At 33.1% G+C, this 58,312-nt stretch overlaps 4 protein-coding genes and 1 non-coding gene across 6 annotated transcripts; 2 read left to right on the top strand and 3 right to left on the bottom strand.

The window, feature by feature from the left end:
• The first annotated feature begins 1,385 nt into the window (after positions 1-1,385).
• LOC130807651 (gibberellin-regulated protein 12-like) lies at positions 1,386-2,662 on the top strand. Its single transcript, XM_057672945.1, has 3 exons — positions 1,386-1,518; positions 2,194-2,224; positions 2,481-2,662. The coding sequence occupies exons 1-3, from the start codon at positions 1,444-1,446 to the stop codon at positions 2,660-2,662; spliced, it is 288 nt and encodes a 95-aa protein (XP_057528928.1). The 5' UTR covers positions 1,386-1,443.
• Positions 2,663-17,507: 14,845 nt separating this feature from the next.
• On the top strand, positions 17,508-17,622 carry LOC130809550 (U5 spliceosomal RNA). Its single transcript, XR_009040853.1, has one exon. It is a non-coding gene; the product is annotated as a U5 spliceosomal RNA (small nuclear RNA).
• A 680-nt stretch (positions 17,623-18,302) lies between these two features.
• On the bottom strand, positions 18,303-23,088 carry LOC130807648 (glutamate receptor 3.6-like). 2 transcript variants are annotated; one of them, XM_057672942.1, is made up of 7 exons: positions 22,940-23,088; positions 21,934-22,246; positions 20,462-21,813; positions 20,084-20,361; positions 19,960-19,991; positions 19,471-19,877; positions 18,303-19,193 (listed from the first exon to the last, which is right to left on the bottom strand). In XM_057672942.1, the coding sequence occupies exons 2-7, from the start codon at positions 22,214-22,216 to the stop codon at positions 18,681-18,683; spliced, it is 2,865 nt and encodes a 954-aa protein (XP_057528925.1). In that variant the 5' UTR covers positions 22,217-22,246; positions 22,940-23,088; the 3' UTR covers positions 18,303-18,680. The 2 variants fall into 2 exon arrangements, with proteins under 2 accessions (XP_057528925.1, XP_057528924.1); XM_057672941.1 differs by lacking the exon at positions 22,940-23,088 and having other exon boundaries at positions 21,934-22,886.
• A 5,218-nt stretch (positions 23,089-28,306) lies between these two features.
• Positions 28,307-36,656, bottom strand: LOC130807647 (uncharacterized). Its single transcript, XM_057672940.1, has 3 exons — positions 36,357-36,656; positions 29,309-29,680; positions 28,307-28,987 (listed from the first exon to the last, which is right to left on the bottom strand). The coding sequence occupies exons 2-3, from the start codon at positions 29,678-29,680 to the stop codon at positions 28,421-28,423; spliced, it is 939 nt and encodes a 312-aa protein (XP_057528923.1). The 5' UTR covers positions 36,357-36,656; the 3' UTR covers positions 28,307-28,420.
• Positions 36,657-43,989: 7,333 nt separating this feature from the next.
• LOC130807646 (uncharacterized) lies at positions 43,990-46,197 on the bottom strand. Its single transcript, XM_057672939.1, has 2 exons — positions 46,043-46,197; positions 43,990-45,681 (listed from the first exon to the last, which is right to left on the bottom strand). The coding sequence occupies exon 2, from the start codon at positions 45,515-45,517 to the stop codon at positions 44,357-44,359; it is 1,161 nt and encodes a 386-aa protein (XP_057528922.1). The 5' UTR covers positions 45,518-45,681; positions 46,043-46,197; the 3' UTR covers positions 43,990-44,356.
• Positions 46,198-58,312: the final 12,115 nt, after the last annotated feature.

Genomic DNA, 58,312 nt, shown 5'->3' with positions numbered 1-58,312 from the left:
CAATCAGCCTAAAAATAGTTTTCCTCGATATGCGCGTAATTTTTGATCTATTTAAAGTCATAATTGATTTTTCAATTGTTCATTTTAAGGTCTGAAATGATCATTTTTAGATCAAAATTGAAAATTTTTTATAACAAAGCAGACATGAACTCTTGATCATTTTCAAAAATCATTAATTTAATGGATCATTTTAAGGTATGAATTGATCATTTTTAGGTCAAAATTAAAATTTTAATAACAAAGTAGCTATGAACTCTTGATATTTCCAAGAGCATTCATCGAATCATTTGGCAAAACATAACTCGAGATCAACTCTTCGTCCGCCTTCACATCAAGGGTAAGAAAACACTACACCTACAACATTAATTCCAGGTCTATTATGAACGGAAACTGTTGAGGAAAGAGCAATATCACTATCATTTATTGATGAGTAAAGGGTACAAGTATTCTTATGTTCCATTAGAACTAGCATGTTACATAGAATAAAAGTACTTGTATCGTTTAATGTTTTAACACTATTATTGATTATGTTATTGACCATTCATTTGTTGTTTGAAATTTATCCATAGAATGATAGAATAATACTATTTTATTAACTCCGTTTTAAAATTGTGAAAGCAGTCCATATTTTGGTAGATTTTGATCAGTTTAACGTCAAAATTAATCACTTATAGGTCAAAAATTAATTTTTTTTAAATGATCTGTTTAAGGTTTACTTTAAGTTGAAATTGATACCTTTAGGTCAAATTTGATAAATGTCCAAAAACATTAAAAAAACGAGGAAAGACGTAATGTTGTTACAGGCACGAATATTTTTAAAGATAAATAATTTTTATTTCTTTTAGACTATACTTACGTGGCACGGGTTTCAAGGTTGTTACATATAAATTATTATTCAATACATATAAAAATTTGATTCTAAATTAGAAAAATATCATCATGTAATCAATAATCATCCACTAAATAAATAATAACGTTTGTCAAGGTTTCTTAAGAATGATATTTGTCATTTTCTAACATTTTTAATAGTATATTTTTAGTTTGTGATGATAAAATTCTTTAGAAGTATAGTATCTTTTATGATATTATGAATTTACACACTAGCTAGCAATGATTTTTATTAATAATATTTTTCCTAATACATGAAGTTGCATATATTTTTCTATAGTAATATGAGTACTCTTCACTTGCAATTGATTTTATGGTACGATTTATTTCCAAATACATGTGGTAGCATATGAACTAAGGAAGGGATATGTTTCCAATCTCTATAATGAAAAATATATTATCAGTGAAGAAAGAAATAAAAGTAGGTGTGGTGATTCACAATTATAAATAGAGCATTACTTAAAAGAATGATAAGGATCATCACATTAACAAAAAAAAAGGCTATAAACTAAGAAATAAAAACTTGTCCATTCCAACATACATTATAAATTTATAATGGCCAATTCTCTGAGTTTTTCTGTTGTCCTCATTTTCCTAGTTTTTTCCATCATTTCTTTTGATGTCTCCAAGGTATGTATAGTTAGTTTTTGCCTACTCAAAGTTGTTAAAATCGGAATTTTATTTAAAATTGTTTAGAGTGGTAGAATCGAATCGTAGAATCGTAAGATTCTACAATAAACCTAAATTTATTATTTTCTCGTAATATTTTCATCTCAAGTTTAAGTTTATGAATTAAACCTTTATTCAATTCATTTTTAAGTATGAAATGGAAAAACAATTAATAATTATTTTGAATCTTCATACCAATGAAGAAATTTATTTTTTAAAAATTATGATGTTGAATCGAAAGAAAACCTAATGAAAGATGATACATAAGAAATACTAATAAAAATTAAGAATACACTTGTAGAATTGGATCGCTAAATCATAGTATCGTATTGTTTATTATTAATTTAGTATAATTTCTTAAAATAAACTTATTTATTGCGTATAATTGCAGAAATTATTTCGCGTATTGTTTATTATTAATTGCACGACTTACAAAAAAGATCATAAATAATAGGTTGATTTATTTTTGCAATTAAAACCGATGGTTAGGTTATTTTAAAATAAACGATAAATAAATTTATTTTTAACAAATTGAGTAAAAAAATAGTTTATTATTGGCAATTACCCCTAATAATTATATATCTAACATGTTTTCTGCATTTTTGCATCCGGGATGCGTGTTGCAACAAACTAAAGGCTGGTGGTGAAGGTTCACTAACAATAGATCGTAAGTTTTATTCTTGAACAATGTTTCAAAGTATGAACATCTTTATTAGTTTGCTACAAAAGGTCAATTGAACGTAACCTCTTTATTAGTTTTATCATTATTAAAGGTAAGGTTGCGTATATCCAATCCTCTCATTCCCACCTCAGGTGGGAGCCACTTATCGGAATTACAACAATTGAATAAACTGGAACATAGTGAGTATGACTGAAACATCAAATATTACTGATCAAGTTTTTTGTTGTGAAAACTTTGACAGAATGTCCCGGTGCATGTGCTTATCGATGTTCAAATACACAATATCGAAATGCATGTTTAGAGTTTTGCAACAAATGTTGTGACAAATGTTTATGTGTTCCATCGAGAACGTATGGGCATAAGGAAGAATGTCCATGCTATAACAATTGGAAAACCAAAGAAGGCGGTCCCAAATGTCCTTGAATCACTTATGTAATTTTCATAGCATTGCTCTATTACATCAGTATCAATTCAAAAACTTAATGATTTCAAGTGTGCTATTCTAATCCAGATGTCTCTTATATTTATAGCTTTTATAACAATATATATTGTCTTTATTACAAATTGTCCTTTGAAATGAATGAATCATAGTCGGCTCATCAGTTCACCGATTCCAACACGAATTGTGGTTCCAGTGTTAACACATCTGTTTTAACGGATACAAAATAAATATTCTTACAACCATACATCTAGAAACTACGCAGCAGACTATAACTCAGACTATAACTTTACAAGGAATCACATGGCTCCAAAAAAAGTAATTATACAACCCAAAACTTAACAAATAATAAAAGAGCTACAACGTCAGGCTAATCGTATAGTAATTGCTATAACCGTACTCTACTTTTTTCCCCAATGCCAAGCAAAAGAACCTCCTATACATGTTATGTCAAGCTATGATCCTCCTGCTCTACAACATAATGACCATAGTCAAATGTATCATAGCAGTAACATCATAAAAAGTCATGAACAAACAACAACAAACACATACACGTCAGTAATCAATGAACTTATAACAATTAGAATCATAAAACAAAAGGGATAGTCGACGACATAGCATAGCAATAACGAATTTACACATTTGTTTAAACACTTCTATTTACTCATGATTTCTCTTGCAAACTACTAACTCCTTGAAGTATATTCAAAAGTAGTGGATTTTTTCTCTATTTACAAGGCCCGAATGGTAACACCTCGATCAAGGAGCAGTATCGGCCATCCGGCGCCCAATGACAAAAGATGCTCATACCCCCCTCACGGAGATCCCGTCGGATCTCACCTAGGGGACTATTAAATGAACCGGACATGATCCAGTTGAGTCACACCAACTAATCATAATCAAGGCTCAATAACTAGGGAATCACTTCGATACCACACACAACCATAGTGCGTTCTCTGCTATTTAGGAATTTGCTCTCATAGTCTCCTAGTGCTTTCATTCTACTTGCCTATACCACTATTATGACTATTCGATAACATAGTTTACTTTCTGGCACCCTATAATTCTAATACGATACATATAATCATGAATTATTGATAATACCTTAAAACGATGAATATGATAATTAATTACTGCATATGTGTACGTATAAGCATCACTGCACGATTAAAGGCCACAAAAATCACCCAATTGAAGTTCTATCTTCGTCTTATGAAATGGGCACCTATATAGTTAGGAAACTAATAAGTCCCCTTAACTATTTTGTCATACCAACTAAATACCCAAGTAACCACTATCACCCATTCAACATGAGTTTTCGATTACTCTAGCACGCACACAACTCATTCAATACAAGTCAAAATCATTAACTCAACACAACATAAGTCTTTTCACCAATTTAAAAATAAAAGTATATGTGATTCGTTCCTTTTCATTAACTGATTTTGAGTGTATCGGTCGCACTACCCAAAAATAACTAATCACAACCAAGCCTTACAATTTAAATATAATGCTAAAACAATGATAAGACAATTCTTAGAGTTATCGAATCATGATATCATTTGTTACATTCTCCAAACTAGAAAGAACTATAATCTAAACAACATGACGAGTAACTTTAGCAACCCTAGACCATAAGTTGACATTATGCTCTTAACTTTAGTAAAATTATGCATCTATAACTTCAATGACGATCTAATAGGAGTGCTTGTAATCCACAACAATCAAGTTACAACAATTAGCAACTATTACTCTCAATTAATAACCAAAACCATAACTATACTCGACTATAATCAAAATCATTACTAATTATCACAACAATAATCAATCAAGTCTTAAAACAACTTATAAGGTTATTCAATTAATCACCACACCACCAAAGTAGCATACAACACACACACACTACTTATAATCTCATTTCTAAATCAAACTCCAATTATTTCATGTTCAAAGATAACACCATTTCTATTACCCATGATAAGATTAAACCAAATTAATACACAACCAACACATAACCCATAATTTTTAATCACACTTCCAACTCTAAATCATAAATATGTTCAATTCATCAATCAAACTCTTACCCACAAAAAGATTCAATGAAAGTAACACAAAACCAACACCAAACTCATAAACTTAAGAAAATCCCAATTAAAACTAGAGAATTAATTAGAGAATAAAAGAGATGGCTTACAAAGAGTGAGACTAATAAGTGGACCAAGAGATAGGTGGTCCTTGTGGTGGTGGTGACTCACGTGTGTGATGGTGGTGGGAGGACAGTCGACTGCACCAGCACCTGGTGGTGGAGGAGCACAGAAAATGGGGCGCCTGCTGGAGGGGAAAAAGGGAGACACGGCCTAGCTGATGTCTGGCTTGCTACTTGCTGCTCGTGGGAGGAGGGAGACACGGCCTGGTGGTGCTGATGGTGATACACAGGTGGTGAGGGAGGGAGGAGAGAAGAGAAGAGGAGAGGAGAGGGAAGGGGAGGCTTGTGCCTGGAATACACAGACACGTCCCTGGATTGGCGTGTCCCGTGTCGGACACGTTAAAATCTGTGTCCGACACGCCAAATGAAGTGTCCAATATTTTAATATTTTTCCGGACACGCGGACACGGCAAGGACACGGAAGGGACACGACAAGCAGTCAAGGACACGTTTTTTAAAAAAAAATAAAATAAAATAAAAAATTTAAAATCATAATTCATAAGCAGAATTCTAAAGCAGAAGCACTCATTACTCGAATTCCCTTCCCTCTCAATTCCCTTTCTTGCTCTCACTCCTCTCAACTCTCTTTCACTCGAACCCTAAAAACTCTACACAACTCTTCCTCCACCTCCACTGTCGCTGCCGGCTGCCGCACTCCCGCACCACGCCATCACCGACTGCTCCTCCATCATAGACGAACAATCGAACACTGCTGCTACCATTTTTGGTTTTCTTTGATTTGGTTTGTATGACTATTTTTAAATACTCATGTTGTTTATTTGGTACTTATTTGTATTTTATGTGAGTTTTATGTTTTTAAAGTGTTTATTTACATATATCAAATGAAAGATTGTAAAATTATCTTTAATTTGATATATTTATTATATTACAATTTTCGTGTCTCCGTGTCCGCCATTTTTAAGTTGGCGTTTACCTGTACCCGTGTCGTGTCCGTGCCCGTTTTAGTGCAACCTAGGCGTGTGCTAGTGAGGTAGTGAGTGTTAGTACTTAAAACCCAAACACCTCTTTTTATTTTGTTTATTCAATTATCTATTTATTTATTTATCTAGATTCGCCTTCTTACGATGGACCTTCGTGTGCTCCCAATTTAATAAAATAATAATTTTAATTCGAATCTCTTTAATTTAGTAATCGCAAATCTATATTTTTTTTCTAATATAATTATGTTAATATTTAAATTTGTGTAGTAAAGAAATTTATTAAAACTTATTCAAAAATAATTTATCTAATTAAAAAATCTCCGAAAGTTATAAAATATTAAATAATGACATTATAAAATCTCGGGGTATTACATGCTATCCCCCTTAAAAGATGTTTTGTCCTCGAAACTGGAGTAACCAATGTATTAATCATGAGAATTTGTATTTCTGATAACTCAAGAAGTGTTATAACTATTTTAAGCTAAAGAATTAACTAAAGGATCGTGATTTATTAACACTATTAACAATAGGATACTCAATCAATCAAAATAGTCATTCTTTTTGCATTTCGAGTATTTATAATCACCTAAATTAACTCAACACCCAATCGGAAACATGTAAATGTCACACAATTGACTCAACACAATCAATCAAAAGCATTTAAATATCACAAATTTGACTCAACACGATCAATCAAAAGCATGTAAATATCACACAATTGACTCAACACGATCAACCAAAAGCATATAAATTTGTAATAGGTTGACATCATAGAGGAGAAAATGCGTGAAAACGCGCGAAATTCTATCGCTTCTACTCCCCCTTAAAGACTTATTTACGACCTCATAACTCACTAATCTCAGGAAAAAGGTGTGGGTATTTCTCACACATGGAATCCTTAGTTTCCCACATTGCCTCCTGTGTGCGCTGGTTAGACCATAGAACTTTCACCATATTTATATATTTTCTTCTCGTACTACGCACCTTAGAATCTTAGATCTTGATAGGCTTCTCTTCATAAGATAAATTCTCATCAAGTTCTAAGGGCTCGGGATCTAGCACATGCGATTTATCGGGGGCATATCGCTTCAACTACGAAATATGAAACACATCATGGATCATTCCCAACTCATTGGGTAATGCTAGTCTGTAAGTAACTTTCCTACCTTCTATGTGACCTCATAAGGTCCTTTAAACTTTGGACTCAATTTTCCCTTCTTACGAAACCTCATGACTCCCTTCATCGATGAAACTCTCAATAACACATAATCCCCTATAGTGAACTCATCAGGTCTCCTCTTAAGATCTGCGTAGGACGTTTGTCGATCCTGGGCCGCCTTAAGCTTTTCACGAATCATTTTCACTTGATCAGTCATCTCTTCTAACATAGCCGGACCTACTGGACTACAACATCGACAACCATACAAAGCCTCGAAAGGTGCCATTTGAATGCTTGCCTGGTAACTATTGTTGTATGAGAATTCCATCAGGTCTAGGCACTCATCCCAAGATCCTTGCCTATCCAAAGCTACAGCTCGCAACATATTCAAGTGTTCTATTCGTGCGTTTAGTTTTCCCATCAGTAGCTGGGTGAAAAGATGTGCTCCTAAGAAGTTTTGTACCCAAAGCTCTCTGAAATGCTTCCAAACTTTCAACACGTATCTAGTACCATGATCAGAAACTATAAATCTAGGGACACCATGATATCGCACAACATTCTTAAGATAAGCTCGAGCCAACTGATCCATATCCCACTGATTATTCATCGGAATTAACCTAGCACTCTTGATAAGTCTATCCACGATCACCCATAACGTATCATTTCCCGACCTAGTCCTCGGTACCCAAAACAAGTCTATGGATATGTCATCCCATTTACATATAGGAATATCAAATACCTGCAGGCCTCTTATGCTCGCTCTTTACTTTCTAACAGGTCAACCACTTGGAAACTTGAAGTAAACTACCCGACTCATGACTTGTATCAAAAATAATCATATTTTCTTTCAGAAATTAATATGAAGTAATTGTCCCTCATTTTTTGTTGCTTGAGTAGGTGAAATTTGCAGATTGGAAGTCATTGCGAATGTTGTCAGAGATAATATGAACACTTGTATTATGACCATGTTTATTAGCTGATTATTTTCAACAAAAAAAACACTAAAAAAACATATACAACCCACCGAAAAATACTAATAAAAGGCTCAGTAGCCAGTATATGTTATGACATGACAGTGACATTGTTTGCAGCAGTTATGATTGTACATGAGCTGGTAGGGAGCATTTCCGGAGTCCCAGGAGCTACAGTAACTACCTAGCCTCCATAAAGAAACCAGGTCATTCATCAATCAACAATGGTAGCCAAGTTTAGAATTATATAATACAGTGCAACTGGCCACAATCACAATCACTGATAGTTTAGTCATGCATCAAACCAGAGTACCTTAACCTTAAGTCAAGAATAATTAAAGTAATACATACTTGGAAAAGTAAGAGCCAAACCAGTGCAGCAGCCAGCGACTCCTGCATTAATAGCTAATATACAGAGACAAAAGAGTCAAAATGCTAGGTTAAACAATGAAAAGTTATAAACAAATAGAAACTTTGTAAAATATCCTACCATCATCCTTCCCTCTTAGCTTCTTCAACAAGCAAACCACCAAACTATGCATGCCAGAAAGTACTGCAAATGTCTTTTGGAACTAACATATGGAGAGAAAAAAAAAATTTCAGAAATAAAAGAAAATAAATTTTCAGAAATAACAAAGGAACAAATCCCTGAATTTCATCCCAAATATCCAAATTTTAAGCCATTGCGGATGTTGTTAGTGATAATATGAACACTTGTATTATGACCATATTTATTAGTCGATCATTTTCAATATAAAAAACCACTAAAAACACATACTTTTTTGCATTGTTAAGTGGTACTACAATCAAATGTAATGAACATGAGAAATCACTAGTGGAAAAAACCCTTTTTGCTGCGGCTTTTTGTCCATAATATGTTGCCGTTTTGGCCCGCAGCAATAGTGATAGTAGAAAATGGCCTATTTTAAATGCTGCGGTTTAAAACCGTAGCAGAAAAAAGCTTATTTGCTGCGGGCATCTTAAAAAACCGTAGCAAATAGTGCGTGACTATTTGCTTTTTTCGTTTTTTGCTTCTTTTTTTTTGCGTTTTTCGTTTAATACTATTAAATAATCCAATAATGTACAATGTAATAAAAAACGATTAATCTAATGATAATCACCAATTAACACCAATAATCTCTTTGTAAACTCTCGATCGTATATATATAATATAATAATATGTACATATACAAATTAAAGTCCTAAATCTAAACTAATTACATTATTTACCAAGAACAAAATGAGTGTATATCAAGCCTAATCCAAGACAGCAGCAGGGTTAGTTGTGTAGCTGTTTATCAAATGAGTGTATATCAATGCAACAGCAACTTATGCAATCAGAACAGGCACATTGATCAACCAAGTGTATACGTTCAGCAGCAGCTTGGGGGCATTAAAAGATCAGTACAGCAGGCAGGCTTAGAACAGCATCATACCAGTATGAGACTGAAAGCAATAAAGAGGTCAAAACAACCAAATTATACCAGTTCATAGATTATAGATGTAGATTATGAGATGTTGTTTCAATGATGTTGGTGATGTAATTTGTGCCAAGTTAAAAAGCAAATACAAACTCCAACTGAAACATGTAATTCCTAGATATCAACACTTTGATTCCAAGGCCTAAAGAACTTTGAGATCATCTGCACATGAATTTGAAATTTAAGTGTACAACAAAAACTTCAATTAAACAGATGACTCAATGAAAGCAGCACATAGGGACAACCACAATAGCAGGAAACAACAAATATGTTCATGATGCAGCAAATGAATTACTTCTCAATTATGGATTAGTTAACAAAATAATAATCAATAATTTCATATCTTATTTCGTATTGCTAGATATTTCCTTGTAAACATGGATTGACATTCCTCACACTAATCACTTGTGCAGCTGGTCAAATGCAGTCTTGTGGAACCCACATCGGAAAATGGAGGCTTGTTACATAGATTTTTTTGCGTTGAGAACGCTAAGGTAGTTTCTTGGTCTTAATCATCATAAAAAAGCGATAATCCCACAAGATTGGTACAAGTACATGAATCAAATATCAATAGTATTAAAACTATATATTCTACCTTTCTCACTATTCCTTCATGTATCTTATCATCAATTTGCAAAACAATACCTTGGTAATGAGATATGATAATTTTGTCATCAATCTACCCTAAAAATCCTAATTAATTAAAATTATTCACATTCAAATATTCAAGTACATACATAAGTAAATTATTCACATTCAAATATAAAATACATACCTTGGTAATGAGATATGATAATTTTGTTTCTACAATAAGATTATGTAACCTACAATGAAAAACAAAATCAAAATTAGTATTAAAAAAAGACTAAATTCTTATTAAAACACAATAAAGTCGTGGGGTTTGGAAGATGATGAACGAAATGAAGAGAAAACACAGTAGAGTCGTATGATTTGAAGAACTTGAAGAACTTGAAGAGATTTTTCGTGGGTTTTTGAAGAAATTTTCTGAAATTGAAGAGCTTGAAGAAGAAGACAGTCATCGTCATGAGTTTTTGAAGAAAGTTATTTGAGGTTTTTAAGCAATTGAACGTCAAAACGCGGGTTTTAAATTTTTTGAACTGTTATTTGCTGCGGGCAAGAAAACACCACAGCATATAAGAACTTATATGCTGCGGGCTCAATAAAACCGAATGCTTATATGCTGCGGGCATCAGGAAGCCCGCAGCATTTGTACAATATATTTTTTTTCTTTTATTTTTGCTATTTAATGCTACATCTAAGGAAAACCGCATCAAATCACACACAGCAAATGAGGTTTTTTCCACTAGTGAATTCAAACCTAAAAAAAATCAGTTTAAGAACAAAAGAAAATAAAAAAAATAAAAGAACCCAATATAATTCAAACGTAAAAAGTAAAATATAGCAAGTATAGTGGAGCAGATAAATATATATATATATATATATATATATATATATATATATATATATATATATATATATATATATATATATATATATATATATATATATGTATATATATATACATATATATATATATACATATATATATATATATATATATATATATATATATATATATATATATATATATATATATATATATATATATATATATATATATATATATATATATATATATATATATATACATATATATATATATATATATATATATATATATATATATACATATATATATATATATATATATATATATATATATATATACATATATATACATATATATATATATATATATATATATATATATATATATATATATATATATACATATATATATATATATACATATATATATATATATACATATATATATATATATATATATATATATATATATATATATATATATATATATATATATATATATATATATATATATATATATATATATACATATATATACATATATATACATATATACATATATATATATATACATATATACATATATATATATATATATATATATATATATATATATATATATATATATATACATATATATATATATATATATTTTATATATATATATATATATATATATATATATATATATATATATATATATATATATATATATACATATATATATATATATATACATATATATATATATATATATATATATATATATATATATACATATATATATATATATATACATATATATATATATATACATATATTCACTTTTTCCAATGAAAAGTCGAATAATGACCGACAACAGAACTCATAGACAATAAATGCTCTACTGAAACATACGGGAAACTTTTCCCATGATATTGCTTAAAATAAAACATATTCCCACTTTGCATTAAATGGGAAAATATTTCCCACAATACCGTCCACGTGGAGAATTTTTTTTTTTTTTTAAATTTTTCAGACCAAACCGCCACTTGAGATGGCGGTTTACCTTAAGCACTAAACTGCCACATGAAGTGGCGGTTTGGTTCAAGGAAAACCGCCATCTCATGTGGCGGTTTGGTCCATGGTAAACCGCCACATGAAGTGGCGGTTTGGTCTGTGCCCTTTTTTTTTCTTTCTTTCATTTCCCCTAAATAGTTAACACAACCTGCATTAAACTAATCCAATACAATCTATTCCATATTAATCAATTACGAACCAGCTTGATTTGAAAAAATTAATTATGAAAAGTCATACAAGAAGTTTAAATCATATAAGAATATACAAACTATGTTAAACTACAATCCCCGGCCCCTCTTCATTTGCGCACCGGTTGATGATGATGGTGTGAACTCGTCAACCTCCGCAATGACATTAAGAGCAGGAGCTCGTCGTTGACTAGCATGCTGATATGTGATGATCCTTTGCGGAGGCGATGGATGTGGAGGAGGAGTGGTGATGGAAGTTGGAGTAACGAACGGCGACATAATACCAAATGGCGATCTGGAAGACCGACCTTGAGTAGATGAACGCTGGCGACCTCGTGTGGAACGAGAACTGGATCCTCCGGAAGAGCTACCTCTATGGGCTGAACTCCTTGGAGAAGGAGTGTGGAATGTGTCATCTACCTCGCCAATGACGGGTGGAGTCGGTATGAGGTACTCATACCCCGCCTGACTCAATGCATCAGTCAATGTGAAAGAAGACGTACCAGTAACGTAGATGTCGGATGGTAATGTGATCCTGGCTGCGCAAATGCGGTGTTCGTTAGGCGTAATATGGAGATACGCCTGTACCAACTCATGTACATGCCAGTGCTATGACCTGTGAAGTTATCTCCTCGAACCAAACGACATGCTCGGTCATTCCACGCATCTACGTGCGATCTATGTCGTAGGACGTAGTTCTTGTCCCCAGTCTTTCGATCGATCGCATGTAGTTGAGGTTGGGTATCACAGGCATGCGGAATAACCTTCTCCAAACCAAATTGACGCATGACACGATCTGGAAGATGTAGCTCGACAATGTCAAAGCAAATAAGTGGACAACGCGATCTCCAAATCTCGTGGCCCGATGTACATATGTGCAGTAGAGCGTCCATCTTAGCCGCTATGTAAGGCTGCCATGTCATCTGTAATAGAAATCAATATGCTCAGTAATATATACAGTTTATTAATAACTAATATAAATAGTAAATATTAATAACCTGCTCGTCCCGTTGTCGATTAAGTGTGTCTCTGTAGTAGACGAGAGTATGTGGGGAGTGGGATCTCGAAAGATATACGCGAAGCCAGCTGCAAACAAATGAACATTGTTTAACATTTTGATGTAACATAAAAAAGTGCAATTATGAATTTGATTAGTGAGTTGAGTGTTGCTACCTTACTGCTAAAGGATCCATCCGGCGCCGATGCTGTGACCCTAACACCGGTTCAAAATCATCCGCGTCGTCTTCCTGATCATGTTGCCCGTCGGGTCGAATCGTCTGAATAATGGGCCTCCCTATATGAATGTGCTCCCATGACCATATCTGTAACAACATCAAGCATCCACCAATGTCTTTGGCACCCTTACGAGATGCTCGACATAAGTTACGATACAGATACGCTAGGGTAGCACTTCCCCAACTGTACTCATCTATGCGCTCCAAGTCTCCCAGTAGAGGGAGATAGATCAACTGTACCGAGTCGCCGCTCTTGTCTGGAAACAAGATGCATCCAAACAGGTGCAAGATGTAAGCTCGCGCATGTCTATCAACCGTCGCATCATCCACGTCATCCTCCAGCGCGCTAAAATGCTCTCGGAGCCAAGTCAGCTTCAATGACGATCCAACGATGATCTTCGGCTATGTGGGGTCTTGGGGGTTTTCAAACCAAACCCCTAGTAGCTCATGAACTAATGCTGGCCAATTTCCCTCTCCATGGCCTATCACAGCTTGACCTTCGATGGCAGTCCCATTATAACTGCCACATCTTGCAACGTGATCGTTGCCTCGCCAACTGTGAGGTGGAAGGTATAAGTCTCCGGCCTCCACCTCTCCACCAATGCGGTGATAAGAGCTCAATCGAGCTCTAAGCCCCCGCCCAACAACCTATGAATGTATCTGAAACCAGCTAGTTCGACTACCTCTAATACCCTGTCATCCACCTCCCACTGTAATGTACTCGCCTGGTAGTGCTGACGAGTAACCAATTAGGCAGTGGAGCCCTCCCACGCAGCTACGCTCCTGTGTGTCGCCTGAAGCGTAAGCACTAATGGATCAACTGGGCCCGGCATCGCCATGATCGCTGTTACATACATAAGTGTTATAAAAATCATATAAATATCATGACTTCCCTCGCATTATCCAAATTTGCAACCAATTCAACATGTTTTTCAACGGGATAATGATCTTTCATGTGATTGCCCCACCAATTTGCTACCAATTTGCAACCAATATCATGACTTCCTCACCCCAATACACTATAACGAGAAGTGTAAATTTGAATACAAGAATTTGCGATACTAAGGTATTAGAACACTTATTAGAAGGTTCATTTCAAATATAAAAGCTAAAAATACCATGAATATATACTAAAACCCACTAAACTAACCCTACAAAGTAATAAACTTTCATTGAAGCATTTCATCAAACACTTTATATGCATACAAACCAAATCCTAAAATTCAACTACAAATGTGTAAAATGTAAGCTTAGATCATGAAAACAAGAGAATGTAACAAACAATCAACGCATTTATAACTTCAATTGAAAACAATAATGAACAAAAAAACAATTTGCATATTGAAAAAAAATTAGGGTTTTACTCATACCTTAAATGAGGATGAAAATGAACTAGTACACAAGGAGAAGATGGGAATGTAGTTGATTAGTTTAGTTGAATGAAAGGAATTGTAAATTTGAAGTAAATGAGAGTGAAGAAATTTTTTTTTAAGCTAAAACCGGCAGTAAGCACTTCAAAGAGGAATATCAAATGCAGTGAACAACTCGAAGTTGTTGTTTTGTACTGCTACAAAACCGCCACTTCAAGTAGCGGTTTACCCAATATTATTATTTTTTTAAAAAAAAATTAAAAATTCACAAACCTCCATTTCATCTAGCGGTTTACTTCAGATCTCTAAACAAAACCGCCATTTCATATAGTGGTTATATTAAAAATATAAAAAAAAATTTCTCACATCTATCCTACGTGGACGGTAATGTGGAAAATAGTTTTCCATTTCAAGCAAAGTAGGAATTAATTTATTAATTTGCAATATTCTGGGAAATAGCTCAACATACGGCATTCAATTCTTAATTTTATAGAAGTCTAAAAGTGAATTTCAATTTTGCCCCTTTCCTTCGAGCTGTTACTATTACTCATTTTGGTCAATTTAGTTTTAAAATTGATTTCCCAAATGTAATGTGTCTTCTTCCTCCAAGCTTCATCATCTTTCTCCTAATCAGGCATGGCTAAAATTCAGATACCTTCTTCCAGCAGCCATTCATGGTGTACTCCAGTATTGGGCCCCTTTGGATGCCGGGTTCTAGGCGGTGGCACTCCTCGCCTACCCCTAGGGCCAGGCTGGGGTTATATAGGTTTTGAACCCAAAACCTCTCGATTCAAGTATACACAGTTCTTACCATTTAGCCAAAACTTTAATTGTTTGAAACTAACTAATTTTTATAATCCTTAATTTAAATAGCATGTTACTATTATCTAATAAAAGCAATTTTTAATATTTCAAAAAACCCACCTACTAATACTATTCCATTAACATTATGCTTGGAAACATGAAAGGTACGTAGTGATTTTGTTTAGTTAATTTCTTCATCATCATTTCAAGTATTTTTTGGGAGAAATATCATAAGAGGAAAGTATTTATAGGCCTCCTATAAATATCAAATTACCAAGCAACTATATCAGATTACCAAGCAACTTGATTACGTTGTCGAAAACATATTTTATCGGTGTCCTTTTGGTGAATAGAGAAGTTCCATAGCCTACTACAAAGGATTACAAATAGTGTTACGTAGTATTTATACATATAACACATTTGTAATAAAGGTTATTTTACAATAGGATATGTTCTTCTAGTTCACGCAATTAGTTTCAATCTTTTGAGATTAAGACTCTAACATTATCGTGGTATTATATGCAAATAGTAAAAATGGCTTAGATTTTACTTTTTAAAAAGCATATAAATTAAGGTTAATCTGCTTTCGAGGTGATACAATTGTATTAGATAATCTCACTATTTTATTAAATTTGCAACCTAAAAGATGCATTACATAACTCCTAAAAATAAAGTTTTCTAACTCTTGTGGCACACAAAAGAAAAAAAGATTGTGTTTTGTATAAGGAGTAAGTGATGGAGTACGCAAAGTTATTTTGATGTATAAGTACGGCTTCGCTATGCGCATCACCTAATAAATCCGATTAATATTATTTAGGTGGACTTCACATACTAAGAAATGCATCAGCATTAATAAGTCCTTTCACAATATTTCATTATAATTAAAAGCGAAAAAAATTGCATCGAAAATGAATAAGTATGTCTATATAATACACTTAGATTTAAAAACCCCTGAAAAGATTGGAAGTAGAGTTGTTCAAAACAAATCCGACTTGGAATCGAAAATTATCCGACCCGAAAAAATGTAAGTTTTTTAGGTTTACCGAACCGCAATTACCCAAACCGATACTTCACTCGAACCATTTGATAACCGAAAAGGCAAAATCGAACTCGAACTGCAACCGAATTTTCTAACCGACATATAAACCTTAACCGATGTTACCCGAACTGAACAGTGATCAACCCGAGTCAAATCCGACCCGAATTATGCACGTAACCGAATGTAACCTGACTAAAACCGATTAAGATCGAACTGTTTTTAACCCGAAGTGATACAAACCCGATCGATTATTAATCGAACTGTTTTTAACCCGAACTGATACAAAACCGAACCGATTGTAAATGGAATTGTTATAAATCCGAATCAAATTTTCACCTAATTTTAGCAAATTAAGTCCAATTTCAGTTTTCTAATAATACGGAAAAAGGAAGAACACAAGTTCTATACAGAAGAGATTGCATACAGATTATATATATATATATATATATATATATATATATATATATATATATATATATATATATATATATATATATATATATATATAAACTAATTGAAATAAATTGATCTGCGGCTGGCAAAAGCTGACCCGACCTGCTAACCTGATCTGAAATCGACTCGAAATTAGCGGATTTGGGTTTAGATTTTTGACCCAATTAATTAAATGGGTCAACCCGACCTGATCTGTTTATTAAATGGGTTAGGTTCAGGTTGAATATTTAAACCCGAAAAAAACCTGTTTAACCCATTTATTAAATTTAAGATGGATCAACATTTGCCAAATACTTCGTAAAACTAAGATAATACCAATTACCATGTATTGAGGGATTTGTCAGCTGAAGATGACTTTCAATAAGAAAGAAAGTTGTCCCACATCGGCTAAGGGATTTGTCAGCTAAAGATGACTTTCAATAACAAAGGAAGTTGTCCCACATCGGCTATGAAAGATACTAATAAAAGAAAAATCCTTTAAATCACTTCCACAGATCTCATACCAACTTACGCAGCCACGCCGTGAGCACAAAGCGAACTATTCTATCGCCTTTTACTAAGAATACCGTGTGCTCGCTGCATTAAGTGGCATACGTTTATTTTTGGAGGAAGCCTTTAATTAAGGTTAAATGGGTCAAATGACCTGAAATATATGAATTTAATGACCTAAAAAAAAGTAGGTTAAATGGGTCATTAGCAGGTTAATCCGATCTGCTACAGTTCAGGTCGGGGTTTCAATTTTTGACCCATTAATTAAATGGGTCAGGTTCAGGTTAAGGGTTTATTGACCCATTTATATATAATCCGAACCTGAAAATGACCCAACCCGACCTGTTTGACACCCCTATCTGCTATATCTGATAAAACAATTGGTAATTATTTTTTGTAAGTAAATGAGCATACATCAATTAAAAACCTGACTATTAACTTATTTCGATATTGACCCGATCAATAGTTATCCATAACCGATAACTACTCGAAAAATAAAGCTCGAACCCGATCTGTACCCGAAAAAGCCGAACCAATTAGTAATCGATGACAACCCGAGACCGATTGACACTCGACACGAACTTCAACCGACACCGAACTGATGCTAACCCGATAGCTTGAATAACCGATCTCTAACCGAACCGTGACTAACCGACTCGACCCGAGTGTGACCCGTTGTAATACACAGCCGAAAAATAACCGATCCGAAATGCAACCGAACCGAATAACACCCATCCGAAACCGACCCGATCAACCGAATGAACACCTCTAATTGGAAGTATATGCATATATTTTCCCAAGTTCCTTTGGTGTTATTAATTTTTAGGAAAAATAATGTTGAATAATCTTATTTATTGTCTATTCGATGTGCATAATCTCTACTATTGATTATTTATAAATAATTCAACCTTTGTTATTTTTTATTGACATCCCCTTATCACATTTTAACCAACTACCATAGGTATTTACTAACCATTACAGCCACTTCTTTCACCTTATGCTATTTCGTTGGTCTAATCCTACTCCTCTTTGGTAGTAGGTACCTATAATTGTTGGTATAAAATATGGCAAGGGTTATTTGTAGAAAAAATACACAAAGATTGAATTATTAAGAAATAATCGGTAGTAGAGATTATTTACGGCAAATGGACAAAAGTGGGATTAACCAGATCAATTTTTTTTCTAATGTTTATACATCTATGCTTCACTCCTCACACTATTAATAGTTTGATCAGGAGAAAATAGCACATGATTATTACGAATCATTGACAATTCCACAAGGCTAATATTGGATGCATATCCAGGAGTGCTTCCTGCACTTGATTCTTTCTCCATTTGCCTTCTCTTGGATCGCATCTTGATTTGGTCTTCCTTCTCGTCTACAAACGACAGGAATGTCTGAACACGAGAAGACTTTGAGCTCGTTTGTCCACTCGAATCTTTCTCCATAGGAGTATAATGGCGTATGTACTGCTTGATGATCAGTGCAAAATACACTATCAGGCAAAGCAAGCAAGCTATGCCACAAACAAGGAACAGGCCCCAGAAGCTCTTTAAATCAAGTCTGTATACTTCAAGTTTTGTGTCCTTTGAACTGCAAGCTTTTCGATTTAGCCATTTGTCGTTAATCCTTTGCAAGTCACCGTTCTCTGAAAGCTTCAGAAGTGCTGTTGACATATCAACCGCCAAGGGAGAGTCTCGAGGAAATGCCTGGAGAAAAAGGGTATAGCTCAAATTTTTCATGTCTACGAGCAATGATAATGTTAATCATGTTGTATGCTTGAGAAAAAGATTACCAGTTATTCTTGTGAGAGACCGTCTCTCAAAGAGACTGCCTCAAAACAAGAAGCTCGCATTCTTATTTCCTCTGTAATTTGTATCAATTGGGCTATCTAGCCCATATATATAGTGCATCTCTCAGAAAGATCGTCCCTCACAACAATTTGTGAAACATTACGAATACGATAGTGTGAAAACAGATACTTACAAATCCCCAACCATTTCGGGTGAACTCTGGACCAACGATAGTGAATTCACATCTCGATGAGAGGAAAACCTCCATGTATGCGCGCTCATCCACAACTGCAGCAACGCCACCATTCTTGGGACCCTTTTTCAAGGCTTCGGCAAGCTCATCCTCAGAGTTAAGAGGAATGAGAAGCGATTTAGGAATATTTAATTGTTCATTCAAATAATTTACAACAAAAGAACCGTCTTGGTATCCTATAGGTTCTCGGCTTTCTATCAAACTATCTATTCCTTTGACATGTGAAGTAAGTTTTTGTACAGTTAGTATAGAGGTTAGACTTGCTGTGTAACTTGAATTGATGATTAAAACTACGAACAACCATATAATTAGCACAAACCTGCCCAATGTGCTCACAGTAGTCTCCCCTGTATAAGATCGAAAAGTGTAAATTATCAGATATCTATGTCATTCGTTCAAAGGCATGATTGCTAAACTAATGTCGCTTACTGTGAGCGAAGAACCAAGTTGAGCAGCTGAACCTGCAATCAAAAGTAAAATCAATACTAAAAGTTAATCGACGTATTCATGTGAAAGTTACGATTTAGGAATGGTGAAAGCAAACAAGACTTGCCATAACATTGTTGCAATTTGTTTTCTGGGAGGACCACGAAATTCATCGTTTAAACGATGCTCAAGAACCCAAACAACAGCCCCCACGACAATGAAAGATACCCCGGTAACAAACCACATCAATGGAGTAAAAGGCCTTAGGAAAGCCCAGGCATTAGAATCTTGGGTCTTAACGGAGGCCACAACGACTAGACCCGACTCAACATATGGCTGTGTAAAATCTGCATTCCTTGTTCTCTCAGTTGTAATTGAAATGTCACCGATAACAGCATCAAATACCTGAATTATATCAAAGAAAAATCTTATAAGAACATGATCAACTTTCTATTGCTTTAACAGCACAAAGTTGCTTATAATCCATAATGCATTCTATACTTACTCCTGCACTAAGTTTCTCGACGAGCTCATTGATTTTCGGGTTAGTTTTCCCATTTCCATAGGGAACCAATTTATATGGAACAGCATATGGAAACAAATTAACAGCAGTAGTAAACACATCCATGCAGTAGCCGGAGAATGAATCTGTACTCGGTGAATATGAAATGAAATCAAGGTAGTCTACATACCATGGAACCCCTATCCTTAGTTCTTTTCCATTGTGAGGGAAAACCCATCCTCGAGGCTTTTTGGAGGTCTTCCCTGGCCAAACGACAACTGATAGTTTTTCACTTGAACTTGACAGATTCGATGATTTGGAGCGTACAGATTCTGGTGGGTTAAGTGATAACCCTGAAGAATTAGACCAGTATCCTATAGTATTATGACCTGTACCAATCACATTGATGATCTGAAAGGCGGGACGGACCAAATTTCGGTCTGAGTCATATTGAATTCGTCCAGTTAAACCAGTCATTTTGGTATTTCGAATGTGGGATAACAGGAATTCTCCTCCATCAAATCGATTCGTTTCATCGAAGTGCAAATTTTTGTCTTTCAGTTCGCTTAAAAGTAAATTATTAGAGAATGATATGTTTCCTCCTTGATCAAAGTAAGCATCCAAGGCACGAGCAAGGATCCAAACTGTATCATAGGCGAAAAGACCATACGTGTTCAACCCAAATGAACGACTCACATTTTCTTTCCTAACCAAATTTCTCCATCGAGAGACAAAGTTTCTCTTGCGTTGTGAATCATGAGTGTACACACGAAGGGTAAGTAAACCTTGGACGTTATCAAGTGCGCCTTGAGAAAGTGGAGAATACGTATCTATGATATCGCTAAGCCAATTCGTAGCAATCCAAACATGCCCCTTTTCCAACATATGAAGAGACTTAGCAACCTCAAGCACCTCTAGGCCATAGTCATTGTAAGTATGAAGAACAAGGATCCTAGATTCTTGTAGTGAAACCTCATACAAAACATTCCTTATGTCTTCTCGGCTTAGCTGAGAGCTCATTCGAGCTTTATAGCTTATTGTGCATCGCTTCGCAGCCAACTTATCTCCTAGATCAGCAATCCCGTTCCTTCCATAATCATCATCGGTGTAAATGGCGGTTACTTCCCGCCATCCATAATAGTCTATAATGTCGGCTATTGCAGCCATTTGGAAAAGATCATTTTGGGTTGTCCTAACAAAGAAGGGATACTCGAGGGAGGAAAGGGTTGGGTCTGTGGCCGCAAAGGAGAGCAAAGGAACTTGTACTCCCTTTGCAACTTGAGAAACTACATGAGCTACTACGGATGATTGAGGGCCGATTATTGCCACTACACCACTCTTGATAATGGTCATTGCTGAAAACAAGAACGAATAATCCCCCAAAAAAAGGATCGAATCAAAATCAGAATTATTTCATCAAACAAAATTGCAACAAACTACGCGTTCAAAGAAAGAAAAGGGATTCGAGTTTTTACCCTCAATGGCTCCAAGAAATCCGCTATCATTGCTATCCCACATCGAAATGTTAAGGTTGGTTCCATGAAGAATTTCAGGTGAGGAATTTACATCATTCATTGCTGCTTGAATTGCAACCTTTGCAACCTTCCCAATGGTGGAATTGAAGGAAAATATTGCTCCAACATTCACTACTTTAGGTCTAGTTGTAGCATTTCTATCACCCCCAGTTGCAGCTAGTACTCCATTTCCCAATACAGTTAATTCAGCCAATACCAAGATATTTAGTAACCTAAAAATCATTGTAAAATAGAAAAAACTCTAACCAATTCCCTGCACAATTAGAAAACAGAATTACCCAACTGATTTTTTCACTAATCTTAACTTATTTTTTTGGTTACATGGTAGAGAGGTAGGTTGAGCTAAGGGAAGTGTCTGGTAAGAATCAAACCCAAGTTGCTTATAGGAAAAGGGGTACATGCTCAACTGAAAGAAGTCTTGATTCTCAAACTTTACTTGGTTTTACTTGAATATAAATTGAACTTATTTTTTGCAGAATCAGAAAACAACACTAATAATCAGAAAAGATTAAAAAAAACACAACAAGATTCAAGACATAGAGAACTAATGGAATATGGTATGAAATGAACTTGACAAATTACTACACCACATTAAATTTATTTTCGAATCAAAAAGTTTGAATTTTGACAATTTATTTACAATATAATTCTCAAGAGTTCAATCCTAATACCAAAAAAAGATATGTGTAATTTTTAGAAATTGAGAGAATAATTAATTGCTATAAGTCAAATTACATTAAGTAGGAAGCAACGCAACGAAACTAAACAACACTAAATAAAGCTAAACAATGAAGAAGAAAGCAATCAAGTTGTCATTTGTTGCTTAATACTCCCTCTATCCCCCTGGATTTGCACTTTATATTTCAGAAAGATCTCGCATATTCTAGTCAAATGTTGCAAATTCGAAGGGACAAAAAGAGTATTAACTTGTATTATTAAATAGTACCTGTCTTAATCAGTTGATAATGATATTGTTATCCTAAATGCAAATTTACCACATGATATAAATGTAATGAAAGTATGGAACTTTGCAAGAAAACAAATAACCCAGCAATAGAAGTTGGAGTAGATAGATATTTCTTGCATTTTATTTTACAGTACAAAAAAAAAACTTCCAAATGAAAAAAACGAAAGCATTACATAATCTTAAAGCAAAAGAACACACTCACAGACTCACTCGTGGAAATTGCTGAGGGAATAAAAAATAGGATACCCAGGTCAACTTCTGGGATAGCCCCACATTCCCACCCAATCAACATCATCAAACATCAAAGCAAATCTCTTAAGCTATAAGATAGCCCCACATATTTTTCTTTATACTTGCAATTGATAAATTTACTATTGGGTTTATAAAACAAGACCAATATAGAGAATAGTTGATTACATAAGATTCATCTTAAAACCAATTAGTAACAAGAAGAGCAGTCTATCAAATTTATATGTTGATCAATATCTCGTTAATTTTTCAATGTTGAATCACATTTGGGTTATGTTCCAACAACTAATAGTGACATTTTTCCACGTAATACGTCACAAACAGTTGTGAGTATTTCAGAACGAAAATTTTATATTTCTTATAGTTCCTACGTGTTTCACACTAACTTTATTTAAATATTTTTTTTAATTGTTAACCTCTTATATGTTTTTATGAACTTTATTTTAATATTTTTTAATGTTTATAATCCTTACTTATTCTTAATTAAATTTATTATTTAATGAAATAATTTATTTTTATCAAAAAAATCTATTTTTCTTTATTGAACAATGCTTGTGAAAATAGCTTTTAAGGATGATTGCCGATTCATGTTAGGATTAGTTGTACACTAGTACTAGGAATATGCTCCAGTCACATTAATGAGGGGGAAGTCTCCGAGATCCCTCGGTATGCTCTCCGAAGTATATGGAAATGGGCAACTTGGTTCATTTTCGAGTCATACCCATTTACTCCTATCCGGAAATTGCCCACCATCTCATTGAATTTATCTTATTATACAAATTGTTACAAGAGACGGTCTCTCCGGAAAATATATTATATATATGAGCTAAATAAACTAATAAACACAACTAAAGGAAGAAATAAAAATGTGGCTTCATGTTTTGAGAAATATGGTCTTATTATTATTTTTAAAATTTAAAATATGGTCGGGATCAGGGCCGACTTAGACTTTTTAAGGCCCAGTGCGAAAACAAAACAATGAGTTCTTAAAATATGAATATTTTGTTTTTTTTAAGTGACAATTTTTATCGATTACCTTAGAAAATACAATAAATTGAAAATACCAAATTAAAAATATCATTAATTAGTAATACAATGATTATAAGTGAAGAAAATACCAAATTTTATTTACCAGCGAATAACCTAAAAACAAATAATTAGTCATTAACAAGTTTACGAATGACCATTAATATGAAAAATTATTGTCATTTATTATATTATACTTTTTCATTTATGTAAAAATATTCTAGCTCTTTTTTAATATATAAATAAAAATTAAATATATCAAAACATTTAGCCATGCAAAATAACAAGGCTTTGAGCCGTCATTCATACCGCTCTTGTAATGAGTCGGCCCAGGTCTAGACAACTAAAATACAGAGGAAAAGTACTAGGTCACTTATAAACTGAAGAAATTTAAAACTAAAATCAATTGATAGTTTAAAAAGTGATGTATACTCCTCCTTTTCTCCGATGTTGGATAAATCACATGTAGATCACAAATATAAACTTTAACAAGACACGACCCTATTATGCCATCACTTCAACACATCTTATTCTATATTTTATATCTCCTATTTTCCAATTAACTCACAAAACGACAAAAAACTAACCCATTTAGTTCAATTTCGACAGAGTACTATTGAGAACCCTCATTTGTAAATAGACCATAAAATGGTCGTTGGTGTGGATTTTGCGCCTGTTCACTTTTCAATGAGTCATTTTTCAGTACTTGCAACTTCAAATTGAGTCATTATCAATTCGACTTGACTGAATGAGTTAAGGATTTTATTTTGTATCGAATGCCCCAGTAATACGTTTAATACAAAGTCAAAGACTTGGTCCATGAAATAGCCAATGAACCCTTTTGCCATGTACTATGAACCCTTTTGCCTTGAACTTGTCTATATAATTTGAGTTATTTGTCAATGTTGAAAACGGTTTTGATGATGTAGCCATAGAGTTTAGCGGAAGTTAAAAAAAAGTTGATGGTTGGTTTGGAAGTGAGATTAACATTACCAGCATTAATGGGTGAGATAAGAGTTTGAACAATCATTTTTTTTAAGTGTTTGGGAGGAAATGGTTAAGTCGAGACTTGGGAGTGCTAGAAGCACTACCCACCATTATGAGAAGCATCGAAAAAAGACCAAAGCTCTGATACTATGTAGAGAGTTTATGAGAGTTTATAAGAGTTTAGTAAAGTGTTTAAAATAATTGTTAATATCAATCATAACATTACATTGTATTAATATTAGAAAAGAAATATCTAAAATATTACATAGAATAATATAAATACCAAAACCAAATATTACATGTAATATTATAAATTATTCCAAGATAATATCATATCTATAGAATTATCTTGATTGATATGTTGAGATTAAAATGATATGCAATTATATCTCTATTAAAGCTAACTCATTCAAATACCCTCAAACAACCCAGATGACTAAGCCATCCAAAGAACTAAACTTAAGCATTAAAGAGTTTTCTCTAGTGTTCGTTTCATGAATTAACACTTCATTTTTATTCGCTTTTCATATTTAAATTCTCTCTTAATATTTAACGTCTATTTAGCTTAAAACATTCTTAATAGTGACCTATGTAAAAGGTCATCCCACTATTTTACAATATTTCTCTTTTTAAAGTTCATTTTACAACCTAATTTATTAACAATGACCCGTTATAAAAGGTTTTCATCTTATCTCTCATACTTTTTCTCTACCCCATCATATTTTCTCTCCCTTAATTTATCTAATAATTATCTTTATTTTTTTCATAATAATATTTCATATACAAACTTAATATAAGTTTTCATATAATTAAAATAAATCTACTTTTTTATTAATTAAAAAATTTAATCTTTTTATTCAACTAATATTTTTTAATAAATATAAATTTGTAGACATCAATTATAATTAAGCAAAATTCATTAAATTCAAACAAAAATTACAATGCGCATACATAAAAAAAATACATAAATTAAAAAATTAAAATTTTAATTGGTACATTAATTGCGATTCCTTCCAAGCTTTTGTCAAATGTTTTCAACTAAGTCATCTTTTAAGGATAAATGTATTTGTCGATCTTCAACATCATCCTTATTATTTATCATGTATCGATTGATATCAACAATTCTATCTGTGTAATACTCGAACTCATCAATTGAATTCGACATTTTTTGTGGGCTCTCACCCTTGGTTGTGGTGTTAAAACAATCAGGAGGAATAGTATCTTGAAAGACATAATCAACAACATTATCTATAAGTTCATCTTCTTCATCAAAAGATGAAGAAGTTGAAGTGGAAGAGGAAGAGGATTGACCTGGTAAAAAGTCATTATGAAGTTATACATCCAATTAAATATGGATGTGCATATATCTAATAAAGAAAATTGAATATTGAAAAGACTAATGCATGCCAAAAGGTGTTGGAAAGAAAAAGACTAGTGTATGCCAAAAGATGATGTAAAGGAAAAGATTAGTGCATGCCAAAAGGTTATGGAAAGGAAAAGACTAATGCATGAAAACCTTACATAATTAAAACATCATTCTAAAACATTACATAACTAAAATATCCTAATAATAAAAAATACATAATTAAAACATAATAACAATGAATTTGAACCAATCTACTGACGATTGTAATTCTGAAAGTATTGTCCAAGTTGAACCATCATATAACTTTCCATGGCTGAAGAGTTTCCTTTTAGCTTAATGTTTGATAGTTGTCCCAATTCATTCGATATTCTTCCATTTGAAATTGTTTTTGTTTTCGGGCTTCTTTTTATTTTTGAAGTTCCGTCTTTTCCTTGATTGCTTCTGAATTAAGTCAAAGACTCTCTCCAAATGTACTCAAAGCTTGATTTAATTGATCTGTAACCATTTTCCTGTCATGTGAGCCTTAACCTTCTTCACACCCTCAGGGCTAGTAGATGATCCTCCTTGAGGTTCACTTGTTGGTGTTTTGAAATCATCTTTCGTCCTTGATTATTTCCCACTTCTTTCACTACTAACACCACTAGTTGGTTGTTGCTCCAATGGTTTTTTTCATTACTTTTTACCACTTGCTTCTACTTGTTATACTTCCCTAAAATTTTCCATTTGCTCAATCAAGTTAAAGTTACCGCGTTTTCTTTGATAGATTAATGCACTTCTTTTAGCATATCTTCACCTCTCGTGCCCACTCTTCTTCCTCCTAAGAGCCTCCTCATAACTTGTAGACCACTTCAAACATGTTGGAGCAACTCTACCTCAACAACATTTAAGCATGTATACGGTTCTTCGTGGGATCAGATAGGGTCTTTCCATCCTCGCTGCTTCATAAGCTTCCTTAACTTTTTGCCTATTTTTGGCACGTAGACCCAAAAAGATGTTTAACGTCATTTTTACCCATCATAACTATGTTTTTTGAAAAAGAGATGTTGCGATTATCCTTATAGGGTAACTCTTACGAAAATTCGGCCGAAATAAGTACTTTATTACCTATTTTCCAGCACGTAGATCGAAAACAATATTTAACATCGTTTCGAAAAATATCATTAAATATATTTTTCTATCTATGTGTCGAAAAATAGACAAATAAGTACTTGTTTCAACCAGATTTCCGAATGAGTTATCCCATAAGGATAATCGCAATGTCCATTTTTTTGAAAAAATATGGTTATTATGTGTAAAAACTACGATAAAGTGCTAAACACAAGGGTATCATGGTTAATTAGGAAAGTCAAAGATGATTAAGAATAGATCAACAAAAGTCATAAGTGATTAGTAATAGTCAACAGTGATTTAGGCTAGTCAAAGGTTATTTGGGTTAGTCAACGGTCATTGGACTTGAATGGTGTAGACTTTTTAATACTTTGGAGGTTGTAATTCACAAAAATAAATTTAAGGCTATAATTCACAAAAGTCCTAGATTTAAAGGCTGTAATTCGCAATTTATTCTATTTTTTTAAGTCTTAGAATGATTATTTATACCTTTAATTACTTACAATCTTAAATTGATGAATTAGACAAATAGACTAATTATATAAGTTCGTCTTATGGTAAAACAATTTCATACAAGACTTGTTATAAACTACACAGAAAAGTGAGACAAATTTAGTAAGAGAGGATAAATAGCAGGTAAGTAAATAATGTGGGCATCATAACGTGAATATTTGATTTTGAGTTGGCTAATAATCCTAATATTTAACAAAGTAGCAAAAAAGGATCTACTCTAACGTGTCAATTTCTAAATGAACAAATATGATTTTGTACTCATCAGGCATGCTAAAGAAAACCTGAACCTTCTTATCATCTTGACCAATGGAACGAGCAGCTTTCACTACTTCCACAGGACACAGTCCTGGAAGAGTCATCAACACACTGAATAACTTCTTTCTGTGTTCACTAATTTCCACATCATACGACGAAGTTTTTTTCATGTTCATCATAGTCAAGGTCAAGTCCTTTTGAGCTTCAGCAAGACTTTTGATAGTCTTCGACATTTCCGTAAATTCCGATTCTGAGGGATCGACATCCTTGGATGAGGATCTCTTACACTTTTCGAATCTAGCTTCAGAAGATGGAAGCGTGATCGTGCTTTGGGTCATGGAATTAGCGTCCTCCCTCACATTTGACTGTGTCTCGCAGTTCCTGATGTGGTTGACAGGAACAGCTATCGCTTCTGAATTTAACCGAACCCTTTTCCTGCTCGGCATTCTTTTTCCATAAATTTCGCATAATTTGTCGAAGTGCACAAATGGCTTCATAAACAAAGACGATGCTCCCTCATGATCCTGTTCACTCATATAATAAGCTCATATTGGCAGAAGTAATGTGAATATACATTCTTTCATTTCTTTTTACACAAATTCTTGTATGAGACGGTCTCACCGTGAAACATGCCTCATACTTGGGTTAAATAGTCTAATAATAATAACTTTTAGCTTATGAGCTTCTTGTTTTATGGTCGTCTCACTGTGAGACGGTCTCGTACAAGACAGACTGTTATTTTAATGAAAATCAAAAGAAATATGAAGTCTTTATTTAATGAAAATCAAAACAAAACACTACTAACAACAACCGGAGAGTATACAAAGACGAAGTTCAAACCATACCTTGGCCCAAGATAAAAATGCTTCTTTATTGCCAACCACCATTTTTTGTTCATCATCCCACCAAAACGCGCCATCAGTATCCATAATAGCCAGTATATAGGCGAGGTGCCTCTTCAAGGTCTTAATCTTTGATTCAATGTGAGGATCAGCTTTCAAACCACAACCAGGTAGTTTCAGTTCCATTTGTTTCTCTACATGATAGCAGTATCCGTTCTTGTAGCCATGGTCAGTTTTCCAGCTTGTACCATTTAACTCGGAAAGAATATCAATTAGAGTAGCTTCCTCCCTAACATTCCAGAACTTTTTGTTTTTACCTCTTCCCCTGACAATCACGGGTTGCATAGTATTTGGCCCTGGTTCAAAATTTAACATCTGCAAAGTGAACAGACCAAGTCTCACAATGAGTACACATAACACAGTTCAGAAAAACGGGAAGGAATACAGAAGTACTAATTACATGGTATATGTAAACCAAGATTGAAATTCATTTATTTGAATAAAGTTCAGGCATTTAAAGCAACCAAACAATCGCTTCGACACTCAAAAAACGAAATTAGTTTAATTTAATCTAGATTAATGTATGAAAATGGGAAATTGGAGTAGAATAAATTTAGAACGGAAATCCAGACTTTGCACAAATAAGTTCAGAATGATAGATATATGAGAAAATCATTGTTTTGTCAGCACTGTGTCAAGTGTAAACAAAATTCCAAAGACACAAAGGTAAAAGCTCCTCAATCCCTTATAACTTGTGGATTTCCACGGAATACGATGTCAAGCAGTAGAAGCCCCAATAAATATCTGCATAGACATCATCGACATCAAACAATATAGTATCACTCTACTCTTCGTCAAAAGTTAAAATCCACTTCTCATCCAACAAAATGAAATGGACATTTTAAGTAAACCAAATTTTCGCACCTGTATTGCACTTGTTAAAAATGGCTAACTAAAACAAGACAACCACCTAAGCCCCCAGAAGTCAAATTTTTACAATATTTTAATGTACTAGGATTAACACGATATTCAAACCTCTAAAAGTTCCATAGAAGGTCCTCTTCAACAGCCCCATGATCACGTTTCTAATGCCCTATTTAGTTGAGATTGAGGAACACGGTGTGAGCTTAAAACCACCAAAACACATGTATGTTTTTTGTTGAGAAAAATATGGAGGTTTCCGAAATCACCTAGGCATGGTTTTTGCAACTAACAGGTGAGGTTGCATTCAAACCCCCACCAAAAAATCCCTCCCAAACTGCTCATAAAAACTCCCCCTCCCATTACTTCCAATTCAGCAGCCAACTCTGATTCCACCACCATCCTTCCCTCCCCATTTTTCTTACAAACTTGCAAAAAAAACTGCGTTTTCATCACCATCCACCCCAAAATCCAGCTACTTTCCCTCTAAACCAACACTGTTCAAACTGTTGAATTCTTTAATGGGGTCCACTGCTGCAACCAGCAGCTAAAATGGTGAAGCGGGAGGAGGGGGACAGTTCAATCACAAAAGAAAGATGAAGAGAAAAGGAAGCCAAAGAAGACCATGAAGGGAGAACGAGAAAGAATAGGTGTAGAATGTACACCACTGAGGTGCGATGGTAGGAGAAGGTCTAGCAGAACTGGCACTCAACATATGAGGTGTATCTATCATTATTTTCTTTCCTGGGATTTCTACACAGTTTTACCATATACTCTGAAAGTGAGGGTGTTTATGTTTATAAAAATAAGTTCAATTCCAGTTTTAAGTATGCACAGCAAGTGGTACAGTGCAAGGAATTGCAAGACCTTGAGCTTTCCTAGGTGGCTTGTAGGAGACTTTGTTGCCAAGACTGTTCAAATCCCCTAGATGATTTCTTTTCACTTTCCTTTTGAGCAGGGAAATGTTTCATGCTTTGTTGAGAAGAAAAGATATAGAAGGAGAAGGTGGAAGGAGAGGAGTAGAAAATCAGAAGCACAAGAAAGTGATGGAAGGTGGAGGCAATAAGGAGAAGAGATAGGGGATCATCTGCAAAACACTTGTAACAAGTATGGATCCCAATTCCATGCATGGGAAATGGGAAAGATTTGAAACAAATTCTGAGCAAAAGAGACCCAAAGGGACAAACCTCATATGCTTTTATAGAAACATCAAAGCAGTAGCATACTAGACAAAGAAGAAATTATGTAGCTATAAGACAAATGTCCTTCGTAGAAACCATAGGAAAGAGCACCTTGGAAAATTTTCCTTTTGGTTTAAAGTTAATGGAAAGCCAATGACCACTTTTCCAGATTAACAAAACAATTAAAAACACAATCAACATAATCGAATAACTCTACTAACACTTTCGAGTCTTTTTTTATCAGAATATTTCTGAGTCGTCCTGCTTACTGCAGGTAAATAGTTCCAAGTTAACAAAACATATAGAAAACTAAAAACATAACGGAAACCAATTGCGCATCACTTCTCATGATTGTGAGTCTCAGATGGGTGATGCAAATGGCTATTCAACCAAATATCAAGATCAATGTAAGCTCAAAAACCTTTGTAATGAAGTTAGCCAAAGATACAAGTAGACATGGGCAAACGGTCAATCAATCGGGTTTCGTGTCGGATCAGTTTTGATCGGATCATTTTCGTGTCGAGTCAGTTTCAGGTCGGATCACTCCGGGATTCAGGTAGTTTTGAATTGACCTAACGGGTTACCATCATGGTTATCAGAATCTCGATCCTGATCAACGATTTTACGATCCTACGATCTAAAATTTAGGCGACCGATCTGAATCGTATGTAGGATTTTAATGTTGGTAGAATCGTACGATCCTACATAGCTCTAGGATTTAAGTGGTAGGATCATAACACGATTCCACAATCCTACGATCTTAAGATCCGATCCTACAAGGGTAGTTTCAATCATACAAAAATTTTATATAATCTAGAAATTACTTATGTATATATATGTATATATCTAAACAATTATATCAATATGACTAAAGTTCAAGTTTTTCTTGATTCACATTTTAAAAATGATTATTATAGGTAGTCTTTTACAAAACTTAATAGTTGAAGTCAAATAAGTGTTAATTTAAACCTTAAAACTTAAAAACAGAACAAATACAATTGAAAATCAGTTATTTAAAGCATGTTAATGCGTATTTGTAGAATCACACGATCTTACGATCCGATTCTACCGATTTCGATCCTAACCCCTCAATGATCCTACGTAGAATCTCGATCCTAATAACCTTGGTTACCATTTTTTTCCTGTGTTAACTTTATAAAAAAATTGCGGGATTTCTTATTTTATTATTAAATTTGAAAATAAATAATCTTTTTTTTTGAAAAATTATTCACACAATAGCACTTAGCCAAATCACTATAAAATAGCTAAACAATTTCTAGACGAACAAGTAACAATAATTCAACACAAAGATACAAAGTCTAATACATGACATTACAAAAAAAAAATATTCAAATGACTTAAACATAATACAACAAATTAAATATTAAGAGTACAAAAGTAAAGAACATGTTAAATAAAGAAACATTAGTTTTTTTTGTTTTGTGCGCACAAATAGAGAAGTTTTACTCCCTTTTTTTAACAACTGCACAACCCAATGACTGTCACATGATTCACTAATCTCCTTGTGAATCGTGAATCAAAAAAGCAAATGACGGTCGGTTTTGGGCTATTTTAGGGTTGAGTGAATTGCGAATTCAAAAGCTAATTAACTGGCGAATTATGTAACACTAGTCCAATCCAACCCTAACCCAATTGACCTGTTTTTTTAACGATTTTTTCGAGTTCGGTTATTTTTCATTTTCGGGGCAAAATTTCCAGGTTTCAAATCAATTTTCGGATCGGATCAATTTTGCTAGGGCTAAATACAACTGTACAACTTAATTTCATACACTTCTTCCATGGAAAAAAATTGCAGTCACGGATTCATTTGCATAAACAATCAGGGGGTCGTGGAAAACAACTTTAACAAAATAATAACACAAATCGCGGCTGATGCAGTGTGAAGTTTTGGACAAAAAATCATATAAGGATGCTTTGAACTTAAAATTACATTTTGGCTGTTGAACTACTATTATTATGCAATAATTTGCCCATAGCTATTATAATGGCACTATATGAGTTACTTTTAGTGGATAACTTATTAAATAGGAAAAATTGACATTAATAATCCAACCTTTTACTCATCTGCTGTAAATAATCCAACATTTAGATTATTTTCTAATAATCCAACATTTACCTTTAGTTCACTGTGAATAATCCAACTTTTATTTTAGTTTGCTAGAAGCATACCCTATTATTACCTATTATTAGTAATACGGTATGTTGTGGGCAAATTTATCACAAAAGTTGGATTATTAAAAAATAATCCAAAGGTGGGATTATTCACAGCGGACGAGTGAAAGGTTGGATTATTAATGTCAATTTTTCCTATTAAATATTAGTTTATTTGAACTTAATTAACTTATTAATTAAGTGTTTTGTATTACGACTAAAATTATGAGAAGCTATAAGTTAAGTGATCTTTAATAATTAAGGTCAATGGTTATTAATGGAAATTTAAACAAAATACAAATAACGTTATAACCGTGAAATATCGAGCGTTACATGCTACGTAAAGTTCAATGATGCTTTTCGACCATAAAACTCAAACAACGCAATGTAAAATTGGATTTAACATCACGAAAACTCTCAAACAAACAGTCGTTACGTAACGCAACATAACGTAACATGGAGGTTTTATTCCATGCTTCTTACATGAAAATTACACATTATGGAACTTCAATCATGAGCTAAAATTCTTCTAGGATAAGAACTAAAATTCCAAAATACTAATATAAAACTATGACCTCTCGCCCTCCAATCTACCAAACATTTTATTTTGTACCATCAATGCCAAATAGTGATGAACACGACTGTTAAAGCAAGTGCCACTATTCATAACAACGACGTTAACTTCAAACACTTAGTCGAACATACTTTGTCTTGTACTTCGGAGAGGGTCGATAAAAATGTGTCGTATGTCGATGATTTAAGGTTTGGAACGATACACGAGGTGTTTAACATGGAGCATTTGAGGCTCCATTGAAGTGAGGAACCATGCCTTGAACAAGGTAAGGCATGGGTTGGGCTGGTGCTCGAACAAAGCAACAAGGAAAAGCAAGAAAGAAGGTGCTCGACAAGGTACTAATTCCTATGCTCGTTTGAGCACTGTGCAGATCAGCAAACAGAAGGTCTCTGGAAGGTGTGCTCGTTCGAGTACTCTGAAGGCTCGTTCGAGCAGTTGTGATCACAAGGTTAAACGGCTAGTTTTGATCAGTTTTGTGCATTAATTTAGAATTGTATTCCTTGGTTAGTGGTGTGTTTATTGCCATGTTAAATGTAATACTAATTGTGGGTGTTAATTGGGTAGATAATTATGCGATGGTTCATTGAATGTGGTTCTATGAAAGATGCTTTTCTTCATCTATAAAAGAGAGCATCATTCATAAAAACAAATCACCACAAACACATATTGTTGAGAGAGTTATTCTTTGTTGAAACTTGAGAGTGTTCTACATATAATTAGTATTTTGTGATCTTAAGAGAACTGTTCTCAAGATAAGAGGAGGTTTATTATACTTGTAATTGTTGAATTCAATATAATAAACTACATTTGAGGGGGAGGTATCCAAGATATCTAAGATACCTCATAAACACTTGTGTTCATCTTTTTGCTTTAATTTTCATTTTGTTTTTCATTGTTAAACCTCTTTAAAGCTTTCATTTCAACGACAATTACAGAAAAAGAAACACAAAGAATTCCAAATTCCACATTCAAAATCCCTTATTTCCCTCCTCTTGATGTAAATAACTTATTTCCCCTAGTTACCTAACGGCATAATGCCATAATTTTCCATTGAATGCCATAAACATCTTCCATATTCCATTTGCATTTTCATATTTAGATTACATACCATATCTGATCGATATATAGTTTGACTAGTTTCCGTTTTTATCCATCAATTTTGGTATTGAATTCAAACAAAAGGATCAATAGTTTTATGTCCATGTCTACCAAGAGGCCTTTAGATCTTAGTTTAAAAAAAATGTGGGCATGCTAAGGCACTAAGGCCTAGCAAAGGCTCTAGTATTTGGGTGTAAAGCGTCTAAAACATAGAAAAAAAAACAAATTAAAACACCAAGTAAAGGCTCTAGCATTTGGGTGTGAAGCTCTAAAACATAGGAAAAACAAACAAATTAAAACACTGATTAAAAAGAACAGAAAAAGAGGAAAAGGAAAAGGAAAAAAAACATAACGGGTATTTGTCCACATCCAAGCTTCTTCTAAGGCAAAGACCAAAAGGCTATAAAAGGCGCCATGAGGCGCACGATTTAGGCGCTATAAAGCATTCTAAAGTGCTCAACTTAAGAAATCATCTCACCAAGTCCTAGCAAGGTGCCCAAGCTATAGGCTATAGCTAGCCCAAGGAACACTTTTTGTAACTAAGCTTGAAATCTTCAACATGTTAATCTGTGTTGTTCTAGGTTGCTTTGCTATAATTTACTTGCATCTTTCGAACAATATCTTTATAGAATTCAGACTTTGAAGTATCAATGTGTCATTTGCAATCTCAAGCCACATTCACTAATACACAATTCCTACTAGACAATTGCAAAAAATGACAATCCAAAACAGAATTATTAATATAATCTATATTTGCATGTCCTATTATCATAAAATCCAACTCTAGAAAAACAAAAAGTCTCATAATTCCTTAATTTTTAAGCAGAAAAAAGGGCTCGTCCCACAGTTCATTGGGCACTCACCTCATTCAACAATGTGCTGTGCACCAAACAGAAACAATGCAATCACAAAGATAATCGTAAAATTTAGAAAATAAATTAACTTGGGCAATCAGCAGAAGATTTGTTCGACCCACACAAATTCAGTCAACAAGACACAAAACCCATAAAGCAATAAGAATTCCCTCCATCAATTTACTGTAATGAACATAAAGATCTAACAAATAACACTTGTAGGAAAATACAGAAGAATTGAAGTGATAAACCTGAGTAGATAATCGAGAAATCTGTGGCACAAAGAACTGAGAAATGAAGGAAGGTGAAAAATGAGATGGCTTCTTTAACCCGCTATCTTCTCAGGTAAAGCGCTCACGAACAAAGCATCAGAAGGCGACGCTTTTTCAGGTTTTTCTTTCGCAACGAAGGAATTTTGGCAGCAAGAGTGGAAGAATGGGGATTTTGCCGAAACTCATTCTCGCCTCCTTATGACAATTATAAAAGGAGTATATACTTTCTTCATTCCTATTTTATGTTCTAAGAAGGGAAACTTTGAATGGCCATTAAGAATTTTTCTAAAATGATCCTAGTTAGAACTTAGAAGTACTATATGTTTATTGAGCTATAGATATAATTTTATCTAAATTAAATTTTAACAATTAGTTTACAAATTAATAACATGATAAATTGTTGACCATATAGTTGTAATTTAATCTCATTATACTACATGCCTTCAAAAAATTTAATATGCAACTAAATTTGTTATGCGATTGCATGAAGCGTATATAATGCGGATATAGAGTGAATGGAAGGCGACTATAAAGATGGACTACCCGTGATGGATATACCATTATGGTCATGATTATTAAAATCTCGATCCTGATCTACGATTAAACTACTCTTCGATCCAAAAATAGACAACGATCAAAGCTTAAATAGGATCTTTTAATTATGGTAGGATCGTACTTCAATCCAAAAATAGACAAACGACCAGAGCTTAAGTAGGATCTTAATTAAGGTACGATCCTACCAAGATCAATAATATGGATGATAAGAACATAACATAATTCTACAATCCAACGATCTGATCCTACAAAATAGTCTAAATAATAAAAGTATCTTATATTATAGCTTTTACTTACATAAAAATATAACTTAAAAATATATCATCATTGTGATTATGAAAATTCATGCACTTATTCATTCGTAGTTCAAAAATGATTATTGAAAGTATTCCTTTCAATCAATTAAAAGATAAATGCAAATAAATCTTTATTTACAGCTTAAAACTTAAAAAGTGAACTAATATGAACAAATATAACTGATAATCAATCTGAAACAGTCACATTATTAATGAAATTTCATTAGTCGTTTTTAGTGCCGAAATTTTTTTTATATACTTGTTCGTTACTATATTATAATTTAATTAGTGATGCTAGTAATTTGAAAATTTTCTATGATGATTAGAAACTTTTTAATTCGTAACGTGGTTATAAATCGTAACAAGTAATGTAAACTTTGGAGGTAAAACTTAAAGTTGAGCAACTATCCATAACAGTTCGAAAAAATTATAATTATAACCCGAGCATATTATTCAACCATGATGGGAGTAATTTAAATATTTCATACATGTATACAAGTGATTTTAAACATGAAATACAAATTACATAACTTTCACATGTACAATAATTTTTACCCAAACTTTAAACTATTTTAGATAAACCTTTCATACACTATAATAGACCAAATTGAGGATAAAAAGCACCCCAAATCAGCAGCACCCAATATGGTTGTCCCCAATCCCCTTAGTAGCTCCTTGTTAACTTACACACTAAAGCTAATCATACTACACAAAACCCCTTTTATTCTACCCAAATCTTGTGTTAGGGATGGTCATGGGGCGGGTCTGGTCCGGGTATGGACAAACCCGGACCCGGACCCGGACCCTTTTATTTTTTATGGATCCAGACTCGGATCCGGACCCTTAGGGTCCAAAATTTTCAGACCCAGACCCAGACCCTATAGATCTAACAGGTCTAGGGTTCTTAATGGGTCTTATACAAAGCCTCTTTAATTTGTCAAAATTGTACCTTTTGTGAGTCTTTTTGTATTTTTGTGAGCAGCTTATTATCGTATTGCAAACACTTGTTCGAGTCCATAAAATTCAAATACAAAATAATTACTAAAACGTAAAAACTAGACCTGATCATGGGCGGCCCGGCCCGAAAAAGTGAGGGTTTGGGTACCAAAATATGGCCTGATGAGCGGGTTTAGGCAGAAAATAAGTGGCCCGAATTTTTTTGGGACGAGTTTGGGATTGGTGTTTGGCCCGCGGGCCGGCCCGGCCCGGCCTGAAAGGAGCTAAGTTGGTCCAATTAGTTACATATTTTGATTATTTCATATGCTAACACTTTTTTTCCATATTGCATCAAAGTCGGTCTACCATTTTTAATGTTGAAGAGAAGGAAGAAGAGATAGATCGTGAAGATGACGATTGTCAAATCACTAATTAGTTACATAATTTGATTATTTTGTATTTGTTTATTTGAATTATTTGTAATTTGTGTTTTAAATTATGTATAATATTTAACAATTGTATTTGTCTATTTCAAATATTTGTAATTTGTATTTTTAATTATGTATAAATAATATATAACATAGGCCCGCAAGCCCGCATATTACGGGTTTGGGCAAGAGCTTTTAGGCCGGCACTTTGGCCCGGCCCGGCTCGGCCCGCATCAATGGGCTGTTTTTCCCACCCGGCCCGATGTTTGATCACGTATAGTAAAAACACTTGTCTAAATACATCATTAAAAATCAAATATAAAAGACTCAATTAGAAACATAGTGAGTCAAGTGAATGAGAAAAAAATTAGGGACTTAGGGTTACTGGATTGAGAATGAGAACTTGAGAAGGCAATCAAGTGAATCGAGTAATCAACTGATCAAGGGCCCAAGTCATTATATTATTATATATTAATAATAAAAAAATTAATATAAGAATCTAAAATCAGAGATTCATAATATAAAATTTAAAAGTTTAGGTTCCGAGTCCGGGTCCGGGTCCGAGTCTTCACCTTAGGACCCGGACCCCGACCCGTCAAATATTTTTGGATTCAGATCCGACCCGGATCTGATGGGTCTCAAAAATTTAGACCCAGACCCTTAAAAAAGGGGCGGGTCCGGAGCGGGTCCAACAGGGTCCTAGACCCATGACCATCCCTATCTTGTGCATCATTACAAGCATGCAAAAGACAAATATTTGAAGCAAAAAACACTCTATTTTCTGAAATATTATTCAGCCATAAATCCCAACATATTGTTCCCAAGTTCATCCATGAACAAACACTAAGATTCTTTAAAGTTTCAACCATTAAAACACCTTCTTTTCTCATCGAATATTCTTCAAAAACCCATCTAAACTTCTGAAAATTTATGTTTAAAAACTAGAATCTTCCATAAAAATAATCTTCGTTTCAAGAGTTTTTCATAGACACCAAACTTGGAGGAATTCACCAAGAATAGATGAAGTTATGTAGATTTATTTATTTCACTAGTTTTGATAAAACTTGATCATGTAAAATTCTTTTTACATGAAATCTTTCTATAAACTGAGATTAATATAAAATGATTATTTCATCATAATAACTAAGACGAATAATCTTCTAAGAAGGCCTAGAAATCTCGGCCAAAAGAAGAAAATTTAAAATATTTTTCTGCCTTCAACTTACAGTCTCCTATTTTTATTTTCTAGCCAAAAACTTTTAAGTTGTGGGACTTGTTCAAAAAGTGTTGCTCAACACTAAACAATTTCCAAAGTAACAAAATATCAGAGAGTAAGTAAATCTAACAATTTTTAGTTAGAAATTAAAAGTCATTAAGTTACATAGAAAGATCAAAAATGATACTATTTTTGAATTCTTTAAAAATAATTGTAACAAAGGAGTTGAATCTTAGTTGTTGAGAAGTTGTAGCAAAGGTTAAGGAGTACTTTTGGAGCAAAGGATCGAGGTAAGTTGCATGGAGTGATTTTTAAAGGATTTAAGAACAGTTGGAAAAGTTTGTGCATAAAATTGTTTTTTAAAATGAAATTCCCAAAGAAAAGTTCTTAAATTTTGAAAAATGATATCAAAATGATAATTTTGAATAAGTAATGATTTATTACATGTATTATTATTGTGAGCATCATGCATGTTGATTTTATGAATTGTTGGATGTTTAAAGGCATGTTTAACACTACTTTGTGAAAGTTATTGTGATGGAAATGATTATATGAACTTTGAAAATATTTGAAATTCATTTTAAAAGTAATTTTCAGTAGCTATATGTTAAGAAAATCTCTTGGATATTTTTGTTGAAATTTATTCGTTAAATTGATATTTTAATGGATTTTAAGGTGTTAAATACTCTTATTATAAAATATGGTATTAGATGAACTTTTGATTATCAAAATAATTAATAAAATCATATCATTATGTCTCCAACAAGTTTTGGTCAGAATATAATTAGTTTGAAATTTTTCATGATTTTTAACTAATCGTTAAATTGTTTATTGGTAAATTTTGAAATAGTAAAATATAAAATAATTAACACATAAAGATATGGACTTGAAATTTTCATCACATACTCATATGGACAGTAACTAAAATTGTAACAGTTTAGGAAGATTTTGTTGACGTTTAAGGACCTTAATTATTTTTACTTGGTTATTAATAATCGGTAAGCTAGAAAATGGTTAAATATGTATTTTGTAAATTTTATAAATTTAAATTAGATGGTTTATAAATTTTACGAATTTAAGGCATCATTTAAATAACGGTAAATACCTAAATTGTCGAAAATAATCGTAAAATCGTTATAAATTGGCATAACAATTATAATCTGATGGGACAAGCTTAAATTCATTTTATATAAGGTATTATAATGACTTGATTTAAGGCATCATTTTATATAAGCTTAAATTCATTCAAACAAGCTGGAGAATTAATATCTATTTTGTAAATCAATTATCGATTTATTACCAACAAAACTATCTCGTATTTAAGAAAAGAGTATTTTATGAAATCTTCTGTGATAATGATCTTATAGACTTATGAACTGTATTCTAGTTGTTTTGAATGAATTTTAAAACTCTTTTAAGTTATATTTACTTTAAGAAGGATTGAAACGAAACATTTTCTTTGAAAAATCGTATTGAATTTTAATTACTTTTTGTTACAATGCATTTCCATACATGCTAGTGATACCCCAATATAATACAAAAGTTATGTTTGATGATATGATTATGCTAAGAATGTTTTACCCTTGTGGAAAAGATTATGATTTGATTTTTGTTATGTTTTAAATAAAAAATGTTTTGCTATATTGCAAATAAAAGATGTTTATCATATGGAAAAAGTTAATATTTTTTACTTTTCAAATGGTATTGAAAAATTGCCAGCTTGTTTGAACTTTTTTTTCATGACCAAAGGAGATGTTGCATGTTCATGTTCAAGGCCTTTAGAGTTGTTCTGAGAGCTATCATCTTCTGGACTTATTCTCTAGGCTCAGGTTCCTGATTTATGTTGTCATGGCCTTGAGAACCATCATCGGTCTCCAGGTTAGCTACGTCAAGGGCTTGAATATGTGCTTGCATGTTTGTACCATTCTCCTTTTTTGTTTTATCTTCATCATCATCGTGACATAGCTTTAGATTTTTAAAACCTTCACTCAAGATTCCATTATCTTTTTCATTAAAAATAGCATGTATACTTTCCTCCACAACTTTAGTGCGTAAATTATACATGATAAGCTTTATTATTAAGAGCATAACCAAAAAAGATAGCTTTGTCACTGTGTGCGTCAAACTTATCAAGGTTATCCTAACCATTGATATGGACGAAATATGTACATCCAAAAGGTTTGAAATAAGAAATGTTTGGTTTCCTCCCCTTGAATAGCTCGTAGATTAACATTGAAGTTACAACAATATTGAGTCTCTTAAAAGTAATTAACATTCAAGTCAGAATTTTTAAATATAGATTCAAATCTGAGATTGTTATTGTTATTGGATAATGGCTCAAAGATGAATATTTAAAAATCATATTTTCTCATGAAATTATAATGCTAGGGTTCAAGTAGAAAATGTTCTACAACATAAGTATCGTATAAACAACGAAACGAGTTGTGCTATCCTAAATGGGGCTCAAACTAGAGATAACAATGGGTCAAGTTTGAATCTGATTATGCATGCTCCCACTTTGCTCCGAATAAAAGTCAGACTTTTTCCACCTCCACCTTTGACTCAAACTCGAATTTTATTTTTCCACCTATACTAACTGCGAACACCATCGATTATAATGGGCCTGTTAGTGACTGCGAACAGGGTCAAAAAAGTCAATAGTCCTGTTCGCAGTTAGTAACTGCGAACAACTTCTTTGCTTTTTTAAAAAATTAAGCACCTATTCGCAGTTACTAGCTGCGAACAGAACAAACCTTAGGTTTGGAAATTAGACGCTTATTTCTGGAAATAAGTTGATTTGCGTCTTATTTCGTGTTTTATTTTTATAAATTAGCTTATCTATTTCAATTTTTCGTAAGAATTTTTGCTGAAGGCCCGGTTGTAGTGATAGTAAAGTCAAATCTCTTAAAAATAAATATAGGTCAAAGCTTTTTGATGTTGTATACAAAAGTTACAGACACAGTAATGCATTTTGAGAACAGATGATGAATGAGTGTTGCATCTGTTTAATGTTTCTTTTACTCTTAAAAAATGTCGATCATTTTGAAAACCACTTTTTCATAAAAGATGTGGACTAAATTCTTTGGTCTCTTTTGTACGCCCAAAAATGAATTGACACAAAGGAAACATAAGTTTATGTACGTGTGGACCAATAAGTTTAGATAAGGGTTAATGAAGTCAGTCTCTCAATATATTTCCACTTAATTATGTAAATTAATCTAAAAACCACTCTAGTGAAAGATTATTTCTCAGTGAGACAAACTCAAAATAAGTATATATATATGCTTATAATTCAATTGACTGGACTATTCAGCTTATATATCGTTTCACAGTAAGACTGTTCTCACACAAGAATTTGTATTATCTAAATAAGATTTATAGCTAATATATTCATAAAAGTTCAAATAAGCTATATGTAGAATGAAGCCTCGATCATGTTGATGACTAACAAAATGATAAAAATTTAAAATATGCAACTTCAACAAGGGATCAAGCTTGATTCGTTTGTGTTAATGTAGTTCAGCTCAAAGAGAAGTTATATAGCTAAAGGCTTCCTTTAAAACGCGGCTGACGTGATGGAATGTAGCCTCGTTTATGACTCCAAGCTCAAATTTCAATCATTTTCATCTAAAACAACTCGAGCGAACTAAAACTAAAACAACCCTCGTGGCCTCGTCTCATTTGCAGCCTTACTTTCTCATGTGTAACTCGCTTAAGAAATGGAATACTAACATTTTAACTTCACGTATTTGCAAATATATTTGTGGGTAAACACGGCAATACTTGATAGTTGATATGCATTCCATTACAACAATACCATTAGTAGCTCCATCTATGCAGTTTTGCGGGTTCGGATATATGCAACATTGTCCTTATTAGTAATAACTAAAAGATTGTTTTTATAACCCTTATAGCATATTATATGTAACTTTACAAAAACAAAAAGTGCACATAATTTGATGAGTCACAAACATCCAAAATGTAGTGTAATGACCATGAACAAAATCAAGAAAGTAGACAATTAGGGGTGGAATTTAAGGTTGAAAGTTGAGTTATGACCCTAAGAGAGTACCAAATAAATGAGATTAGAAATCCCAAAAGCTCTAGTTGAGCTGATTAAGGTATAATCACAGAGAGAAAGATTGACTTATGATCAAAAGATGGTCAAATTAGAGAAGAGATAATTAGAAATAGGGATAAGTAACCATAAATGGTAAGCATTGAAAAATCAGGGGAACAAAGGGATTATTGTCTTGTACAATGAGACCTACATGATCTACAAAATGAAAGCATATATTTAGTGTAGCAACAAAGACACTACACATTGATACATTATTGCAACACCTATCCTATATCACACATTAATATGTATATGAAAAACTCAACAGTACAAATATACATTGTTGTCAACAAGCCATACAATGCAACACCAGCAAAATAAATAGAAAATAATAACAATACCCTTTCTACAAGAAGATCATGATAGAGTCCTACCTCGGATGGATGCTCCAATCACGGTGAATACTGTCGACGAAAACCATTACAGTATTAGGACTGCACAACTTTGTCTTGCTTAATGCACTGAGAAACTTTCAAATCCTGGCACTTCCATGTTTGTTGAACCTCGATGGGTGCGACGTATTCAGCAGGGGGCTCCAAAGAATGCAGCGATACATGACGAACAGTCGGTTTATCGGTCCTAGCAATCTTCAACGAGTTTGTTAGGTTTTGATCTTCTTTCGGGTTTGATTGATCCTTAGAGCTGCATATGCTTAAAGACAACTTTTTTTGCTTGATTCTACCTCTCTTCCTACCGTTAATACATATATCGTCTGATGGTTCGATTGTTTTCTCCTTGGAGTGACTTGATTCCGCTTCCCCACTATCCACCTCTATCTCATCAGGCTTACTAGATTTTGACACCATATCGTCTACTTTAACAGTATACGGCTCTTCGTTAGACCCTTCACAGTCTATACCATGATCTATATCATCCCCATTGTACGGTGAAGTTAATTTACGGTTTTCATCCATTGGAGTCTTACCACTAACATTGCCACTCTTCTCACTCGGTGGCAAGAATTTCATCTTGCGTTTCTTTGAGTCCGATCCTGGGGAATGTTTAGAAATTCTGGGGGAGCTATTTATAGCTTGATGCAACCTCCTTGCTACCTCTTCATCTGTCCCGCAGTTCTCAACTGGTTGGTACTTTTTGTACAAGAGCTGAACGGGAACATGCTTCTTCATCTTATTCTTCTTCACATGCTTATCTTTGCTGCTCGTCTGTTCAGGTATAGAAGCAACCATATCCAGGGCACTTTTCGCAGCAGCTTTTGCCTTTACAGCAACAGACGCTTTTTCCTCAGCAGCAGCTCTTGCAGCTTCAGCTACCTTGACTGCAGCGTCTGCAGCTGATACTGCAGCGGCTGCTATCTCCTCAAGCGACATGTTAGATCCATTCTTATAAGATTTCAACAGATTATTTAGACGAACATCGAAGTCACTCAAGCGAGTAGCACTAAACGATGGGCTAAGGCTAGGGCAAGGGCTAGGGCTAGGGCTTGAGCTAGGGCTTGGATTGTTTCCTTGTGAGCATTGTGATATGCTCTCTGAACAGCTCTGTTTTTTCAAACCTGCTAGTAACCGCTTTCGAGGAGGCAATCTAACATCAGGATCTAAATGATTTGTATTACACATATTGACATCCATATGAAAATCCCTCTCTTTTAGGAATCTTTAAGAACCAAGAAGAACATGGAATTTACATATGATAAAATCATACAAACAACTTACACATCTACATTCATGCTATAACATCAGCAGGAATAGCATCCTCTCACCAATCAATTCAACACCAAAACCTTCATGTTTATCTGAATTCATCCAAAAAAGAAACACCCAACAGGCCAACACTTTATAAGCAAAATTTTAACAGCTTAAAATTCAGGATCTAAATCTCAATTGATTAAAATTCAATTAACAGCATATCAAGCAAATAATTACAATCCAAATGAGGGGTTAATTGTGATTAATCTATATAACAATCTAGCAGAAAATTAACCCACCAAAGACATGAAATGAATCAGATAAAATGGGTTTCATTCGACAAGATTGTAACATATTAAAAGCAGAGTTTAGCAAGCATCATTAAAATGTGAACTACATAATCTTTTAAAATGATCAAAATAGACTCTGATAAGAACTGTAATGAATAAATTCAAAGTGAATTTTTACCTGATCATTTAGATGGGTTGGAAATGGCTTGTTGAAATTAGGGTTTGGGGAAGAGATAATAAAGGAAGATGAAAACGGTGAGAGAGGACTACTACAATTGTAAGAGAAGGAAAAATGGAAGATCTTATGGACACAAGGTATATGGGAATTTTTTTTTTGTTGGATTGGTGTTAATTGATAAAAAAAAAAGAAATTAAAAATTTGGTTTTATACAAATGTATACTTTCTCTGTTCTTATATATTCTTTTCAAATAAAATTTACAAATTTTAATGTTAGATTTTAACTATAATTTCTCAGCAATTTATGCGAAAAAAATATGTTCATGTGATCTTGATAGATTATCTCAATGTATAATTTCTAAATATCAACGTTTTTCAATTTTAAAAAATCACAATTAAAATTATTTAACTTTTAAAGTTATATTGCGATCCATAAAAAAGGAATGAGAAAAACAAATAAAAACAAAGGGAGTATTATATTAGATGGTAATGGAAAGTTATAAACAAAAAAACTTTTTTGTGATTAAAATTTTATCACCATGGGAATGACATGGAACTTTTACTGAAATTTTACACTATAAATCATTCTCATTACCACCATTTAGTACCATTAACCAAACGGACCGTAAATGCACATGGGCTAGTCGATAAAAATACTTTTCTTTCTTTTAAATTTTTTTTTTAATATTAAGATCTTTTTTTAATCTATGTACCAATTGTATAGATTTTGCTTACAAAATAGGTAAATGAGTGAAATATAAGTTCTAATATTAATATTAATATTAATGTTAATAATGAATAAGATAATAGTTTCCCACATGAAATTTTGTAGTTGAGGTCCACTATTAAATCAACCTTGGTTTTCTATAAATATTACCAAGTTTGCCATTTTTAATTTCAATTGAAAACGATGCTATATTAGAGTTCGAACAATGTGTTTCAAACTCCAATATTCCTAAGATCGAACGTATGAAGTCTTGTGACAAACAAATTACGCTATCAATGATATCTATGTTTGTAGGAGAAAATAATGCAATAAAAACGACACGAAGATTTAACGAGGTTCACCCAACTTAGGCTACGTCCTCTGATGTGTAGTATCTCTTATATTATCAAAGGAGTTCAAAGAACTCTCAAATATGGAGAATTATAATAGAGAAGAGATATAGGCTAGTGTTTGACTTGGGGTGTATTTTGTGGATTTGTTACAATGGCATATGAGATCTCTATTTATAGAGGTTTGTACATTAATGAATATTACATGATTAAGGCTAAGGATTAATGCATAATAAACAACTTCAAGGAACATCAAGAGTCAAAAATCGAATCCAATGCTTGATCAAGGCAATGCTTTATAACTAAGATGTCTCGTATAAGAATCTTCACCCTTTAGTCTTCTTATTAACTATTATTCATCATGCCAAAATTCTTATGTTTAAGTCACTCCTTAATTCCTCCATAACTTCATGAATTAATTGTAGCATTTAAACACCATCATCAATAACACATTAAGTTACATACTTAACTCACCCATTTAATCCATTCATGGAATTCCCTCTCTATGCACTCAATAATGTATAGAATTTATTTGGCGCACTCAAGTGACCAATTACTTCAACATCAATAATTGGATATAATGAAAATTATGAAAATCCCATGTTTAGGATTAGGTTTTCCTCTTTTATTTTAATGTATTTTTTATGTGTTGAGTCGCAAGTATAGACAAAGGTATGTCTTGTCTTCATGTTTTACATTTATCCACATCCATATGTATCTTTTATTATGGTGATAATGATGCAAGTAATTTTAATATAAAAAGGTTATATAATGTAATATTTTTAAAATAATTTATAATTTAGTACTAGTGGCTTAACTTTAAAAAAACAATTAAATACCTTACTTTTGCTTTATTTGATGTTTTAATATTTGTCTTTTATTATGGTGATAATGATGCAAGTAATTATAATATAAAAAGGTTATATAATGTCATATTTTTAAAAGGAAAAATTATAAAAAAACTACCTAATATATACCCCATTTTGAAAAAAACTACCTTATGTAAAAATTTTTGCAAAATACTACCTTATAAAATACAATTGTTTGCAAAACACTACCTTATAACGGTTTGTGGCCTTTGACTGCTAACTTTAACCGTTGACCCGCATGTGACACTCACGTGATGCTTTAATGTATTTACTTCTTCTTCATTGCAGTTCAGTCCATTCGAAATTTCTTTCTTCCTGCCATTTCCAGCGACAACTTCATTCCTGTAACTCCTTAATTCGCTCCCATCCACCTCGAAACTTCATCTCATTGAAAGTTCTAAACTATACTGGTATGTACTACCACTTAATTATGGTTTTGTACTTCATTGTTGTATTTTAGGTATAATTTAAAATTTATTTCGTTTTACAAATTTGCTTCCTTTTGCTGCGTTATTTCTATTGAATTTGTTATTTTTTATCTTGTAATTTGTAAATTGATTGTTGTTGTATCTGAATAATGTATTAGGGTTTTTAAAATTAGCTAAATCAATAAGATGAAGAAATTGAAAATCCGTAAAAAAGCTAGTAATTCGAAAAAGAAGCAGTCTGAGTTGGCAACTGAGGTGGGTAATGTAAGGGTAGATGAGGTGGTGAATGAAAGTTCTGATGTGGCACATAAGGTTGTGGATGAGTTGGAAAGAGCAAATGTTGATGTTGATGTTGGGCTATTGGGACCACCAGTCACACATACGGGTTATAAAGAATCTTTAAGTGCTAACCCTAGATCTAAAACAAATAACTCAGCTGCTACTTCTACCCTAAACCTTACACCAAATGAGAGAGGCCACATAGAGCAACAAGTTTCTGATTTTGAGGATAGTAGTGATGATGATTATAGTTGTGGTGATGAAGATAAATATGAGGATGATTCTAATTTGTTTGCAGAAAATGTAGTTTATGGTCTTGATGATGTGTTTATAGGTGATGATGAAATTAGATTGATAGTAGATAAGGAGGTTGATGAAGAAAACAATAGAGACATATACTTTAATGATGATGAACCGCAGTCTGATGATTATGATTTGGGAATGATGATGATGAAGGTACATGCAGCTATCCTACATTCAATCCTGAGGTTGATTTCAAGGGTAAGATCAATTTATCTTTAGGCCTTAAGTTTCCTTCGACATATGTGTTTAGAAAAGCACTAAGGTACCATGCTATTGAATGTGGTTACAATTATTATTACCTGCATGATGGTAGAAGTAGGATCAGTATGTATTGCTACAATAGATGCGATTGCATGAAATCGAAAGCTAGAATTGTGAACTGTGTTTGTGGGAAGGAGAAGAAGTGTTATTTTAAGGTTCATGCTGTGAAGTTGAAAGATGAGGAGACACTTCAAATAAGGAGTTATTTTCCCAAGCACACTTGTGGTCACCAACACCAAAATAACAAAGTCACTGCTTTGTATTTAGCTGAGAAATACATAGATGATTGGAGGGAAAATCCAACTTGGGAATTAAAGGCATTTAAGAAACGGGTTAATAGAGAGTTAGGTTGTGAAGTGAAGTATTCTAAGTGTTATATGGCTAAAAGAATTGCAATGAAAATGATATATGGTGATGTTAGTGAAGAGTATAGCAGGGTTTGGAATTATGCGGAAGTAATAAGGAGGTTTAATCCAGGAAGCACTGCAATCGTTAAATGCATTGGAATAGACACACCCCTACCTATGTTCCAAAGGATGTATATATGCTTGCCAGCATGTAAGGAGGGTTTTTTTGCTGGCTGTAGGCCTATTATAGGTGTTGATGGGGCACATTTGAAGGGACAATTCCCTGGGGTTTTGTTGACTGTTGTAGGTAAAGATGGGAACAATAACATCTTCCCCGTTGCATGGGCTGTGGTCGAAACAAAAAATGTAGAAACTTGGACTTGGTTTCTAAATCTCCTTGTAGAAGACCTTAGGTCGGTTACTGCATCGAGTAGTTGGGTTCAAGCAGGAGGTGAAGCTTTCACCTTCATGAGCGATAGGCAAAAGGTATGAATGTATTACTTGTTAACACATATCTTGTTTTAAATGTAACTAATGTTATAACCCTAATATTAACACATATCTTGTTAACACCCTAATGTAGGGTTTGGTTGAAGCTTTGAACTTAGTGATTCCTGAAGCTGAAATTAGGTTCTGCTGTAGGCATTTATGGGCGAACTTCAAGATCAAGTTCCCTGGAGAGTTGTTCAAACAACGCTTTTGGAGAGCAGCAAGAGCTTACAACAAGGTATGGAATCAAGTATACAATTAAATATTTGAGATCATGTCAAACTAATTAGTAACAATTTACGTTTGCAGTTTCATTTTGTTAGAGAAATGAATGAAATAAAGAATATTTCTGTTGAAGCAAGGGGGAAGCCTATAATTTCTCTAATGGAGTGAATTAGGAGATATATGGTGCAAAGAAGCGCAACCAAAAGGGAAGGGCTGAGTAACTTTAAAGGTGTGTTGATGCCATCTATCACCAAAATGATTGAAAAAAAATGCAAAGGAAATATATGGTTTAAGGGTAATCCTAGTGGATGTGTGTGAGCTTGAGGTGGATGATAATGACGACTCTTACGTTGTAAACTTGGCCAATAGGACTTGCCATTGTGGAAGCTGAGACCTTATAGGGATTCCTTGTAAACATGCCTTGGCTTGTATTGTTCTTAGAAAATTAGATGCTAACGACTTTGTCCACGAGGCGTATCTTGTAGGAACATATCGAAAGACGTATGGTCCAAAGTTTTATGGTATGCTAGGACACAAAATGTGGCCCACAAACACTTTAGCCAAACTTACTTCCTCCACCATATCGAAAGATGCCTGGAAGGCCTAACAAGAGGAAAAGAAAGAAGGAAGCTGATGAAGGTAAAGGAGGTAAGAAGGCTGTATGTGCTGTTAGAGAATTCAAGCAACGAAGATGTGGTAATTGTGGTGACCTAGGTCACTACAAAAAAGCCTGCAAGAATCCACCCAAACCAGTATATGAACTGAGAATGTACTCTGTTTTATTAACTTACTATGTTGAATTAAGTAAATGTTGTGTTGTGTATGGGTTTAATGTTGTGTTGTGCAGGAATTAGTAAATTTGTTAATTGCAGCAAACTCAATGTGTTTTGTATGCTGTTGTATGTACATCTTGATTATTAGATGAGTGTCTGTTTTGAGAAGTGAGAACTGAGTGCAGCATTCTTGATATGGCTACTGAACTTGATTAGTGTTGAAAATCTGATCTGTTGTTTAAGATCAGTGTTGAGATGGGTACTGAACTTGATTACATCGTTGTTTAAGATCAGTGTTGACATGGGTACTTTATACGTACATAAGATCAGTGCAGCAAGCATTAGTGCAAGTTGCTTAGTTTTGAATCAGTGCTGAAATATAGATTTGAAACACATTGAACCATCTGATTGTTGTATGCTTGGTTAAGTGCATTGTGTTGTGCAGTATGTAGTTGTTGTATGTAAGCAAATGAACCATCTGATTTTTTTATGCTTGGTTAAGTGCATGGTGTTGTTGTATGTTTCAGATTTAATCAAAGTAATATAGAGGTATTTCAGAACATTAATCCTTGGTTCTGTTTGTGGTTGTTTCGTGTTCATTTCATGATCATTTGTAGTTTTTGTCTGTGTCATTAATCAAAGCTTCCGCACATAATTAATCCTTTCATAACCAAGGCCTTAATCAGGCCCGGTTTCGCATCAAAACCAAACCAAGTTTGAGCTACTTTATGCGCAAAAGTGCCAAAAACGGTTAAAAACCCTTAAAATCGCAACTTAACACGTAATTTCTAGCATATGACAATGATTTTAAATTCTAACCACTTCAACACAATAATATATACCAAATAGTATTGTGTGCCAAGTTTTGTGCAAAACAAACCAAGTTTGAGCTAATTTATGCGCAAAAGTGCCAAAAACGCTTAAAAACGCATAAAATCGCAACTTAACACGTAATTTCTAGCATATGACTATGCTTTTCAATTATAACCACTTCAACACAATAATGTATACCAAATAGTGTTGTGTGCCAAGTTTCGTGCAAAATAAACCAAGTTTGAGCTACTTTATGCGCAAAAGTGCTAAAAACGCTTAAAAACGCATAAAATCGCAACTTAACACGTAATTTCTAACATATGAATATGATTTTCAATTCTAACCACTTCAACACAATAATATATACCAAATAGTGTTGTGTGCCAAGTTTCGTGCAAAACAAACCAAGTTTGAGCTACTTTATGCGCAAAAGTGCCAAACACGCTTAAAAACGTATAAAATCGCAACTTAACATGTAATTTCTAGCATATGACTATGATTTTCAATTCTAACCACTTCAACGCCATAATATATACCAAATAGTGGTGTGTGCCAAGCTTCGTGCAAAACAAACCAAGTTTGAGCTACTTTATGCGCAAAAGTGCCAAAAACGTTTAAAAACGCATAAAATCGCAACTTAACACATAATTTCTAGCATATGACTATGATTTTCAATTCTAACCACTTCAACGCAAAAATATATAAGTGTTGTGTGCCAAGTTTCGTGCAAAACAAACCAAGTTTGAGCTACTTTATGCGCAAAAGTACCAAAAAAGCTTTAAAACGCAAAAAATCGAATTTGTGTACCTTTATTGCTGTCCATTTTGGAAATGTGGCTCTGGATGTAGATCCCATTTGTCCACGCACTTTTTTCATTGTGCCGAAACACATGGGAAAAGTAATACTATATATATATATATATATATATATATATATATATATATATATATATATATATATATATATATATATATATATATATATATATATATATATATATATATATATATATATATATATATATATATATATATATATATATATATATATATATATATATATATATATATATATATATATATATATATATATATATATATATATATAACACTTAATTAAATCAAATTGGTAAAATAATTAATATTACGTACGCATTCAACAACGCTTTGAATTTTGTGTTGCGAGGCGGGGTTTGAGGTTTTTGTAATGAGTCAAAGACGTGCACAGTGTTCGTTAAAGAACATATGACCAAAAGTATCCAATGCAAACTACAAACGCAAATTTAAAATCAACAAATTAGAGATTAGGTCACTTTAAAAATTAAAAGATAAGTTCAATTTCAAAAATAAAACTTACTCTTCCATATCTGGAGCCAGAATGAACGTGTGTTTAGATGCAAGCGAATTAGTCAAAGCAGTCTCAATGTATGCTCTGACGTCATCTGGATCATTTACACATTTAGTACCCGAAATCGACTCAGGACAAAACCATCCAATTTTTATTGGAGGTTCGCAAGAATTTAGCTCCTCGTAAGCCGCACTAAACTCACGAATAAGAAAATTTTGTTAGTAATTCGGTTATTCAAACAATTAAACAACAATGCCTAACTTGTAAGATAATGAACATCACCTCTACGTTCAGCATCTCTCCTCTCAAAAATTGCCCAATGTCACTAGGACCAATAATTACAAACGGGCTTTCTAAAAAACAGAATTGGTCCTTCTGCAGGTTTAGAATGATTGGGTCCTTCTCACGCAGGCGAGATGCACAAGTGTGCAGCCATTTGCAATCTTGAGAGAGATTGTTTAGCTCCGCATCAGTCAAAATTGGAGTGCTTGGCATTGACTTTGACCCAGTCGACACCTTTGCTGAGGAACCGATCTCTCTCCAAGATCCCTTTGAACTCTTTTGCTATTTCAATTTATACAATTAAATTAGTGTAAGCATGCAATTAAAAAAATAAAAATAAATAAGGTACAAATGATTCTTACCATGTTAGTGAATCGGACCCAAGCATATGGCCATGTGACGAAACTACCTAGGGCGTCTGATAGATACTCAAGGCTCCATGCTGGCATTGGAACCGGGAGTGAGAAATCATAGTCATATGCTAGAAATTACGTGTTAAGTTGCGATTTTATGCGTTTTTGGCACTTTTGCATAAAGTAGCTCAAACTTGGTTTGTTTTGCACGAAACTTGACACACAACACTATTTGGTATATATTATTGTGTTGAAGTGGTTAGAATTGAAAATCATAGTCATATGTTAGAAATTACGTGTTAAGTTGCGATTTTATGCGTATTTAAGCGTTTTTGGCACTTTTGCGCATAAAGTAGCTCAAACTTGGTTTGTTTTGCACGAAACTTGACACACGATACTATTTGGTATATATTATTGTGTTGAAGTGGTTAGAATTGAATATCATAGTCATATGCTAGAAATTACGTGTTAAGTTGCGATTTTATGCGTTTTATGCTTCTTTGGCACTTTTGCGCGTAAAGTAGCTCAAACTTGGTTTGTTTTGCATGAAACTTGGCACACAACACTATTTGGTATATATTATTGTGTTGAAGTGGTTAGAATTGAAAATCATAGTCGTATGCTAGAAATTACGTATTAAGTTGCGATTTTTTGCGTTTTTATGCTTCTTTGGCACTAACATCTATTTTCTCTTAGTGCTTTCGACAACCTTCTAATTCCGTTGATTGCGGCTACTACACTCTCAAATACATGGACGATATCTTAAAATCTGTGAAGGAGGTTGGAGTCGAAAACATAGATGCCGTAAGTATTTGTTACGTTCTTAAATTTATTATTATTGGTAAAATCTAATGTTTATTAATCTTTTAATTTTATATTATATTATAGGTTTTATATGACATTCCGAGGGAAACACGCCCTCTGAGAAGTGGAGAAATGCGCGAATTAAAAGACAAGATTGCCGCGTATCTTGCTAATTTTTGTCCTTGATAAATTGTAATTAGTATAGATTTTTTTGGACTTTAATGTATAATAATGTTATTATTATTATTATTATTATTATTATTATTATTATTATTACATATATATATATATATATATATATATATATATATATATATATATATATATATATATATACATATATATATATATATATATATAATATACGTACATAATATTATATTATATATACGATCGAGAGTTTTTTATTACAAAGAGATTATTGGTGATTATTTGTGATTATCATTGGATTATTATTAGATTAATCATTGTTATTACATAGTACATTATTATTGGATTATTATTAGTATAAAACGAAAAAAGAAAAAAAAATAACAACTATTTGCTGCGGTCAGCCCCCAAAACCGCAACAAATAAGTGGCATTATTTGCTACGGTTTTGGGGGCTAACCGCAGCAAATAATGCCATTTATTTGCTGCGGTTTTGTGTGCTGACCGCAGCAAATAATGCCCTTTTTTCCGCTATCACTATTGCTTGGCGCCAAAACCGCAGCAAATAATGGCCAAAAAACCGCAGCAAATAATGGCTAAAAAACCGCAGAAAATGAGGTTTTTTCCGCTAGTGTTAAGTTATGCCATGGCCATGTCATGTGTTGCAAAAGTATTAGATGCCATTTTTTAAATCTTTTGGTCTAAATTTATACATTTTAACTGTACCGCTTTCACTTCAAAAATTATCGAAAATTATATTCAGTTTTTCTGTTTATAGATAACCAATCTGTTATATTTTATAACTAAAAAAAATCGTATTTTCAGGCTTTTGTTTAATTATTGTTAAAGGTAGAAGAGAAAAGATGATGAGAATTTTTGTTTTGTTTGTTATTAAAAAAAGTTTTTGAGAAATCATTTGTATAACATAAGAATAAAATCTCATAAACACTTTAAAATTCTAGGAAGTTATTTCCTTTGATGATTTCCTAGGAATTTACTAATTTTTTGTTTAACATGAAGCAATGTTAATTTCTAGAAAATAATTTTCTAGTTTTTTTTTTTTATTTTTTTTATTTTTTTTTTTTTAACTTCAATATATTTTCCATGAATTTTAATATTTTAACTAATAGTAATTTCTAGGAATTTCCTTTGATGATTTCCTAGAAATTTTTGTTTTGTTTGTTATTATATTCCTATGAAATATAAAAAATTACATTGCTTAAGAATTTAGATTTCCTAAGATTTATGTTTTCTTGACAAACAAACAAACTCAACAATTATACTACTTACAAATTTTCGTAAGAAACTAAAGTGCAGATGAATGACCAATAAGTTTATTTGTTTGGATCAATTTGTGGAAATCACATAGACAATAGAGACATTAAATTGTTTTTCAAAGTTCATTTTGCCTCTGGCCTTTAAGCTCATTATATTAGAGTTAAAAAGTTTTAAGTACAAATTATTTGGCCAATCATAGGCTAGCATTATCATGGTTAAGAGCCATAAATAGAGGCTTTTTGACAATTAACTTTTATTTTTTTTTGAAAATTAGCGTTTTTGTTGACTTTTGATTTTTTTATTAGTCAAACAATTAAAAGGTATATTAGGTAATTGATTTTTTAAGTTAACAGAAAAGGTTGCTTTAAAGCCAAACCCAAAAAACTACTCGTAGTAACTATTTCGGTGATGAAACTAAAAAGTGGAAAAGACATTTAAAATACCTGAATGGAAAGCGTCAGTGAAGTCAATGGTTGATGAGCTGGATGTGCAATATGACTCTTCCGTGGAAGTGACTTCAATGCCTGCAACACAGCACGTTAGCCTTGCCCATGGGTGATATCCCGAAAAATCCCTCCGACGCTCAAGCCGAATTGGGAGACAGAAATCAATGGAAGTATGATAATTGACTAAATGGGAAACTAATAGATATCAAGACTTTTTTGGATTATGTTTGATAAGTTGATTGGAAGTATGATGGCTGTGAATTTCGACAGAGTAGCGGTAGGCAAAATGTAAACTTCAAGGTAAATAAATTACTGCAAAAAGTGTTTATAGTATTTTCTAAAGGGATAATAAGGTAATTCAACATATGAGATCATGGACATTATGTAGAGTAGTGCAGAGTAGTCGGTCGACTAACTTTTAGGGTGACAGTTTGTGTTGCTTGGAGGACAAGCTTTGGTCTAGTATTTCAATAAGCCCATTAACAGAAAATTAGGGTTAGAACGGGGTATTTAGCTAATTTTACAATAAAATAATAAAATATTTGATAAATAAATAAATAAGTAAAACATTACCCATGACAATATTCGATAAATAAATATTTGATAAATAAATAAATAAATAAGTAAAACTTTACCCATAACAATAGCTTTTTTAATTGACCTTTAACTTTTAACTTAATTTTTCTCTAATAAAAAGTCAACAAATAACAAATAATTTTTCAAAACATCTCCTTAACATTTGGCTTGAATAGCTGGTTTATCAATCAACACTCCTCATTAGTCAAACCAGCTAATAAGTACCGCCAACAATAATTGTTTGCCAAACAGGCTCATAGAATCTAGCGATCCCATTTGTTTGTTGTACTAGAAGGTGGTGATGAGAATAATTTGTAGTTGTAATATCTAAACAATAACTCTCTTGTGCGGCCAACAGTGTGCGAGTTTGTAGTTTTACGAAAAAAAATTGAAAATTTTTTTTGGAGGTTTCATATAAAGTTTAAAATGAGCATTTTAGTCCATGAATAGACATTTACGTCTTTATGTTAACAAGTTTAAACATTTAGAGTATGCATTTTAAGTCTTGTAATAGTCATTTTAACTATTGGTGAAGATTGAAGAAACGTTAAGACTTAAAGTAGGGACTTTGAGCCTGGCGTAGAGATTTTAAGCCTTAGAATGAAAATTTTAACGGTTGATCATTAGTTAGTTAAAGATAAAGTTTAGTCTTTGGAGGATGAAGATTATGGGAGTATATATAGGTTTTAAGCCTTAAAAATAAGGAAAAATTGCATTTAAAAGGCCGATCTTTTGCTCGTCTGCAGATAAAGGGCTAACCTTTAATTTATTCTACAAAGGGTCAATATTTACGTCTCATTTGCAACGAAAAGGCCAAATGACTTATAACCTGTTATACAGGTTTATTTTGACATTTTTTCACTTTTTCAAACTTATAAAACAAAAAAAAGAAAAAAAAGATAGGAATACTCTCTATCCTCCTTGAAATCTCCATTCTCCATTCTCATCTCATGCCACTAACCTCTCCTTCCCCGGCCCTAGCCATCATACCATGAAACTAACCAACGTTACCATTGACAAATAATTCTAAAATAGAAGAATAGTAGTACATTGCATCAAAATTTCTCTACTTGAAAAATGACATTGCAATTGGACAATTTCACAAACTCACAATACATTGTTGAGTAAGAGCACCAAGTTTTAGGTAATGATTTCATAGATGTCCACATCTCCATATGAATAACAAAATTGC

The sequence above is a fragment of the Amaranthus tricolor genome, chromosome 3 (assembly GCF_026212465.1).
Source record: "Amaranthus tricolor cultivar Red isolate AtriRed21 chromosome 3, ASM2621246v1, whole genome shotgun sequence".
Classification (NCBI taxonomy): Eukaryota; Viridiplantae; Streptophyta; class Magnoliopsida; order Caryophyllales; family Amaranthaceae; genus Amaranthus; species Amaranthus tricolor.
Note: the sequence above shows the minus strand (reverse complement) of the source record. Positions and strands in the feature narration are given on the sequence as shown.

What these genes read in the sequence shown, in the direction of transcription:
- LOC130807651 (XM_057672945.1), top strand. Translation starts at nt 1,444, where the DNA reads ATGGCCAATTCTCTGAGTTTTTCTGTTGTCCTCATTTTCCTAGTTTTT. An exon ending in TTTCTTTTGATGTCTCCAAG is followed by an intron (nt 1,519 to 2,193) that starts GTATGTATAGTT and finishes AACAAACTAAAG; the next exon opens with GCTGGTGGTGAAGGTTCACT. An exon ending in AGGTTCACTAACAATAGATC is followed by an intron (nt 2,225 to 2,480) that starts GTAAGTTTTATT and finishes AAACTTTGACAG; the next exon opens with AATGTCCCGGTGCATGTGCT.
- LOC130807648 (XM_057672942.1), bottom strand. Translation starts at nt 22,216, where the DNA reads ATGATTTTTAGGTTACTAAATATCTTGGTATTGGCTGAATTAACTGTA. An exon ending in CAAATTGCAACAATGTTATG is followed by an intron (nt 19,992 to 20,083) that starts GCAAGTCTTGTT and finishes TTTTGATTGCAG; the next exon opens with GTTCAGCTGCTCAACTTGGT. An exon ending in AACTTGGTTCTTCGCTCACA is followed by an intron (nt 19,878 to 19,959) that starts GTAAGCGACATT and finishes GATCTTATACAG; the next exon opens with GGGAGACTACTGTGAGCACA.
- LOC130807647 (XM_057672940.1), bottom strand. Translation starts at nt 29,680, where the DNA reads ATGTTAAATTTTGAACCAGGGCCAAATACTATGCAACCCGTGATTGTC. An exon ending in CATTTTTATCTTGGGCCAAG is followed by an intron (nt 28,988 to 29,308) that starts GTATGGTTTGAA and finishes ATGAGTGAACAG; the next exon opens with GATCATGAGGGAGCATCGTC.
- LOC130807646 (XM_057672939.1), bottom strand. Translation starts at nt 45,517, where the DNA reads ATGGATGTCAATATGTGTAATACAAATCATTTAGATCCTGATGTTAGA.